This window comes from Nicotiana tomentosiformis, chromosome 6 (genome assembly GCF_000390325.3).
Source record: "Nicotiana tomentosiformis chromosome 6, ASM39032v3, whole genome shotgun sequence".
NCBI lineage: Eukaryota > Viridiplantae > Streptophyta > Magnoliopsida > Solanales > Solanaceae > Nicotiana > Nicotiana tomentosiformis.
The window spans coordinates 121,503,710-121,575,798 of record NC_090817.1 but is presented as its reverse complement, the minus strand read 5'-3'; the positions used below and the strand labels follow the sequence as shown (position 1 = coordinate 121,575,798).

Sequence of the window (72,089 nt, the reverse complement as noted above, 5' to 3'; positions counted from 1 at the left end):
TTGTTTACGTACTCATGCTACACTTGCTGTACTTTTTGTGCACGATCTGAGATAGGTACTAGTGGAGGACCTAGCATCACATGTCCACGTCATCCAGAGGCATAGTGGTGAGCTGCCTTTCTAAGCCGTTCTACAGCTACCAGTATCTCTTCTTATATTTACATTCTGTCTATTTTATTTCAAACAGTATTCAAAGTTTTGTATAATCTATTAGATGCTCATACACTTGTTACACCGGGTCTTGGCACACACATTGGTAGAATTTGGTATTTTATTATTTTCTTGGAATAAAAGTTTAACCAATGTACTTTTGATTTATCAATTGGCTTGCCTAGCTGTAGTGTTGGGCACCATCACGACCTATAGGTGAAATTGGGTCGCGACAGTTTTCATCGTCAATCATGAGGTTAGTAATTTCTACAAGATGTGAGTTAAATATACGAATTTGGGCTTGTAAATACATGAAAAATTATGGAAATTGTGAGATTTCAAGAGAAAACCTAGAATTGGTATTTTTGAATTTTGACCACGAAATTGGACATGGAATTGAGAATAAATCATAAATTTGAGTTCGTAATGCTATGGGTAAAATTTGTCTTCAAACATTTTTGGAATCCGGGCACGTGGGCGCTAGAGTTGATTTTATTAACTTTCTACGCGGAGTTGGGAATTTGTTATAAATTGTTAAATTGTAAGCATTGGAGTATATTTTGATTGATTTGCACATTGTTTGACTAGTTTCGAAATGTTTGGCTTGGAGTTGAGTGTTATAGTAGCGTTGGAGCCGGTTATGGAACTTCGGAGCGAGGTAAGTCTCTTGTCTAACCTTGTGAGGGGAAAACTACCCCTACGTGATATTTATTGTTATGTACAACTAGTTATGGGTGCTACGTACGCACAAGGTGACGAGAGTCTGTACGTAACTAAAACATGTTTATGTTCGGGTAGACTTAGGACTTCATCATGTAATATTTGAATTGTTTGGACTCATTTTGCTAGCTTAATTAATTAAATTTTAACTGAAATTGATTTAGAAACATATAAATATATTAGGTCGAGCTATCGCATTGAGTTGTTGCCAAGATATTTGATAAATGTAAAGGGGTATAATTATTATTCTGCCCTTGTACTGTATTTTAAGCACGTGTCTCGTAATTCGATAATTTTCTTCCTTTCTTGTGGAGGGGGCCGAACACCTCGGTAATATAATAGATGCATCTATGGTTCGTGCCACTCGACCCTCGGTAGTGGACACATTATTCTAGATCGGGCCGAACGAACTCGGCATAATCGTGCGTTATATCGCTGGTAGTCCGAACATTTATGAGATTATCCTTCCACTGAAGCCCGGCATTTTACTTGGTACCTCTTATCCATTTGTTACTGGTAGTTGATACATCTGAGCTGATGAGATAGAATACAAGATTGTGAAATTCGTACTTTAAAAGAAATATTTGGAAGATTAGGTAACTTACAGATTTACCCCATTATAGCTGTGTGCTTCACATCTGCTTATTGTTTTATTATATTGCTTTGTTGGACCTCTAGTAAGTGTCGATGTCGACCCCTCGTCACTACTTCTCCAAGGTTAGGCTAGATACTTACTGGGTACGCGTTGATTTACGTACTCATGCTGTTCTTCTGCACTAAATGTGCAGGATATGACGGGTTCATTTGGTGATCATCTTGGCGCGTAGGCGCACCTGTTGAGGAGAGTTTATGTGAGTTGCATTCTAGACTATGCATCGCAGTCTATAAAATCTCCACCGTACTATTTATTTTATCATATCTCATTTACATCCTAGACAAATGTTGTATTATTATTGTACTCCCTAGTAGTTGCTCATGCACTTGTGACACAGGGTTTTGGGGGTCTCCTACTAGATGTTCATTATTGTAGTTGGATTGGGTTGCATGCCGCAATAGGGATATGTTGAGTATGGTTACCTATACTTATTTTTGTGTATTTGTTTCTCCTTCTCTGAGAAAGGTTCATAGCGTCTCTTCGGCCGTTTTATTCGTTACGCGGGCCGGGCAGTTCCTTTTTTTTTCCATAGTTCATTCTCCCTTATGTGTCATATTTAAATTGTAGCTTGTTGGAGCATTGATGGCGTCATATGAGATCTGGGTCATTGTTTGAGGTGGCTTATTGACCAAGCAGCTTGTACTGGGTGAGACGAGATTATTGGATGTGAAATCACTACAATCAGATTTATATAAGGTATGTTAAAAAGCAAATATCGTTATTCAGTTCATAATGAGGTAATGGTTCCTGTCAGGAGGAGAGACTCCATGATTTGTTAATTCAGCAGGTGGTTATGAGTCTCTACACATCTCTTCCGTCGTGGCAGTATTGTGAGAGTTGGATTAGGGATTATATGTGTTATGAGGGGTATTACGGGCCCGGATTCGTGAAATGGCAGCTATTATGGTCAGAGGATGTTATTATGGTCAAGTGAATTATGTGGTACATGGTGTGATTTTAGCGGAAAAGCATGGTCGTGTTGGGTACAGTGTCTGGTGATTGATGCGGTGTTCATATGTTAGAATTGGGTCTCGTGGAAAATTTTGGATGTTGGAATTTGGTTATGAAGCTTGTTAGCTAAGGTTATACGAAAGATCTTCAGTTTGGATCGAGCTAATGTGCTCACATGGGTTGTGGTGGCACGGGTAGGTGCACGAGGTGTTAAACAATGATTTTGGACAACTCCGGAGAAGTTCTTAGCACGTTAGAGGACGAACGTATGTTTAAGTGGGGAGAGAATGTAATGACCCGATCGGTCGTTTTGAGCTCTAGCGCATCGTTCAGAGTTGATTTGGAAAGAAAACTCTAATTTTGAAAGCTTTAAGTGGAAGAATTGAATAAGGTTTGACTTTTGAGTAAACGACTTCCAAATCTGGATTTGAACGTTCCAATAGGTTCGTATGAAGATTTCAGACTTGCGCGTATGTTCGGGTTGAGTATCAGGTAGTCCGGGAACATTTCGGTGCCTATTATGGAAGGTTGGCATTTTAGAAGTTTAAGAAATTCTTAAGTTTGATTTGAAATGAATTTTGGTGTTATCAATGTCCAATCGAAATTCTGATCCGTGGAATAGGTTTGTATCATAATTTATGACTTGCATGCAAAATTTGGCATCATTCTGGGATGTTTAAGTATAATTCGGACGCGTTCAGCGAAGTTTGAATGTTTGAAAGTTTAAGAAAGGTTTCGGTCATCGATTCATAGTTTTGTTCTTGTTTAGCATGATTTGAGGCTTCGACTAGGTTCGTATCTTAATTGGGGACGCGTTCATATATTTGGTTGAGGTCCCGGGGGTCTCGGGTGGATTCCAGGTGATCAACGGATTGGATTTTGGACTTAAGGAAAACCTGAAAGTTCTGGATGCTGGTTTTTTTGCACATGCGCGGGAAGGACTACAGGTGTGGTGCCACAGGAGCGAGGCAGTAGCTAGGAGAAGCAACCTAGGCAAGGCTGGACTGAGGTTGCAGGTGCGACAATGTTTTCCACACCTGCATGATCGCGAAAGCGGACATGAAGGCGCGGAAGCGGAAGCAGGCAGCTGGGACATTTCCGCAGAAGCGGAGGGATGGGCGCAGGTGCGCCTTCGCAAGTGCAACTTTGTGCCCGTAGATGCGGATGGAGGAGGCCTTTGGAGAATTGCATGAGCGAAATTTATGGCCGCAGCTGCGAAACGTAGAAGCGGTCAAGTGACCGCAGGTGCGATGATTGCTGGGCTGAGGGCTTGTTTTAGTGTGTGGGTTTGGCTCATTTTCATTTCATTTCTTCCATGGGAGCTGGCCTTGGAGCAATTTTGGAGTGTCATTTTCATCGTCAATCATGAGATAAGTAATTTCTACAAGTTGTGAGTTAAATATACTTGGGCTTGTAAATACATGAAAAATTGTGGAAATTGTGGGATTTTTAGAGAAAACCTATAATTGGTATTTTTGGATTTTGACCACGAAATTGGACATAGAATTGGGAATAAATCATATATTTTAGTTTGTAATGTTATGGGTAAAGTTGGTTTTCGAAAGATTTTTGGAATACGGGCATGTGGGCCCGAGGGTTGATTTTATTGACTTTTCGAGCGGAGTTGGAAATTGTTATAAATTGTTAAATTGTAAACATTGGAGTATATTTTGATTGATTTGCACGTTGTTTGGCTAGTTTCGGAACATTTGGCTTGGAGTTGAGTGTTAGATTGGCATTGGAGCCGGTTATGGAACTTCGGAGCGATGTAAGTCTCATATCTAACCTTGTGAGGGGGAAACTACCCCCAACATGATATTTATTGTTATGTGCAACTAGTTGTGGGTGCTACGTACGCACGAGGTGACGAGAGTCTGTACGTAGCTAAAGCATGTTTATATCAAGGTAGACTTAAGACTTCATTATATAATATTTGAATTGTTTGGACTCATTTTGCTAGCTTAATTAATTGAAATTTTAACTGAAATTGATTTAGAAACATATGAATATATTAGACCGAGCTTTATCACCATGAGTTGTTGCCAATATATTTGATAAATGTAAAGGAGTATATTTATTATTGTGCCAATGTATTGTATTGTAAGCACGTGCCTCGTAATTTGATAATTTTCTTCTTTTCTTGTGGAGCGAGCCGAATGCCTTGACAGTATAATAGATACATCTATGGTTCGTGTCGCTCGACCCTCGGCAGTGTACACATTATTCTGGATTGAGCCGAACGACCTTGGTATAATCGTGCTTTATATCGCTGATAGTCCGAACATTCACGAGATTATCCTTCCACTGATGCCCGGCATTTTACATGGTACCTTATCCGTTTGTTAATGGTACTTGATACATCTAAGCTGATGAGGTAGAATACAAGATTGAGAAATTCGTACTTTAAAAGAAATATTTGGAAGATTAGGTAAATTACAGATTTACCCCATTATGGCTGTGTGCTTCACATCTGCTTATTGTTTTATTATATTTCTTTGTTGGACATCTAGTAAGTGTCGATGTCGACCCCTCGTCACTACTTCTCTGGGGTTAGGCTAGATAGTAACTAGGTACGCGTTGATTTACGTACTCATACTGCACTTCTATACTAAATGTGCAGGATCTGACATGGTCATTTGGTGATCATCTTGGTGCGTATGTGTACATGTTGAGGAGACTTTATGTGGGTTACATTCCAGACTACACATCACAGTCTACTGAGTCACCATCATACTATTTATTTTATCATGTCTCATTTACATCCTACAGAGATGTTGTATTATTATTGTACTCCCTAGTTGATGCTCATGCACTTGTAATACCAGGTTTTGGGGGTTTCCTACCGGATGTTCATTATTGTAGTTCACATAATTATTATCATTTCACCCTATAAACTTTATTTCATACTATTTAATTAATGGAAATTGTGATTTCAAAAATAATAAAATGAGTAACTAAGTTGATTAATCACAGTTGGCTTGCCTGACGGCGGCGTTAGGCGCCATCACGACCTATAGTAGATTTTGGGTTGTGACATTTTACTTGTCCACTATATTAAAACAAGATGTTTATTTTCACATGTTCAGTTTGAAAATTTATGAGATACTTTATAGTTTTATACCTATTTTACCCTTTGTAATGACCTGATTGGTCGTTTTGAGCTCTATTATGGCTTTTAGCGGTTTGAGGCCTTGAGCAGCTTCACTTCAGGTATTATGACTTGTACGTGTGGTCGGAATTGAATTTTGGGAAGTTCGGAGTTGATTTGGAAAGAAAATTCTAAATTCGAAAGCTTTAAGTTTGAAGAGTTGACTAAGGTTTGAATTTTGAGTAAACGACCTCGTAATCGGGATTTGAAGGTTCCAATAGGTTCGTATGATGATTTCGGACTTGGGCATATGTTCGGATTCAATATCGGGTTGTCCGGGAGCTTTTCGGTGCTTATTGTGGAAAGTTGGCATTTTGTAGGTTTTAGAATTTCCTAAGTTTGGTTTGAGGTGGACTTTGGTGTTATCGATGTCCGTTTGGGGTTCCGAGCCTTGGAATAGGTTTGTATCGTTATTTGTGACTTGCACGCAAAATTTTGCATCATTCCGAGATGTGTAAGTGTAATTTAGACGCATTTGGCGAAGTTTGAATGTTTGAAAGTTTAAAGAAAGGTTTCGAGCCAAACCTCAAATGTTTGAAATTTGATGAAGTTTCTACAAAGAGTTCTACTTACGACCAGACAGAAGGTCGAATATGTGATTGTGGCTGGTAATTCGGAATGTTCATGAAAAGTTTAACAAGAGACTACAAGAAAATTGGCGGGATGACGGTGCGAGATCATGGTATTGAGAAGGAGGAATCTTTGTGGGTTCTACATTATGTGATGGTAGCTTAAAGCTAATTGGGGGAGCCCACCGTCTACGATTGGATCGTGTGGTTGTTTGCTTCTGCATTATTTGGTTATCGGTGCATTGGTGGATTATTTGTGACTAAGAAAAGAAAACATCAGGGGTAATTCGAGCAAAGAACTTAATGAATGTGTGTTGTATTTGGCCTTAACAATTCATGTGCAGGTTTTGGGAAGACTCGGAGTTATGCTTTTTGTATATGTGATGTACGGGGAAAAGAATTCATCTGGTTGCATCTTTGGGAGTGTCCATATGCTAACAGCACAAGCGTATTAGTTGGAGTTACTATTGAGTGCCTGAAGAGGGTATAAAATGGCGTACGCATGTTAAGATGACGAGGTCTCGTGGGTTGGGGTCACTCGGGATAAGTGTTGTTTGAGGTCTATTATGTATTTGAAGGGAGCTATTATTATTTCGAAGGCAAGTCAAGAGTAAGTTGGAATAAGTTGGTCAGTCAGTGATGGGTTGAATCAGCATGGTTGTGGAAATGATCGATTTCTTCAGTATGTTGAGCTATGCAGGTGATTCGTGGCTGTATGTATGGGCTTAACAGCCATCGTAATTTGATTGATTTGGAGGTATTTGATTATGATAGCCGGTTATGTGTAAAGGAATCCCGGAAGGATTATGGTTTGTTTAGACCACAACTTGAGGTTTGTATTTTCTACCATTATGGGAATTCGGTCGCGTGATTACAATTTGTTCCTCTGAAATGTGTTGAGTGAAAGGGGTTCTAGACGATGAAGTGTTTATTCTATCGGTGGTTCAGGGGTTTTGATGAAATTCTTGTACTCTCGCGTAGAAGCATGATAAGTGCAGTGAGCGGTATGGAAATTAAAAGATGCGGGTCAAGGTTACGGTTCGGTGTTGATAAGAATGTCGCGAGCTCAAAGGAGCGGGGGAGGATTTCAAATGTTCAGAGTATGCTGGCACTATCTTTGGGAAGCCGGAGGATGGTCTGTTTTGTGGTAGGAGTGTTGGGTATTGATATGCGAATACTTGATTAGTATTATAGAATAGCATGGTCGATGGCCATTAATATTCAGATTTTACTATCTGGTGTAGAAGGTTGTGGGAGTATATCCCATGGGAAGATCGTATAAGTGTGACGTGTTAGTCATTCGATATTTAGAGATTTAAAACATGTATGGAGATTTTGGTACTGTTGCCAATGGGAGAGCTTATGACTGAGAGGTGCTATATTCCTTTGGTTTTGGACTGTGGGAGTTTGTTCCAGATTTGACGGTTGTTCTTATGTGTCATGAATATGGTCATTGTGGATCCTTGGAGGGTTTGTGACCCAGTACGGGATGATCGGAATCGGCTTGAGGTCCGCTAGTAGACTTAATGTGAACGTGTGCTCTACATCAGGTCATGTCATATATGTTCATTCAGCATAGCTCTTCTTATGGAGGAGTCTTCGGGTGTTGGATGTTATTTTTGTCATCAGCTATTCTTTGTAGTACTATATTATGCGATGTGGGTTATGAGATAACTTGATTATTCTTACGTGTGTTGTGGTCCTGTGTAGCTTGTCGTTATTGCACCTTAGCCGTGCTTGAGCTTTTGTAGCGCATGGTGCTATCCATCTCCCCAAGGTTGTGTTTTAGCACTTGGCGTGTTTGTGGCCGATATTCGGGTATTTCGTAGGTATAAGCATTATGGCTTGATGGATATTTCCTTATTTATTGTTATGTGTGGACCGGATGGCACGCCTCCACGAATAGGTTGTTTGGATCGGGTTGCACGCCGCAACGGTATCAAGTGTGGATCGGGTTGCAAGTCGCTACAGTGAGATGTTGAATACGGTTCCCTATATCTATTCTTGTGTATTTTTTTCTCATTCTCTGAAAAGAGTTCGTAGCATCTGTTCGACCATTTTATTCGTTACGTGGGCTGGGTAGTTCTTTACCAGAGTTCATTCCTCCTTATGTGTCATATTCAAGTTGTAGCTTGTCGGCGCATTGACAGCGTCATATGAGATTTTGGTCAGTGCTTGAGGTGGCTTATTGCTTGAGCAACTTGTATTGGGTGAGACGAGGTTATTGGACCTAAAATCGGTGCGGTCGGATTTATGTAAGATATATTAAAGAGAGAATGTCACTATCTAGTTCAGAATGAGGTAAGGGTTCTTGACAAGCGGAGAAACTCAGCGAGTTATTGATTGACGGGTGAATATGAGTTCCTCCACATCTCTTTCATCGTTGCAGTATTGTGAGGGTTGAGACCAAGTTTATATATGTTATGAGGTATACTAAGGGCATCGGGTCATTGAATTTGCAACTGTTGTGCTTGGAGGAGGTTATCACGGGCTAATGAGTTATGCTGTGCATTGTATGATGTTAGCATGTGTGCATGATCATGTAAGGGTTCAGCGTGTGGAGATTGATACGATGTTCATATGTTAGAATCAGGTCTTGTAGAGAATTTCGAATGTTGGAATTTGGTTCTAAGACTGATTGACTAAATAAAAGGGAGGATCTTAAGTCTGGCTCGAGCTAATGCGCTCAAATGGGTTATGGTGGCACGGGTAGGTGCACGAGGTGTTACACGGTGATCTTGAACAACTCCGGAATAGTTCTTGGCACGTTTGAGGACGAACGTATGTTTAAGTGGGGGAGGATGTAAGGACCCGACCGGTCGTTTTGAGATCTAGCGCATCATTTAGCGGTTTGAGGCCTTGAGGAGCTTCACTTCAGGTATTATGACTTGTACGTGTAGTCAGAATTGAATTTCGAGAAGTTGAAGTTGATTTGGAAAGAAAATTCTAAATTCAAAAGCCTTAAATTGGAAGAGTTGACTAAAGTTTAAATTTTGAGTAAAAGACCTCTGAATCGGGATTTGAATGTTCCAGTAAGTTTGTATGATGATTTCGGACTTGGGCGTATGTTCGGGTTGAGTATCGGGTGGACCGGGAGCGTTTCAGCGCTTATTGTGGAAAGTTGGCATTTTGAAGGTTTTAGAATCTCCTAAGTTTGGTTTGAGGTGGACTTTGGTGTTATCGATATCCGTTTGGGGTTTCGAGCCTTGGAATGGGTTCGTATCGTGATTTCTGACTTGCACGCAAAATTTTGCATCATTCCGGGATGTTTAAGTGTCATTCGGACGCGTTCGGCGAAGTTTGAATGTTTGAAAGTTTAAAGAAAGGTTTCGATCGTCGATTCGTACGGGGTTCAAATTGATTTGAGCCTTGTTGAAGTTGCTGTAATTTTTGTCTTACTGGTGCAACCGCTTCTGCGAAGCCTTGGTCGTAGAAGCGAGATGAAGCTCGCAGAAGCGACATGGGCAAGCTGGGCATGTGGTCGTAGAAGCAAAAAGGAGCAGAACACATGCATATGCGCAGAAGCGACGCCACTGACGCAGGTGCGGGGAAATGTGTAGATGCGTGAGGCACTGTCCCACCTATGATTGCGCAGGAGAAGAAGAATTTTCGCAAGTGAGATGGGCTGCTTGCAGTGGACTTCCGAAGGAGCGAGATTTTTCTCGCAGAAGCGAGCTCACAGGCGCGCAAATGCGTCCACAGGTGCGATGATCGATGGGCAGAGGGCCTTGTTAAGTACGTGGGTTTGGATCATTTTCATTTCGTTTCTTCCATGGAAGCCGGCCTTGGAGCAATTTTGGAGTGCCATTTTCCTCATTACTCATGAGGTAAGTAGTTTATACAAGTTATGAGTTAAATATACGAATTTGGGCTTGTAAATACATTAAAAATTATGGGATTTCAAGAGAAAACATAGAAATTGGTATTTATGGATTTTAACCACGATTTTGGAAATGGAATTAGGAGTAAATCATATATTTGAGTTCGTGAGGTCATGGGTAAAGTTTATCTTTGAAAACGTTCGGAATCCGGGCATGTGGGCCCAAGGATTGACTTTGTTGACTCTTCGAGCGGAGTTGGGAATTGTTATAAATTAATTAATTATAAGATTTGGGCATATTTTTATTGGTTTTCATGATTGTTTGACTAGTTTTGGATCGATGGGTATTTGGTTTGAGGTGTTAGAGAGGCGTTGGAGACGGTTATGGGACTTTAGAGCGAGGTAAGTCTCTTATCTAACCCTGTGAGGGGGAATTTGCTCCCTAGGTGTTATATTCTTATGTGCTACATTTGTGGGAGCTACGCACGTATGAGGTGATGAGTGTCCGTGCGTATGCTAGAATTCCTAATTATGTCCGGGTAGACTTAGGTTCACGCCTTGCTATAATTGTACTTTTTGAGTTGTCTTTGCTCGTTTAATTCCTTTATTTCACGTTACGACTTGAGACTAGACTTGCATAGGGTGATAGACTCGCTATTGTAGAGATGTGACGAGCTACTTGATAATCCGCGGAATAATTTGTGCTTTCCTTACGAATTTCTACCGCGTTGTGCATACTCATTGCAAAGTTTTCCTTAAATTTCATAACTCACACGTATAGTCGTGCGTGGGATCAAGCACCCGTTAAAGCTTCTTATTCTAATGGGATTGGACCGTTCGCCTCGGTAGGATTTTGTACCACACCCTTATGGGAGCGGGTTGTTCGCCTTGGCAGTGTAATAGATGCATCCATGGTTCGTGCCGCTCAACCCTCGGCAGTGTACACATTATTATGGGATCGGGTCCTTTGCCTCTGTAGGATTTTGTACCACACTCTTATGGTAGCGGGTCGTTTGCCTCAGTAGTGTAATAGATGTATCTATGGTTCGTGCTGCTCGACCGTCGGCAATGTACATATTATTATGGGATCGGTCCGTTCGCCTCGACAATATCATTTTCCTTATGGGATCGGGCCGTACGACCTCTGCATGATCGTGCGTTATATCACTAGTAGTACGAGTATTTAAGAGATTTTCCTTCCACTGATGCCCTGCATTTTATACGGTATTTCTTATTCATTTGATATTTTCCGAGCTGTTGAGATAGGATATGATATTGAGGAGTTTATATCGTTAAAAGAAATTTTGAAAGATTATGCTAGTTAACATTTTATCCTATTATTACTGTTGTGCTTCATATCTTTTTAGGGTTTAGCATACTGCTTTATTGGACCTCTAGTAAGTGTCGGCGTCGACCCCTCGTCACTACTTCTCCGGGGTTAGGCTAGATACTTACTGGGTATGTGTTGATTTACATACTCATGCTACACTTGTTGCACTTATTATGTAGGTATATATATATATATATATATATATATATATATATATATATATATACCTACATGTCTGGTGGTCTTTTGGGCACAACGACGCGACTATTGGGGGGACTTTACGATGAGCTGCATTCCATTTTACGGTCTGCAGCATACAGAGTCTCCATCAGAGTTATTTATATTCTCCTGTCTAACCTGTATTCCAGACAGATGTTGTATTATTGTTGTACTCCTTAGTAGATGCTCATGCACTTGTGACACTGGATTTTGGGGTTCCTACTGGATGTTCATATTGTAGTTCACAAAATTATTATCATTTCACCTTGTAATTTATATTTTATACGGAAGTTGGAAATAAAAATCATGGGTTTTCCACGAGTACCGGACCTTACTCTACTTATTTAATGGGATTCATGATTTCAAAAATAATAAAAAAAAATGAGTAACTAAGTTGATTAAGCACCTTTGGCTTGCCTGACGGCGGCGTTAGGCGCCATCACAACCTATAGTGGATTTTGGGTCGTGATAGCTTGGTATTAGAGCTCTAGGTTCACTTGAGTCTGACGAGTCAAGAGCAAGTCTAGTAGAGTCTTGCGGATCGATACAGAGACGTCTATACTTATCTTCAAGAGGCTACATGGCTGATAGGAGCACTTCCCTTCTTGATTCCTCATCGTGCGATTTATTTCCTTTGAGGCTTATGCCTTTATTTCCTTCCTACTCAATCTTATGCAACCTGGAGCACTTGTTATCAATTGGGCGAAGAATTGTAATGGTACTGCAGATGTGGTGCAGGATATTGCTCCCTACGTATTTGATAGTTGCTATTGTCGTCGCCTCGTGGAGGGATGTTCTGTCATTTTCAGCACAATGTTAGTGTCGCCTACAGTTTCACAGCTATGCACAATGTATTATGATGTTCATGAGTGGTTATAGCACACTGTTGGTGTAAATTGTAAGGTGCTTATTTATGTGCCGCGACAATGAATGACTCAAAATGAGGATTTCTCAATGCATGGTTTAGAGGTTCAATATTTAATTCTAGCGGAGGAGAGGCAATCAGACTATGGGTGTTTAGGCTTTGTTTGATACAGAAACGAGACTAGATATTTTTGAGTGTGGTGGGATTCTCATTTGGGATGTGGTGTCGTCGTCCTTGTTTGAACGCATTAAATCCTATGGGTGTTATGGTCTTCTTTGATTTTACTTCGGGGTAGGGTGTTGTGAAATAGTGCCTAAGAAGCGGTTGTCAGAGATGGCGGAGCGTAGCGGTTTCAGAATCGAATCTGCATTTCTAATGCTGATGGATCGAGAAAGATGAACATCGAGAAGGCTTAGAATTGGTAGTAACTTATTAGTTCAGGTGCTACAGAGATAGATTTTGATTTGAGGAAACATTTGGGCAGCGATGGATGAGGAAGGTCATGGTAGGAGGTGTCTCACGGTGGTTGAATTGCTAGCAAGTCAAATATGAAAAGTAGAGGTCGAGAAGTTGCTTAAAGTAGGTGGTTTAACTAAAGTGGGAGTGGCAGAGTAGCATATGGATTCTGTGGTAGGAAAGCACTTGCCTTGAGAAAAGTTTAGAGCGATTTGGGGAATCATGGTGTACAGTGACTAGATCTACGGATTTTATTTGGAATGGTAGCTACTGTGCCGAGGAAGGTTGAATATGACGGAAAGAAGTTTACTTGGATTGTTTAGGGGTGTAAGAGTTTGATTATCATTAAGGGATACGACGTGACTTCGAGTTTGGAATGTATTGTCGGACTTTCAGTTGATATCAATAGGGAATGAACAGACTTGTATAGCTGGTGGACGAGCATGGGCCCCGGAGGGTTTACTGAATTCGTGGTAGTTGTACCCTGTGCAGCATCGTTAGAAGATGTCGGTATAGAATTCCAAAGGTGGGTTATCTCCGGTGAGCAGGTTAGCGGTTGCGTGATTTGATGAAGTTTTTACGAAGAGTTCTACTTACTACCCGACAAAAGGTCGAATGTTCATCAAAACATTAACAAGAGACTACAAGAAATTTGGCGGGTTGAAGGTGCGAGATCATGGTAATTGAGAAGGAGGAATCTTTGTGGGTTCTACATTATGTGATGGTATCTTAAAGCTAAGTGGGGGAGCCACCCGTCTACAATTGGATCGCGTGGTTGTTTGCTTGTGCGGTTTTTGGTTATCGGTGCATTGGTCGATTATTTGTGACTAAGAAAAGAAAACATCAGGGGTAATTCGAGCAAAGAACTTGATGAACGTGTGTTATATTTGGCCTTAACAATTCATGTGCAGGTTTTGGGAAGACTCAGAGTTATGCTTCTTGTGGATGTGATGTATGGGGAAAAGAATTCATCCTATTGCTTCTTTGGGAGTGTCCATATGCTAACAGTGCAGGCGTGTCAGTTGGAGTTACTATTGAGTGCCTGAAGAGGGTATAAAATGGCGTACGGATGTTGAGACGGTGTGGTCTCGTGAATTGGGGTCACTCGAGATGAGTGTTGTTTGACATCTGTTATGTATTTGAAGGGAGCTATTATTATTTCGAAGGCAAGTCAAGAGTAAGTTTGAAGAAGTTGGTCTGTCAGTGATGGGTTGAATCAGCATGGTGTGGAAATGATCAGTTTCTCGGTATAATGAGATATGCAGGTGATTCTTGGATGTATGTATGGGCTTGACAGCCACCGTAATTTGATTGATTTGGAGGTATTTGGTTATGATGGCCGGTTATATGCAAAGGAATCCCGAAAGGATTATGGTGGTTTAGACCACAACTTGAGGTTTGTATTTTCTGCGGTTATTGAAATTCGGTCGCGTGATTGCAATTTGTTCCTATGAAATGTGTTGAGTAAAAGGGGTTCTAGACGATGAAGTGTTTATTCTATCGGTGGTTCAGGAGTTTTGATGAAATTGTTGTACTCTGGCGTACAGTGAGCGGTATGGAAATTGGAAGTTGAGGGTCAAAATTACGGTTCGGTATTGATAAGAATGTTGTGATCTCGAAGGAGCGGGGAAGGATTTTAAATGTTCAAAGTATGCTGGCACTATCTTCGGGCAGCCGGAGGATGGTCTGTTTTGTGGTAGGAGTGTTGGGTATTGAAATGCGGATGCTTGACCAGTATTATAGAATAATATGGTCGATGGCGATTAATGTTCAAATTTTACTACCTGGTGCGGAAGGTTGTGGGAGTATATCCCATGGGAAGATCGTATAAGTGTAACATGTTATTCATTCGATTGTTAGAAATTTAAAACAAGTATGGAGATTTTGCTACTGTTGCCAATAGGAGAGGTTATGACTGAGAGGTGCTTTATTCCTTTGGTTGTGGACTATGGGAGTTTGTTCCGGATTTGACTATTGTTCTTATGTGTCATGAATATGGTCATTATGGATCCTTGGAGGGTTAGAGGCCCAGTGTGGGATGATCGTAATCGTCTTGAGGTTTGCTAGTAGACTTAATGTGAATCTGTGCTCTATATTAGGTCAGCTCAGATGTGTTCATTCAGCATAGCGCTGCTTATGGATGAGTCTTCGGGTGTTGGATGTTAATCCTGTCATCAACTATTCTTTGTAATACTATATTATGCCATGTGGGTTGTGAGACGACTTGATTATTCGCATGTGTGTTGTGGTCTTGTATAGCTTGTCGTTATTGCACTTTAGCCGTGCTTGAGCTTTTGTAGCGCGTGGAGCTATCCGTCTCCCCAAGGTTGTGTTTTCGCACTTGGCGCGTTTGTGGCCGATATTTGGGTATTTCGTAGGTATAAGCATTATGGCTTAATGGATATTACCTTATTTATTGTTATGTATGGATCGGGTGGCACGCCACCACGGGTATGTTGTTTGGATCGGGTTGCATGCTGCAACGGTATCATGTGTTGATCGGGTTGGAAGTCACAACAGTGAGATGTTGAATACGGTTCCCTATATCTATTATTGTGTATTTTCTTTCTCATTCTCTAAGAAGGGTTCATAGCATCTGTTCGACCGTTTTATTCGTTAAGCGGGCTGGGTAGTTCTTTCCCAGAGTTCTTTCCTCCTTATGTGTCATATTCAAGTTGTAGCTTGTCGGCGCATTGACGACGTCATATAAGATCTTGGTTAGTGTTTGAGGTAGCTTATTGTCTGAGCAGCTTGTACTGGGGTGAGACGAGGTTATTGGACCTGAAATCAGTGCGGTCAGATTTATGTAAGTTATATTAAAGAAAGAATGTCACTATCTAGTTCAGAATGAGGTAATGGTTCTTGTCAAGAGGAGAAACTCCGTGAGTTATTGATTTGGCAGGTGAATATGAGTTCCTGCACATTTCTTTCATCGTTGCAGTATTGTGAGGGTTGTGACCGGGTTTATATGTTTTATGAGGTATACTAAGGGCATCGGGTCAGTGAATTTGCAGTTGTTGTGCTTGGAGGAGGTTATCACGTGCAAATGAGTTATGCAGTGCATTGTGTGATGTTAGCATGGGTGCATGATCATGTAAGGGTTCAGCGTGTAGAGATTAATACAGTGTTCGTATTTTAGAATTAGGTCTTGTAGAGAATTCCGGATGTTGGAATTTGGTTCTGAGGCTTATTGACTAAATAAAAGGGAGGATCTTCAGTCTGGCTCAAGCAAATATGCTCACATGGGTTGTGGTCGCACGGGTAGGTGCACTAGGTGTTAAACAATGATTGTGGACAACTTCGGAATAGTTCTTGGCACGTTCGACGACTACCGTAAGTTTAAATGGGGGAGGATGTAACAACCCGACAAGTCATTTTGAGCTCTACCGCGTCGTTCAGCATTTTGAGGCCTTGAGCAGCTTCACTTCAGGTATTATGACTTGTACGTGTGGTCAGAATTGAATTTTGGGAAGTTCGGAGTTGATTTGGAAAGAAAATTCTAAATTCGAAAGCTTTAAGTTTGAAGAGTTGACTAAGGTTTGAATTTTGAGTAAAAGACCTCGGAATTGGGATTTGAAGGTTTGATTTCGGACTTGGGCGTATGTTCCGTTTGAGTATCGGGTGGTCTATGAGCGTTTCGGCACTTACTGTTGAAAGATGGCATTTTGAAAGTTTTAGAATTTCCTAAGTTTGGTTTGAGGTGAAATTTGGTGTTATCGATGTCTGTTTGGGGTTTCAAGCCTTGGAATAGGTTCGTATCGTGATTTGTGACTTGCACGCAAAATTTGGTGTTATTCCAGGATGTTTAAGTGTAATTCGGACGCGTTCGGCAAAGTTTGAATATTTGAAAGTTTAAAGAAAGGTTTCGATCATTGATTCGTAGTTTTGATATTGTTTGGCATGATTTGAGGCTTTGACTAATTTCGTATCGTATTTTGGGACGTGTTGGTATATTTGGTTAAGGCCCCGAGTGATTGGGGTGAGTTTCAGACGGGGTTTGAATCGATTTGAGCCTTGTTGAAAATGCTGGAATTTTTGTTTTGCTGGTGCAACCGCTTCTGCGAAGCCTTGTTCGCAGAAGCGATTTCGCAGAAGCGAGATGAAGCTCGCAGAAATGACTTGGGCGAGCTGGACGAGCTGGGCGTGTGGTCGCAGAAGCGAAGAGGAGCAGCACACATGCATATGTGCAAAAGCGATGCCACTTCCGTATGTGCAGGGAAATGCGCAGATGCGTGAGGTAGTGTCGCACCTGCAATTGCACAGGAGTTGAAGAATTTCTGCAGGTGGGATGGGCTGCTGGCAATGGACTTTCGCAGGAGCGAGATTTTTCTCGCAGACGCGCAAATGCGTTCTCAGGAGCGATGATCGCTGGGTAGAGGGCCTTGTTATGTACGTCGGTTTGGCTCGTATTCATTTTGTTTCTTCCATGGAAGCCGGCCTTGGAGCGATTTTGGAGTGCCATTTTCCTCTTCACTCATGAGGTAAGTAGTTTATACAAGTTATGAGTTAAATATACGAATTTGGGCTTGTAAATACATTAAAAATTATGGGATTTCAAGAGAAAACATAGAAATTGGTATTTATGGATTTTAACCACGATTTTGGAAATGGAATTAGGAGTAAATAATATATTTGAGTTCGTGAGGTCATGGGTAAAGTTTATCTTCGAACATTTTCTGAATCCGAGCACGTGAGCCCGAGGGTTGACTTTGTTAACTCTTCGAGCGGAGTTGTGAATTGTTATAAATTAATTAATTATGAGGCTGGGGCATATTTTTATTGATTTTCATGATTGTTTGACTAGTTTCTGATCGATGGGCATTTGGTTTGAGGTGTTAGAGAGGCGTTGGAGTTGGTTATGGAACTTTAGAGCGAGGTAAGTCTCCTGTCTAACCTTGTGAGGGGGAATTTACCCCGTAGGTGTTATATTCTTATGTGCTACAGGTTGTGGGAGCTACGCACGTATGAGGTGACGGGTGTGCATGTGTATGCTAGAATTCCTGATTATGTTCGGGTCGACTTAGGATCACACCATGCTATAATTGTACTATTTGAGTTATCTTTTCTCATTTAATTCCTTTATTTCGCGTTACGACTTGAGACTAGACTTGCATAGGGTGATAGACTCACTATTGTAGAGATGTGATGAGCTACTTGATAATCCGTGGAATACTTTATGCTTCACTTATGAATTTTTCCCGCATTGTGCGTACTCATTGTAAAGTTTTCCTTAAATTTCATAACTCACACGTATATTCGTGAGTGGGGTCAAGGACCCGTTAAAGCTTCTTATTCTAATGGGATGGGACCGTTCGCCTCGGTAGGATTTTGTACCACACTCTTACGGGAGTGGACCGTTCGCCACGGCAGTGTAATAGATGCATCTATGGTTCGTGCTGCTTGACCCTCGACAGTGTACACATAGGATCAAGATGTTTGCCTCGGTATGATTTTGTTCCACACTTTTATGGGAGCAGGTAATACGCCTCGGCAGTGTAATAGATGTATTTATAGTTCGTGCCGCTCGACTCTCAGCAGCGTACACATTATTATGTGATCGGGCCGTTCGCCTCAGCAGTATTATATTCCTTATGGGATCGGGCCTTACGACCTCAGCATAATTGTACGTTATATCACTAGCAGTCCGAGTATTCACGAGATTTTCCTCCCACTGATGCCCTGTAGTTTATATGGTATTTCTTATTCATTTGATATTGGCACTTGATATTTTTCGAGCTGTTGAGATAGGATACGAGACTGAGGAGTTTATATCGTTAAAAGAAATTTTGAAATATTATGTTGGTTACCGTTTCATCCTACTATTACTGTTGTGATTCATATTTGCTTAGGGTTTAGCATACTGCTTTATTGGACCTCTAGTAAGTGTCGGCGTCGACCCCTCATCACTACTTCTTCGGGGTTAGGCTAGATACTTATGGGGTACGCGTTGATTTACGTACTCATGCTACATTTGATGCACTTATAGTACACGTATAGATATATATATATATATATATATATATATATATATATATATATATATATATATATATATATATATATATATATATATATATGTCTGGTGGTCTTTTGGGCGCAAGGGCGCGACTATTGAGGGGACTTTACGCTGAGCTGCATTCCATGTTACGGTCCGCAGCATACAGAGTCTCCATCAGAATTATTTATAATCACCTGTCTAACTTGTATTCGAGACAGATGTTGTATTATTGTTGTACTCCTTAGTAGATGTTCATGCACTTGTGACATCGAATTTTGGGGGTTCCTACTGGATGTTCATTATTGTAGTTCACGAAATTATTATCATTTCATCTTGTAATTTATATTTTATACAGAAGTTGGAAATAACAATCACGGGTTTTCCACGAGTATCAGACCTTACTCTACTTATTTAATGGGATTCATGATTTCAAAAATAATAATAAAAATGAGTAGCTAAGTTGATTAAGCATCGTTGGCTTATCTGACGATGGCGTTTGATGCCATCACGACCTTATTGTTAAATATAACTACTAATCATTTTCAATTTACTTTCCAATATTTTAATTAGTAGTGATATAGTAAAATTATGATTTTATTAATTGTTCGCGAAGTTTCTAGCAAGTTTCTTTACAAAGGTACTTTGCCAAGCTACATGTAAGTTGCTTGTATTATTAAAAGCCAAAGAAAAATGTTCCATATTATGTCAAGTGGTAGCCTTGAAAGAATCCACATGGCATAATTAGTTAGTAATTAGTTATTGTTATTATTTTTTAATTTAAATATCTATAAAATATAACCTACAAAAGAAACAAATCGTATTGCTATTTTCCTGTTGAATCAAATTAACTGAATTCAAATCCACAATAAAGTGTCCTATTATAATGGAACTTGTAACGACCCGGCTGGTCGTTTTGCGCAATTGCGTCTGGTTCAGCAGTTTGAGGTCATGAGTATCTTCACATAGTGTATTATGACTTGCGTGCATGGTCGTATTTGGTTTTTGAGTTACCCAGAATAGATTTTGAAGGAGTACTCCCACTTAAGAAGCTTGAAGTTGAAAGAGTTGACCAAGATTGACTTTTTAGTATTTGACCTCAGATCGAAGATTTGATAGTTTCGGTAGGTCCGGATGGTGATTTTGGACTTGGGCGTATGCCCGAATTTGTATTTGGATGTTTCTATAGAGTTTCGGCATAATTTGGCGAAAGTTGGCAATTTAAAGGTTTGGAATTTTTTTAAGTATGACCATGGTTTGACTTTAAGGCTATCGGTTTCAAATTTCAATTCCGGAACTTGGAATAGGTCTGTTTCGTCATTTGGAACTTTCTTGCAAAATTTGGTGTCATTTGGAGTTGATTTGATGTGGTTTGGATGCTTGGTTGCAATTCTAGAAGTTCTTGAAGTTCATTGTGATTTTCATGCGTTTTGGCATCCGATTCATGATTCTAGACGTTATTTTGGTGTTTTGATCGCGCGAGTGAGTTTATGTTATATTTTTAGACTTGTGTTGGTGATTGGTTTGGATCCCCAAGGGCTCAGATGAGTTTCCTACGCATTTTAGAGTGTTTGGAAGAAGGTTCGGATTTGCTGGTGTTCTGATTTCGCATTTGCGAGTTGAGGGTCGCATTGGATACTACCGCTTTTGCGGAATTGTGATCGCATTTTTGAAGAGGCTGGGGACTGGCAGGCTTCGCATTTCCGAAGCCAGCCTCGCAAATGCGATGGTGAGCTGGGCAGTTGGTAGTTCGCTTTTGCGAACATTTGGGCCGCTTTTGCAAATGCCCTATCTTCGCATTTGCGACCTGTTGTATCGCAGTTGCGATATGAGCAGAGTTGTTCAAGCTTCGCTTTTGCGAAGTAATGTCCTCTTTTGCCCATGTCGCAGATTCGACATCTGCAACTGGTTTATAGCTGAGTATTCCAAATTTGGCTTCATTTTATCATATTTTGAACCCTTGACTCGGTAGGAGGCGATTTTGTGAAGATAGTTTCATACCAAACTATTGGGTATGTGTTTTAATCAATTTTTAATTTTATTTCATGATTATATATTAGATTTAACATCAAATTCATAAGCATCTATGAGAAAATTTGGGGATTTTTGTAAAAGCTTTGAAAAATGAAAATTTGAAATTTGAGAGTCGAATTAGATTCGGAATAGAAACAAAACACATATATGGACTCGTGGGGTTATGGATAGGCAAGACCTACCCTTGGACTCGGGTTTTGACTGGGCGAGCCCGGGGTTGACTTTTGTTGAGTTTTTGGAAATTATATAAAGATCATAGCTTTGTTAATTGAAATTGTTTCAATTGTATTGTTTGATGTATTTAAGTTGTCTTTGGCTAGATTGAGACGAGCGGAGGTAAATTTGTAAAGGAAAAGCTAATTTGAGTATTGATTTGGCCAAATTGAGGTAAGTATCTTGTCTAACTTTGTGTAGGGAAAACTACCCCTTAGGATTCAAATTGATTGTGTTATTTGTGTTATGTGAAAACTGTGTATGCAAGGTGACGAGTGGGTACACTAACTATATGTGGTATTTGACCGGTGTAGGTTATCTAGACTCTTTCCATGCCTTTAATTGAATTGTCAGGACTTGTTATGTCCCCCATTGTTAATCTACTCTTACATGCTCTATTTGACGTTGTAAGAACTTATTGTACCTCTTACTTGTTTTTTTTCCCTTATATGCTTTAGTTGAAGTTATTGCCTTCCTTATTGTCACGTTACCTCTTAATTGTTGAGTCCCTTCCAAGACTCTGTGCTCATCTGATACTTGCCTTAATTGTTATACTTGCACACCTTAGTTGTCACGTGCTTCAGTTGTCCTGTTGTTTTTGTAATATTTGTTGCATTCCTTTGATTATTACGTGGCTCCTTTATTGACGTATACTCATACTCTTTGATTGTAGAAATTCTTGTAAATTGAGTTACTGGATTGTTGTTGTTAATTTAAATTGCTTGTGGATCGGGTTGCATGTCATAATGGGTGCAATAAGGGAGGATTATGATATTGATAAATGATGATACGGTGGGATCGGGTTGCACGCCGCAACGGGTGAAATAAAAGAGGATTTTGATTTTGATAAATGATGATACGATGGGATCGGGTTGCACGACGCAACGGGTGAAATAAGGGGGGATTGTGATATTGATAAATAATGATACAGTGGGATCAGGTTGCGCGCTGAGACGGATTGTGTGTGTTATATTTGTTGTTGTTGTTATGTATTGTATGAGTCATGCATCCTACGTGAACTGTTGTATTACTTAAAGGTGTCAATCTGTGCTTCCGTGGTTACTTAGTGAATTGATTTTCAAGTTGAAATTAAATGCGCAGAGTCATTATCTCATACCCTGCTGGGTTGTTGGTAACATAACGGTTTTAAATAAAATAATTATTTTCATGCTTACCTTATGTGACTCTTAAGTTAAACTCGTCGTTTCATTCGGTACTTTATTATTCTTAGTAGTTGTCATATTTCACTTTACTTGATTTCTCAACTTAAACTTCTTAGTCTGACTGATTTTTTACTTTACTTAAAAATCATTATTATGTTTTAATTTAACAAATTTTATATTTAATTCAGTAGCTTATTTGATGCTTTATTTTATTTGAAAATGTTATTTTCTTCACCCAAATAATGTCTAAAATAAAATCATTTTTCTCATTTGATTCTCTACTTTATTCAAGGTTGTTATTATGCCTTATCGTATATAAATAAATCTCTTGAACATTTTAATTAGCATTTGACATGGATACAATGTACGTGGCAGCGCGTGGGTTTTGCCGTGCGAAAGTGATTTGGAAAAATGCGGGCATGAGGTTCCATACGTGTAAGATTTGAGAGTTGTGACTTATGATTTGAGATTATGAGGAGTGGTACCTAGGGTAAGTTTTGTTGTAAATTGTGCATTAGGAACGATTTGACTGATTGAGTTGTCATCCGTTTCTTTATTACTCGTTCACTTCTTGTTGCTATTCGTGCTTCTATTATTTTCACTGTTGGTTGTAAATTTGTGATCCTTCTATTGTTGGCCTTACATTGATATTCTTTCCATTGTTAGCTTTAAGTTATATCCTGTACAAGTTTACACGTCTGGTAGGTGTCTTGACCTAGCCTCGTCACTACTCTACCGAGGTTGGGCTTGATACTTACTGGGTACCACTGTGGTGTACTCATGCTACGCTTCTGCACATTTTTGTGCTGATCCAGGTATTTACGATCGAGTTAGTTTGAGACTTATATCTGCGCGGCTGGAGACTTCAAGGTATACATGCTTGACGTTCGCAGGCTCCGAAGTCACCTTCTATTGTATTTTGTTTCCATTGTTTCCTATTATTTCAGGATAATGATGTGTTATTATTTCTAATGACTGTTAGAAAAGCTTATGACTTGTACTACCGGTCTTGAGATTGTTTGATCGACGGTTGCTCAGCTATATGGTATCAGTTGTTACCTAATGTATTATAGTTAAATAGCTAAAGTTTTGTAATAATCAGCATATGTTAGGCTTACCTAGTTTTAGAGACTAGGTGCCATCACGGCATTCTACGGTGGGGAAATTGAGGTCGTGACAGAACTAAACTTCCACAACATACTGTCACAACCCAAATTCCCCTATAGGCCGTGATGGCGCCCAACGTCACCGCTAGGCAAGCCAACGATGAACTAGACATTTATTTGTTCTTTTTAATAATTTCAAAGTAGTTGATTTTTTATTTATTAAGTAGATAAGAAGTGGGAAATTATAGTAAAGTAAAGCGTAAACTGATGAAAGAGCAAATACCGTGAAATAAATACTCAAAATCACAAAGTGTTTACTAGAATGTTCCCAAAATCCGGTGTCACAAGTGTATGAGCGACTAGTAGAATATAAAAAAATACCTATGCTACTGTCTGAAATAAGATAGATAGAAAGTAAATACAAAAGAGAGACTGCGGGTGCTACAAAAGGGATTCAGAGATCACCTCACCACTATGCCTCGAGGTAACGGAGGTGTGCGCCTGAATGACTGCCAGATGCACCTGCCTCAGATCCTCCACGATTAGTGCAGAAGTGTAGTGTGAGTACATAAACAACATGTACCCATTAAGTATCCAGTCTAACCTCAAAGAATTAGTGACGAGGGGTCGACATCGATACTTACTATCAGCCAATAAATAAAATACGGAAATTCTAAATAGGCATGGAATACATCAATAATAATAATAACACAATAAACAGTAAATGAGTGATTCTTAAACTAAAAGTCAATTTAGAATCTCCACTGACACATACTAACTTCAACAATTACGGGCCATCATGTTAATTATAATTTCTCAAGTCATAAAAATAATATCAAGTTAAATCGGACTCCGGGCATTATCACGCACGATTTATGCCGAGGTCATACGGTCCGATCCAGAATAATATGTACACTGCCGAGGATCGACCGACACGAACCATAGATGCATCTATTATACTACCGAGGTATTCGTCCCGCTCCACACGAAGAGAGAATACTCTACGAACATTCGATTTAACGGTTATCACAAGACTAATACACGCAAGATGCACAATTTCAATCAACGGTCAAGTAACTCGCCAAAATGTAAAGTAAGTGAAGTTCAGTCTTTACGAATCCTTTATCAGGTCTTAATATAATTTAAGTACTTAAATTAACAAGTAGAGTGAAAATAATACAAGTAATTTTATGATAGGGTCCTAAAACTACCCGGACATAAGCATGATTTGTAGCTACGCACGGACTCTCGTCACTTCGTGCATACATATAACCCGCAATTAGAAGCAAATAGTAATTTAAAACACCTATGGGGTAAATTCTCTCTTACAAGGTTAGGCAAGAGACTTACCTCGTCTCAAAGCTCACTTTTCGGCCCACAAACTCACCCTAAAGCCTCAACTTAGTGCCGAACAATCCGAAGCTAGCAAAATATTATATAAATTAATCAATATACACTCACAAGTTCATAATTTAGCTAATAGAGTAATTACCCAATCCAAATTGGAAGATTCCTAAAATCCACCCCGCCCACGTGCCCGGATTCCGAAAATTTTCGAAGATAAATATTACCCATAACCTCACGAACTCAAATATATATTTTCTACCCAATTCCATAATCATTTTTGTGGTTTAATCCCATTTTTATCAAAACCTAGGTTTTCCAATAATCTCCTAAAATTTTCACAATTTCTATGTTAAAATCTACCCATAATGCGTGATTTAAACTCGTATTGTATAGAAATTACTTACCTCAAAGTGCTAGGTGAAAACCCCTCTTCAAAGAGCTCTAAATTCGACCAACAAGTGAGAGAAATGAAGAAAATGAGCCTAAGTCCCGATTTTTAAAACACACTGCCCAGGCATTTCTTCTTCGCGATCGCAGAAAATCCATCGCGATCGTGAAGGCAAGCTGCCCAGGCCCAGGAAAAAGGTCACCACGAATGCGAGGACCCACATGCGAACATGAAGGCTGACAAGCCTGAGTTTCATGAACGCGGGGTCCAGCTCGCGAACACGAAGAGGAACTAGCTCACATCCCCCAGGCCTTTCTCCCTACGCGTACGCGTGCCCTCTTACGCGTACGCGAAGTCCACAGGTCCCACACCTTCGCGGATGTGGGAAAAGGGTCGCAAACATGTAGAGAAAATCTCATTCCCTCGCATTTTCTTCTCCGCGAACACGACACAGCCCTCGCGATCGCGAAGAAGGAAACCAGAACCAGCATACCAGATTTTTGGGACTTAGCTCCGGGCGGTCCGAAATTCACCTGAGCCACCCAGACCCAGTCTAAATGCACTAAAAAGTACATAACCATAATATGGACCTGATCAAACTCTTTAAACATGTAAAACAACATCAAAACAAAGAATCTCACCCCAAAACAAAATTGAATCAAATTATGAACTTCAAGTTTTCAACTTGCTCCGAACGTGCCGAATCATACTTAGACTACTCGGAATGACACCAAATTTTGTGTGCAAGTCTTAAATCATCATACGGAACTATTCCCAGGCCTGGAATCCCAAACGGACCTCGATAACACCAAAACCTACTCCAAACCAAACTTAAAGAACTTGAAAACCTTCAATGCGCCAAATTTCAATATTAAGCGCCGAACCCGATCCGAACATACGCCAAAGTCCAAAATTATCATACAAACCTATTGGGACTATCATATCCCGGTTTCGAGGTCGTTTACTCAAAACGTTGACTCAAGTCAAACTTAACCATTTTAAGCCACTATTAAGGAACTAGGTGTTCCGATTTCAACCCGAACCCTTCCAAACCCGAACTAACCATCTCCGCAAGTCATAAAATAGTAAAAGCACATACGAGGAGTCTTAATTAGGGGAACGGAGATCTAGAAAGCAAAATGAACAGTCGAGTCATTACATTCTCCACCTCTTAAATAAATGTTCATCCTCGAACGGGTCTAGAATCACACCTGAATTTCTGAATAGGTGTAGATATCTGCTCCGCATGTTCCCCTCGGTCTCCCAAGTCACCTCCTTGACTGGTTGACCCCTCCACCGAACCTTTACCACAGAAATCTTCTTGGACCTCAACTGGCCAACCTGCTTGTCAACAATGGCAACTGGCTCCTCCTCATAACCAAGGCTCTCATCTAGCTGAACCGTAATATAGTCTAACATATGCGACCTGTCGGCATGATACTTCTGGAGCATAGACACGTGGAAAACTGCATGAACTCCCGATAGACTGGGAGGCAAAGCAAGCTCATAAGAAACTTCCCCAACTTGCCTCAACACCTCAAATGGACCTATAAACCTTGGACTCAACTTGCCCTTCTTCCTGAACCTCATGATTCCCTTCATCGACGAGACTTTCAAGAGAACTTTCTCGCCCACCATAAATGATAAATCGCGCGCCTTCTGATCCGCATAACTCTTCTGTCTTGACTGTGCTGTGTGAAGTCACTCCTTAATCAACTTCACTTTCTCCAAGGTATCCTTCACTAAATCAGTACCATATATCCTAGCCTCGCCGGGCTCAAACCATCCGATGGGCGAACGACATCGCCGACTATACAAATCCTCAAATGGAGCCATCTCAAAATTAGACTGATAACTGTTGTTATAAGCAAACTCGGCCAAAGGCACAAATCAATCCCATTGCCCTCCGAAGTCAATCACACATGCTTTGAGCATATCCTCCAAGATATTAACCGTTTGCTCCGACTGCCCGTCGGTCTGCGGATGAAAGGTTGTGCTGAGCTCTACTCGGGTACCCAACTCGCTCTTGACTGCTCTACAGAAGTGCGAAGTAAACTGGGGGCCTCTATCTGAAATGATGGAAACAGGCACACCATACAACCGAACAATCTCCTGAATGTAAATCTGGCCCAACCTCTCTAAAGAATACATAGTCACAACTGGAATAGAGTGTGCCGACTTGATCAACCTATAGACAATGACCCAAACTGCATCAAACTTCCTCAAGGTCCGCGAAAACCCAACTACGAAGTCCATAGTGATGCGCTGCCATTTCCACTCAACTATAACCATCTACTGGAGTAGGCCAACTGGCCTCTGGTGCTCATACTTAACCTGCTGGCAATTTAGGCACCTCGCTACATACTCAACTATGTCCTTCTTCATCCGTCGCCACCAATAATTCTGCCTCAGGTCGCGATACATCTTCGTAGCACCTAGATAAATAGAATACCAAGAACTAGGTGCCTCCTCTAGAATCTTCTCCCTCAATCCATCAACATTAAGAACACATAGACGACCCTGGAGTCGTTGAACACCATCCTCATCGATAGTAACCTCCTTGGAACCACCCTGTAGTACCGTCTCCCTAAGAACCATTAAGTGCGGATCGTCAAACTAACGAGCCTTGATCTGCTCGAATAATGAAGATTGAGTGACGATGCATACAAGAACTCGGTTGGGCTCTGAAAATCTAAATAGTTGTGGAAGGGGTGGAAGATACTTTATTATATACGAGGAGCTCACGAAAATCTGTGAGTGCTCAAGGACTGAATGTCCAAAGCCAATGGCCTCTCCTCCGCTGAAATGAATGCCAAACTATCCATACTCTCAGCCTTTCGGCTCAAGGCATCCACAACCACATTCGCCTTGCTCGGATGATAAAAGACGATAATATCATAGTCCTTTAGTAACTCGAGCCACCTGCACTGCCTCAATTTGAGATCCCTCTGCTTGAACAAATGCTGCAACCTGCGATGATCTGTGTAAACCTTACAGGACACCCCATAAAGATAATGCCTCCAGATCTTGAGAGCATGAACTATCGCGACCAACTCCAAATCATGTACGGGGTAATTCTTCTCATGGGGCTTCAGTTGACGTGAAGCATATGCAATAACTCGCCCCTCCTGCATCAATACACAACCCAGGCCAATGCGTGAAGTGTCGCAATACACATTATACATCCCTGAACCGGAAGGCAACACTAACACCAGTGTTGTAGTCAATACGGTCTTGAGCTTCTGAAAGCTCGCATCGCAATCATCGGGCCATCGGAATGGAGCACCCTTCTGGGTCAATCTAGTCAAAGGTGCTGCAATAGATGAGAAGCCCTCCACAAACCGGCGATAATAACCTGCTAACCCCGAAAAGCTCCTGATCTCGATCGCTGTGGTAGGACGAGGTCAACTCCGAACTGCCTCGATCTTCCTGGGATCTACCTTAATACCCTCGCCTGATACAACTTGCCCCAAGAATGCCACAGAATCTAACCAAAACTCGCACTTAGAGAACTTAGCATATAACTTCTATTCTTACAAGGTCTGAAGCACCACGCTCAAATGTTGCTCGTGCTCCTCCATGCTACGTGAGTAGATCAATATGTCATCAATGAAGACGATGACAAATGAGTCAATATATGGCCTGAACACCCGGTTCATCAAATCCATAAACGCCGTTGGGGCATTGGTCAAGCTGAAGGAGATCACTAGAAACTCATAGTGGCCATATCTAGTCCGGAAAGCCGTCTTTGGAACATCTGAATCACGAATCTTCAACTGATGATACCCCGATCTCAAGTCGATCTTAGAGAACACCCTCGCACCCAGCAAGTGGTCAAACAAATCATCAATACGCGGCAACGAGTACTTGTTCTAAATGGTAACTTTGTTCAACTAGCGGCAATCAATGCACATCTGCATATTCCCATCCTTCTTCTTCACGAACAACACTGGTGCACCCCAAGGTGACACCCTCGGTCTGACAAACCCCTTTGCTAGTAACTCCTCAAGCTGGTCTTTCAACTCCTTCAACTCTTTCGGAGCCATGCGGTACGGTGGAGTAGAGATAGGCCGGGTACCTGGAGCCAAATCAATACAGAAATTGATATCACGATCTGGTGGCATGCCTGGTAGATCAGAAGAAAACACATCTAAGAACTCCTGGACCACGGGCACTGAATCAATCATCGGAGTCTCTATAGCAGTATCCCAAATATAAGCAAGATAAGCCTAACAACCCTTCTCGACCATGTGTCGAGCCTTCAAGAAAGAGATAACCCGACTAGATGCACTCACAGATAACCCCTTCCATTCCAATTTAGGCAACTCTGGTATTGCCAAGGTAACAGTCTTGGCATGGCAATCAAGGATGACATGGTACGGAGACAACCAATCCATGCCCAGGATGACCTCAAAGTCAGTCATATCGAGCAACAGAAGATCCGCTCTAGTCTCAAAACCACAGAAAGTCATGATATAGGACCGGTAAATTAAATCCACAACAACAGAATCGTCCACTAGCATGGACATATATACAGGAGTACCCAAGGACTCGCGAGGAACACCCAGAAAATGAGCAAACAGAGATGAAACATATGAATACGTAGACCCTAGATCAAATAGTACTGAAGCATCCCTACCGCAGATAGGAATAATACTTGTGATCATGGCATCTAAGGATGCTGCATCTAGACTGGCTGGAAAGGCATAAAACCTAGCTGGAGCGCCACCTAACTGGCCTTCACCTCTAGGTTAGGCCCTACCCACCTGCCCTCCGCCTCTGGGTGGCCGCACAGCTGGTGCGGCAGCTGATGCGGTAAATATAGGCTGATGACCCTGATGTACTGTCTTGCCCCGAAGCTTGGGGCAAAATCTCCTCACATGACCAAGATCCCCGCACTCGAAACAACCTCTGGGTGCGGAAGATGATTGACCCTGAGTCTGCCTCCGGGGACCTGAACTCCCACTAGAGGAACTTTGAATAGCCGGTGGACGGTAGGAGCTCTCTAGAATGGCACTTAAATAGGGCCTCATTGGAGCACCTCGAGAAGGCAGCATCACTGGATATGTGGGCCTACTTGACTGACCCCTCACAAACTGACGTCTGCCCCCCAGACGGAGCATCACTGAACCCTCTAGAATATTAAAACTCTTTGTCCCTCGGCATCTACTCTAGGCCCTACTGACGAATACCCTCGTTCCTCCGAGATATCTCCACAACCTGCTCGTAAGGAGTCCCCACCTCAACCTCTCGGGCTATAGTGACCTGGATACCATAGTGCAAACCTGCAATAAACCTTCGCACTCTCTCTGCATCAGTGGGGAGTATCATAAGTGCATGGCGAGACAACTCAGAGAATCTCGCCTCATAGTCGGTCACAGACATCTAACCCTGCTGGAGCCACTCGAACCGACCCCGTAACTCTTCCCTCTGAGAGAGAGGGATATATGTCACGACCCTAATTTCTCTCTATAGGATGTCGTGACGGCACATAGTCTCTAAGACTAAGTAAGCCTAACACTTACTAAAAACTTTAACCAACAATTATGAATTTCGATATGGAAATTTTCATGCAAGCCAACAACCCCAAAATCGGTAGTATAAGTCATAAGCTCTACTGAGTTTACTAGAAAATTCCCTAAATACAACTGTTTCGGAATAGAAATAAACGGTACAAGTACAATATCAGAAGGTGACTCCGAGGCCTGCGAATGCGATGACCTTGTGTCTCCACAACAAAACCTGAATAGCTGGCTATTGATCAACCAACTCCGAAATACTTGGATCTGCACAAAAATGTGTAGAAAGTGTAGCATGAGTACACCACAGCGGTACCCAGTAAGTATCAAGACTAACCTCGGTGGAGTAGTGACGAGGGACAGTCAAGACACCTACTGGACTAAACAATCTGAACAAGTATGAAGGTGAACTAATGGGGAACCAATGTTAATATAAAGCTAAGCATGGTAAGGAAGACAAAACAGTACTCGCAATGAAACACTAGAAACAACAATTAGCAACAAGAAGCAAACCGATAGTAATGTTGTAGAGTAAGTTGGACACAGTCTAAGTCCAATGAAACCAACTAAAGGAAAACAAGTAACAACTCAACAAGAACAACCGCTTTTACACCAGATCTATTTAGGAATTTCCACGAGATACCAAACCTTAAAATCACAATTCACGGGTCCCAATTCTTGAACCCTAATAACTTGGCCTCTTGTGCCCACATTACAAATTCATAACTGCACGAACGACCACGTGCCAAGAGAGTGACAATATTTAATATCAGCATGGACCACTCATGCGCCAACAATAATAATGACTCATGACTGCACGAACAACTCACGTGCCAACGGGGTAACTCTCACATAGAAGGCAAGTACACGGGAGTACATGTAAATGGTCAATAACATTAGGATTCATCTTCTCAACCTATATGGGTGATTTATTTACGTGTATACTTGTGTAATTGTTCTACCACAATTCAAGTCAACAAGTAAGAGCAGAGACAATGAATGGCACATAAGAAACGATCACCACAAAATGTACATGGCATGACTCACACAGGGTAGGCACACCACTACACAAATAATAACAATAACAAAGCCCCCAGGACATCACAAGTCATCACAAATCATTCCCTGACATAGCCCACCTTGTCTTTCCACGTGCGCAATAATAAAGTAAATGCCTGCATTGTCTCGCCGCACGCGCATAATAATATTCTCACCTTGTCTCGCCACATGCGCAAACCCACATATATAGACCGCCTTGTCACGCCGCATATGCAAATATCAATAGTACGGACAACTTATGTGCGAACACCCCGACAATCCTCTCAACAATACCGCGTGTGCCAAAACATAACAACACAATAAAATGACTTTCACAACATGTGCCCATATACCACAACATTTCCTCAAAACAGTTTCAATACCACAACCACGCATAGCCCTCAACTCAACAATACTGGGTACAATGACGAGCTCGGAACACACATTTAAATTATGCTCACTAGTCAAAGATAGTATAGTATAATATCTTATCCACAGGGATTGGAGTTAAATAGTATTTTCGTACTTTCTAGCTTGATTGCTATCTAGGAGAATCAACAATTGAGATTTATATGATGAATAACTAAAATTAACTAAGAATCTAAAGATATGGACAAATGACTATCAGAACAAGGAATAAGCAAAGAAAGTTATCAATGGAAGAATATAGGGCTTTGATAGGATAGGTGCAAGATAATTGTTTGGGATCTAACTCTAGATAATTCACTTCTAATGTTCAAGTGAGTCTCTTGAATTCACTCAATTATTAGTTCAAACATTCAGCAAAAACTCCTCTCTCGATTTAGTTTTAACCTCACAAGATGAACCAATTTAAGCACGTGAAGATATGCAAGAATGCGTAGTGGATTGGTATTTAGGAGAACCTCTCTCGATTATCTTCCTAACTAGGTTTAACCAATGATTCAACTAGCCTCTTTCGATTATTAAGAAGAAATAATGAACTCAACCAACAATATAATGCAAGGATATCACAAGTTATGCCTCTCTCGATTACAAGAACAAGTGAATATAGATGCAACAGTTAAATCATCCAAAAATGCTTCAATACATACAACTAGAGTTATAATCCACAAAAAATCATCAATACACCAAATCCAAATCCATCAAACCCTAAAGAGAACTACTCAATAGATATGGAGCAATGCATCACAAATAAAATTAAAGTATAGGAAAACATAAATTCAATCCAAACTCGGGTCTTGAGTGAGGAAGGAATGATGAAATCCTTGTGCTTTTGCTCCTCCAACTCCTCCTTATCTTCCTTAGGTCTAAAATATGTCAAAAGTCCATAAAATAATATTTTTCCATGTATTTATACCAAGTAGGGTCGGGCCAAGATGAAATCACCTTCTCCTAGCTGAAATAGGAAAATTACTCTGTAAAAATGCATAGGCACGCCGCATGGTGGGACGCACCATGCGGGGCATTAGTGGGGAAATCCAAAGAGTTGGTTCTGATAGGTAGCAGAGAAATGCACAAGCGTAGTGCCCCACGCGCCGCGGCAGTGGGGATTTCTCAGAGTACGAATTTGTCTTGCGTTTTGACGTCCAGACTTGGTCCTCGACCCCCGAACATGATCCCGGCTTAATCCCTTGGGATTTTACTCAGACTTCAAAGCTCCAAATCACTCGAATTCATTCCATAATATCTACATAGCTCAGAATCACTCCTACAAGGCATAAAACACACTATAAGTACAAAACACTATCAATTAAAGCTCAAAACGAATAAAGTGTCGTAAATTGCAGTGCAATAAGTGACTAAAATACGAGATTATAGCCTACCATCAACACCCCACACTTAAACCATTGCTCATCCTCAAGAAATCAAACTACATTTCATATAAACACGACCTCTTTCAACAACTCTCCTAACTCATCACACCGGGAATATTTAAAACAGATTATGTACAATACCCTAACATCCTTGCCTCAAGATTTGACTTACTAGAACCACGTGTTATTTATAACCCGCTCACTTACTCTAACATAGAGGTCAACGATATTACCTTTCCTTCGTGAATCAAGTGCCCTCAAACAACAATAGAGAGTAGTTCCACACACAATAGACATTAAGAATAATTAGGACTTCAAGATAGAAAGAATTCGTTCACTAAAAGAAACAACATTCATATGCCACAAAATACGTACTATACGCTTGTCCGTAGTGTACTACTCTACTAATTGAGCTCATTCAGTCAAGGATCAAGTAGGACTTTAATTGGTTGTAATATAGGCTGTGGGATGGTAGGATACATTGAGATATAAGAGTGACTACACCTCCCTAATCACTTTTAATACATATAATTAACAATTCAAAACCCCACACGTATGTCAAACCATAACTCCACCTTCACATAAATATACGTCAACTCCCAACTTCTTTAAGCACAAATACATCAAGAGTTACCACTATCAAGGAATATTGTTTCACAACAATACAACTATGTTTCTTTTTCTTTTCTTATTCAATTCAAGTTGTTGTTACTTTTTTTAAAACAATGCACCTTTCTCTTTATTTCAATAATTCTACTCAAAAGCCAAATTAACCACCCCACACTTTAACTTTTATAAAGTTCATAACAATTTCAAGTGCTCACGAAAGCTAAAAGATTCAAATAGATGGTCAATTCAAACAATTGGTTAAGGCTTGTAATGTGGTTACCAAAGAAACAAGATTACGGGCTCAAAGGGTTTAACTAAGATACATAACAATTAGGTGGGTACTAGCTTATAACTGGCACAACAAAGAAATGCCTAAATCACTTCCAAGACTGAACAAAACTACTATTTCGCTTTGCAAACACACAGGGCAAGTTATAGACATCAAATCCAATGCACCGAATAACACAAAACCTCATACACATATGGAATATAACTCACTCAAGATTGGATTATCATGACACTCTAGTCAAAGCAGTTAAGCAAAGTTAAGATCAAACAATTTAAGGTACTTAAACAAGAGTCAAAAGCTAAGCCTAAGCGTCACAACTAAAGCACTCACAATTCTAAAGGTATAATAAAGCTAGGAGATATTGCCTTCAATTCAAATCATAGCACAAGGTTTCCTACTACTAACAAAAATAGAAACTAACTACACTCAGTTCAAACAAAATCCTTGGAAAAGAACCGCGTCACAAAGAAAAAGCAAGGGGGAATTAATACACTACCTAACAAAAGAAAATCTTTTTGTATTTTTCTTTCGACTTTAATCCCTCAAGAAACTCGTCGAATGATATCCAATGTCGGAAAAAATCGAAATTGTTTCAAATTTTTATGATTTTTTCAATTTTCCAACTACTACAACTAACAAAACTAACACATATACATACAACAAAAAATTATCCCCCACCCCACACTTTAAGTTGTGGCATGTCCCCATGACACACAATTAAAAAGCATAAGGTAAAGAAAACTTCCCTGAAAATCTAGTCTGGGTTTGAGTCGAAGTCGGGATCCATTCCTCGCCTTCGGACTAATGCGCACATCCATGCCGACAGCTTCTTTTCAGCCTTTTTGGGGTATACCCCACACTTATCTTTCTCACTCAATGCAGGCTTCTCTTTTGAGCCCTTCTCTTTCCATTCAACACTTGCAACTAGTTTTTCCTTTTGTGCCCCCTTTTCTACATTCATATCAAAAGTCACCGTCTTCTCGACCACTCTAAGAATGAGTTTCCTCTCTTGTATATCTAGTATAGCTCTACCCATCGCTAAGAATGGTCTTCCTAGGATGAGAGGAACCTCCTTGCTTTCCTCCATATTCACCACTATAAAGTCCACAGTAAACACAAACTTATCCACCCGAACTAACACATCTTTCACTATCCCCTCGGGTATTAAAGTCGTTTGGTCTGCCAGCTGCAAAGATATTGGCACCGAATCTCTCCAATCTCCTTTAAATAGACAGAGGTATTAAATTAATTGAGGCCCCAGAGTCACATAATGATTTATCAAAATTTTTAGTTCTTAATGAGAAAGGTATAGTAAAACTCCCTGGATCTCCACACTTTTGTGGGAGTTTGCAATATAGCACTGCAATGCTCTGTAAGCTTGACCACTGAGGTCTTCTCTATTTTCCTCTTCTTTGTAAGGATCTATTTCAAGTATTTGGCATAATAAGGCATTTGTGAGAGAAATTTTGTAAATGGTAAATTTACATGAACCTGTTTTAGCACATCCATAAATATCCCAAACTTCTTGTCCAGCTTTTCTCTGTATAGCTTTTGGGGGAAAGGTAGCACTGGCATATGCTTGCACTTTTTATCAACATCATTTTTCAGCTGCTTCCCACTTTCTTTTCAAGTATCACATCATCTTGGATCGGGTGGGATCTTTCAACACTTGCCCACTTCTCAAGGTCACAGCATTCAACGTTTCATTGGGATTCATTTCTGTATCTGCGGGGAGAGTACCTGGAATCCTCTCAAACAATAGAGTGGCTAGCTGCCCAACCTGTCTTTCTAAGTTTCGAAAACCAGTACCTATTTCCTTGATAGTTGCTCCATGTTCCCATATAGCTGCGCTATGAGTTTCAAGCCTCTACCGAATGGGCTGTTGAAGCTGAAATTGGTGCCTCTACCGACTTTGGAATGCTGGAGCTCCTTGTCCCTGGTGTCTAGAGTTATTTTGTTGTCATGCATTTGCAGTACCCCCAAGTGAACTCCATGAAAAACCAGGGTGCCTCTGACCCATTGCATTAAAATTGTAGTTTCCCACAGCATTTACTTCCTTAGTTGAGACTTGACACTCATAAGTAGGATGTCCTCTTGCACATATATCACATGCTGCATGAGGCTCACTCTATATCAACGCTAAGGTCAGCTTCCTTATCTCTTTGGCCATAGCATCAAGTTGTACCTGCACAGATGTGTTAGCATCAACCTGGTGAACACCCGTTGATCTTCTTCTTTCAGCACTCTCAGAGGGCTACTGATTTGCATCTTCAGATAACTCATCAAGAATTGTGACTATCTCCTCTGGAGTCTTCTTCATCAATGGACCTTCCACTGCATTGCTCAATGTTCTACTTGAGGCCGGTTTCAATCCATCCCAAAAGTCATAGAGTTGCATCCAGAGTTCAATTCCGCTATGTTGACACTTTCTAACAATCTGCTTAAACCTCTCCCATGCTTCAAAAATAGTTTCATTCTCTTTCTGGTAGAAGTTATGTATTTCTCTTCTAAACTTGCCCGTTTTAGCTGAGGAGAAATATTTATCAAGAAGTTTTCTGGTCATCTCCTCCCAAGTTCTAATTGATCTCGTGGGCAAGCTCCGAAGCCATTGCTTTGCATATTCTTTAAGAGAAAAGGGGAATGCCATTAGATACAATGCATCTTATGATACACCATTGTATTGAAAGGTGTTCATAATTTCCTCAAAGTCCATTAGATGTGTATTTGGATCTTCGTTTGGCTTCCCTCTGAGGACACAGCAATTCTGAAGGGTTTGAAGCAACCCTTGCTTTAACTCGAAATTGTTTACTGCAATTGGAGGTGGTCTAACACTTGATAATCCTTGATTGTAGACCGGTCTAGAATAATCGCCAAGTGGTCTCCCAGGTATGGGAGCTATATTTCCGAACTTGTCTGCACCCAAAGGTTGATTTTGAGCAATTCTAGAACCCCTCTCTTCTTCGTAGATAATCTGTGCATCTTTAATAGCTGCTTCTTCTGCATCTCGTGCAGCTTGTTCTCATTGTTGGGCTGCTTCTCTTGCAGCCAAATCCACATTATCTTCACTGTTTCCAGTCATAACTATGATTGAGGATTGCCCAACCTTTTCTGATGTCTTGGTGAGACTTATTTCCTTCCTTAGCTGTCGTAGATATTTTTCAATTTCTGACTCGTATGGTAGCACTTTCTCCACAGAAGTTCGAGTCATGCACCAACCTAACTTGTATCCTGCACACAATCAAAGAACACTAAACGTAAAAAGGAAAAACAAAAAATAAAAAGAAAAATTCCTAAATTAGTACTACAAACTATTTCAAACACTATTGATTGCCAATCCCCGACAATGGCGCCAAAATTTGACGAGCTCGGAACACACACTTAAATTATGCTCGCTAGTCAAAGATAGTCTAGTATAATTTCATATACACGGGGATTGGAGTTAAACAATATTTTCGTAGTTTCTAGCTTGATTGCTATCCAGGAGAATCAACAATTGAGATTTATATGATGAATAACTAAAATTAACTAAGAATCTAAAGGTATTGACTAATGACTATCACAACAAGGAATAAGCAAAGATAGTTATCAGTGGAAGAATATAGAGTTTTGATAGGATAAGTGCAAGATAATTGTTCGGGATCTAACTCTAGATAATTCACTTCTAATATTCAAGTGAGTCTCTTGAATTCACTCAATTATTAGTTCAAACATTCAGCAAAAACTCCTCTCTCGATTTAGTTTTAACCTCACAAGATGAACCAATTTAAGTACGTGAAGATATGCAAGAATGCGTAGTGGATTGGTATTTAGGAGAACCTCTCTCGATTATCTTCCTAACTAGATTTAATCAATGATTCAACTAGCCTCTTTCGATTACTAAGAAGAAATAATGAACTCAACCAACAATATAATGCAAGGATCTCACAAATTATTCCTCTCTCGATTATATGAACAAGTGAATATAGATGCAACAGTTAAATCATCCAAAAATGCTTCAATACATAAAACTAGAGTTATAATTCACAAACAATCATTAATACACCAAATCCAAATCCATCAAACCCTATAGGGGACTACTGCATAGATATGGAGCAATTCATCACAAATAAAATTAAAGTATAGGGAAACATAAATTCAAATCAAAATCGGGTCTTGAGTGAGGAAAGAATGATGAAATCCTTGTGCTTTTGCTCCTCCAACTCCTCCTTAACTTCCTTAGGTCTAAAGTATGTCAAAAGTACAAAAAATAAAATTTTTCCATGTATTTATACCAAGTAGGGTTGGGCCAAGATGAAATCACCTTCTCCTAGCCGAAATAGGAAAATTACTCTGTAAATATTGCACAGGCACGCCACATGAGGCGACGCGCCATGCAGGGCATTAGTGGGGTAATCCAGAGAGTTGGTTCTGACAGGCAGTAGAAAAATGCACAAGTGCGGCGCCCCACACGCCGCGGCAGTGGGGATTTCTCAGAGTATGGATTTTTCTTGTATTTTGACGTCCAGACTTGATCCTCGACCCCCGAACACGATTTCGGCTTAATATCTTAGGCTTTTACTTAGACTTCAAAGCTCCAAATCACTCGAATTCATTCCATAACATCTATATAGCTCGGAATCTCACTCCTAAAACGCATAAACACACAATAAGTGCAAAACACTATTAATTAAAACTCAAAATGAATAAAGTGCAGTAAATTGGAGTGCAATAAGCGACTAAAATACGAGATTATAGCCTACCATCATACAACAGCAATGACAACAATAACACGAGAATACGACAAGTAAACCAACTCAAGAACTTCAGAATACAAAGAAACGGATGAACGAGCTCACATTGAAAGAGACAACAGAGAATAATGGTTTTAACAAGAATAGCTCAACAAGGGGAGAGATAGCGTGCAACAATGATTTCCACATAAGTTCAACTCAACGGTAAAAGAGATAGCATGAATCAATGATTCTAAATAAGGATAAGTCAACAATGAAAGGGATAACAAAACTTCAATAAAGGTTGAGCAATTACTGAAAATATACTAATAAATTCAATTAAGGATAAGCAATTACGGAAAAGATAATAATGACTTCCATTAAGGATAAGCAACTACGGAAAGAATAATAATAACTTCAATTAAGGATAAGCAATTACGGAAATAATAATAATAACTTCAATTAAGGATAAGCAATTACGAAAAAGATAGCATGGCAATAAAAGAGGCAGCATCTTCAATTAAGGCACATAAGCGTTTAATTGGCAACAAGGGTAAAACATGAATCAATTAATTTCAAATAAGATATGTAAGGGTAAAATTAGTAAATGGGGGATTTAATATGCCAAAACAACTTCACATATAATGAACATAAGAACCTGAGAGACCTAAGCGATCAAATTTTCACAAATAAGCCCTAGTACGTACTCGTCACCTCGCGTACACGGCCTTCGCATGACACAGTTAGCACAAATGACTCAAATCCTAAGGGGTAGTTTCCCCCACAGAAAGTTAGGAAAGATACTTACCTCAAAGAAGCTGGACCGTTACTCTAAAATGACCTTCTCGAGTGAAACAACCTCTGAACGTCTCAAATCTAGCCAAAATAACTTCAAATCATAAATAAAACTCATAGTAAATGATTCCGGATAATAAAGTTTCAATCTTTAACAAAAACTAAAAAGTCAACCCAAAAGTTAGCCCCGGGCCCGCACCTCAGAACCCGAAAAATTTTATAAAATCCGAAAACTCATTCAATTACGAGTCCAACCATACTCATTTCATCCAATTACGACTCGAAATCGATGTTCAAAACCCAATTATTCTCTATAGAAAAGTTTTGATAAAAACCCCCAATTCTCTAATCAAAACATGGATTAATTCAAAAATGAAATTCTATAATCATATTAAAATATAATAACTATAGTTAGATACTGACCCCCATGAAAATACGAGAAAAAGACGCAAAAATCACCTCAATCGGAGCTCTAGAACTCAAGATATACTCAAAATACTAAATAAACGCAATATGATTTCTTTATTACACAGGGAATTTTGCTTCTGCGCCCAAAACTCCGCATCTGCGGTCTGCCATCTGTAATTTCCGCATTTACGGACCATTTTTCTCATCTAAGGGGTCGCATATGCGGACCCAACTTCGCATCTGCGAAGCACCAGCACCAGCTCTCTTCTCCGACACTAAAATGAGCATAATTCCCTCATACGATGTCCAAATTCGACGATTCTTTTTGCTATGGATCCGTAATTATGATACGGATCTAATGCTTTAAGTAAAACAGAAATTGAAGCTCATTTGCTTAATGTGGTACCATTTATGCTTAAAGAAACGACGTCGAAACATCAAAGACGAGTGCAACACAACCCAAACCTATCTGAAACTCGCCCGAGCCCCTCAGGACCCCGTCCGAACATACCAATAAGTCCCAAAACATAACACGGACCTGCTCGAGGACTCAAATCACATCAAACAACATCAAAACTACAAATCGCACCTCAAATCAAACTTAATGAACTTATGAACTTTCAACTTCTACAACTCGCGCCGAAACATATCAAATCAACCCGGAATGACGTCACATTTTGCATGAAAGTCTCAAATGAAATAACAGAGCTAATTCAATTCTTGGAATCACAATCCGAGCCCCATATCAATAAAGTCAACTCCCGATCAAACCTTTTAACTTTCCAAAACTTCAACATTCCAATTTTCGCAAAAATGCTTCAAATTATCCTACGGCCCTCCAAATCCAAATCTGGACAAATGCCTAAGTACAAAATCACCATACAAAATAATTGGAATCATAAAAATGCCATTTTGGAGTCGTCTATACAAAAGTCAAACTTTGGCCAACTCCTACCGTTTAAGCTTCTAAAATAAGAATCCTTCTTCCAAATTGATCCTGAATCATTTGAAATCCGAACTCGACCACACACGCTAGTCATAATACATAATACGAAATTGCTCGAGACCTTAAGCCACTGAACGGGACACTAATTCTCAAAATGACCGATTAGGTTGTTACAATATATCTCTCCAGAAAGAGACGTGTGAACTGGTCCCTAGTCAAGGGAGGAGAACCTGCTCGTCTACTGAGAAGATACGACTGGCACCATCTATGGGCCCTGCCCTCCAACTGAAAGGTGGTAAATTCTACCCCATTGGACTCCAATATTCTCATATTGTGTAGTTTGTCCCTGCAATGATCAGTAAAGTCCTGGGGATCCTTATGTCGCTCACCGCTAATGGCAGGAGGATGTAGAATGGTCCATCTATCCAATAGCTTCTGCGGCTCACCGACCGCGGCTGGTCTAGGCTCTGGTATAGCCGCTGCAACTAGCTAAGCTCCGCCCAAGGATAGTGCGCTCGGGGTCTGATATACGACAGTTGCATGCCCTGGAGCTTGAGCGGTAGGGGTCTGTACTCCCCCTCCCGCCTGAGATGTGGCTAGATCTGCTGGAAATAAACCAGTCTGCGTCATAGAATCCATGAACCATAGCATATAACCCATGACCTCCTGGAATCCTGGTGCAGACATGAAATCCGCTGGAGCCGACTCGCTCCTCAATAATAGGATCCTCCACTGGATCCACTAGTGGCACAACTCTAGGAATTCCTCGTCCTCTAGCACGAGTTGGAGCCCTCCCTCGACCTCTGCCTCGGCCTCTAGCAACAGGAGTGTAATGATTCGACCGGTCGTTTTGAGCTCTAGCATGTCATTTGGCAATTTGAGGCCATGAGTAGCTTCAATTCAGGTATTATTACTTGTATGTATGGTCGGAATTGAAATTCGGGAAATTCGAAGTTGATTTGGAGAGAAAATTCTAATTTCGGAAGCTTTAAGTTGGAAGAATTGACTAAGGTTTAACTTTTGACTAAACGACCTCAGAATCAGGATTTGAAAGTTCCAACAGGTTCGTATGATGATTTTAGACTTGGGCGTATATCCGGATCGGATTTTGGATAACCCATGAGAGTTTCGGCACCTATTGTGAAAAATTGATATTTTGGAAGGATTTTATAAATTTGGGTTGAAGTGTATTTTAATGTTATCGATGTCTGTTTGGGATTCCGAGTATGGGAATAGCTTTGCATGGTGATCCTGGTCTTAGGAGCGCATCCGATGTGGATTTGGAGGTTGGTAGGTCATTTTGGGGTCTTTTGGCGAAAGTTGGAATTTGAAGGTTTTTGGAAAGTTTGACCGGGAGTGGACTTTTTGATATCGGGGTCGAATTCCAATTTCGGAAGTTGGAGTAGGTCTGTAATGTCGAATGTGACTTGTGTGCGAAATTTGAGGTCAATCGAACATGATTTGATAGGTTTCGACATCGAATGTGGAAGTTCGAAGTTCTAAAGTTCATTAAGCTTGAATTGGTGTGCAATTCATGATTTCAATGTTGTTTGATGTGATTTGAGGCCTCGAGTAGATCTGTGTTATGTTATGGGACTGGTTTGTGTGATTGGACGGGGTCCCGGAGGCCTCGGCTGTGTTTCGGGATGATATCGGATCAAGTCGAGCTATTTTGGAACTGTTGTTGCTGGTTTTGGTTTTGTCCTTCGCAAACGCAAAGGGAGTCCCGCGTTCGCGAAGAGGAATTTTTGGGCTAATGGGAATTGGCCTTCACGAACGCGAGGTAGTTGACGCAAACGCAAGGCAGAAGCTAGGCAAACCTTCGTGAACACGACATAGGGGTCGCGAACGTGAAGAAGGAAGAGGACTGGGGGACCTGGAGTCATTTAACCTTCGCGAGTGCGAAGCTTCAACCACAAACGCAAAGCAGTAGGGCCTAAAGGCATCGTGAATGCGAGGCTTTGGTCGCGAACACAAAGAAGGGGCGACTGTGCTGAGCAGAATGTTTTAAAAAGCGGAATTTAGCCCATTTCACTCATTTCTCTCTTAGTTGGGCGATTTTTGGAGCTTTTGAAGAGGATATTTTCATCATCTATGTCAAGGTAAGTGATTCCCACCTATTGCAAGTTAAATACTTTGATTATATATATATATATATATATATATATATATATATATATATATATATATATATATATATATATATATATATATATATATATAGATAAATGAGTATTTTTGGATTTTGACCACGAATTTGGGCATGGAATTAAGAATAAATCATATATTCGAGTTCATAATGTTATGGGTAATGTTTATCTTCGAAAATTTTCGGAATCCAGGCACGAGGGCCCAGTGGTGAATTTTAGGAATTCTTCACTTTGGGTTGGAAAATCATTTTAATAGTTAGAATGTGAACTCTTAAGCATGTATTGACTATTTTATATAACCTTTGTCTAGCTTTAGGTCATTTGGCACCGAGTTGAGGATTAAAGCACAATTTTGGACCGGAAAGTAAGCTTTGAGACGAGGTAAGTCTCATGTCTAACTCTGTGAGGGGAAAACTATCCCTAGGTAATATATTTAATATGTGAAACTTGTTGCGGGGACTATGTACGCACGAGGTGATGAGAGTCTGTACGTAGTTAGATCCATGTTATTGTCCGGGTAAACTTAAGTTCACCCCAAGTTGTACTTGTACTATAGGGATTATCGTTACTCGTTTAATTCTTTTATTTCGCATTACAACTTGAGACTAGATATGCGTAGAGTGATAGACTTGTTATTGTCAAGTTTTCGCGAGTTTCATGACTTGCCACAGAATAATGGTGTTCCTCTTACGGATTTCTCACGCGTTATGCGTTTTCATCAAACGATTCTCCTTAAAAATTATAACTCACGTGTTTATTCGTGAGTGAGGGTCAAGGACCCGTTTAAGCTTCTTATTCTAATGGTATCGGGCCGTTCGTTTCGGCAGGATTTATGTACCACACTCTCATGGGAGCGGGTCATTTGCCTCGGCAGTTTAATAGATGCATCTATGGTTCGTGCCGTTCGATCCTCGGCAGTGCATAGTTTAAATATTTATGTTGAATCGGGCCGCACGTCTCGGCATTTCTATAAAAATATCCTCATTGAATTGTGTGTAATATTTGGCAAGAAGCAAGAGTATCTGTGAGTTTTTCCCTGATTCAAATTATAACAACCTATTAGGTGAGATCCATTATATATATATATATATGCGCTCCGGTTGAGGAGAAATTTGCTAATTAAGAGCTTGAGTTTATTGTAAGGAGGATAATTGTACCACATATTTACACTTGTTTATTTTATTTATTTACTCTGCCTTATAATTGTTCACTTCCTTACTGTACCTGATATTATTGGACCACCAGTGAGTGTCAATGTCGTCCCCTTGTTACTACTCCTCCGGAATTAGGCTAGATACTTACTGGGTACACGTAGATTTATGTACTCATACTACACTTGCTGCACATTTTTGTGCAGGTACTTTTATGTCCGGTGGTCCTTTGGGCACGGAGGCACGGATGATGCGGGGACTTGCCGCGAGCTGCATTTCAGGTTACGATCCGCAGCCAGCAGAGTCTCCTCCAAAGTTATTTGTATTTTTCCTGTCTAATTTGTATTCCGGACAGATGTTGTATTTTAGTTACTTCCTAGTAGATGTTAATGCATTCGTGATACCGGGTTTTGGGAATGATTTTGGGTTGTTTTGTATTAAAGTTGTAAAAATATTGCCATTTACTTTGTAAATTTTATCTCTTACTATTTAATTGAAGGAATATTACGATTTCAAAAATACTAAAATGAGTAATTAAGTTAAACTTGTATTGTTGGCTTTCCTGACAGTAGTGTTAGGCGCCATCACGACCTTTAATGGATTTTGGGTCGTGACAAGGAGGAGGAGCTCCTCCACGGTCGGGTACATCTGCCGCGCGCGTTCTCACCATCTGTGAGAGAATAAGAGAAAGATATTCAGCACAACATCAACTGCATGATAAGAGATGAAGAAAGAGTAGTTTTCTAACACCATATAACCTCTCGAAGATAAGTACGGACGTCTCCGCACCGATCCGCAAGACTCTATTGGGCCTGCTCATGACTTGTGAGACCTATGTGAACTTATTGCTCTGATACCAAATTGTCACGACCCAAATTCCCCTATAGACCGTGATGGCACCCCACGTCATCGCTAGGCAAGCCAACGGTGAACTAGACATATATTTGTTCTTTTTAATAATTTCAAAGTAGTTGATTTTTTTATTTATTAAGTAGATGAGAAGTGGGAAATTATAGTAAAGTAAAGCATAAACTAATGAAAGAGCAAATACAGTGAAATAAATACTCAAAATCATAAAGTGTCTACTAGAATATTCCCAAAATCCTGTGCCACAAGTCTATAAGTAACTAGTAGAATATACAAACACCTATACTACTGTTTGAAATAAGATAGAAAGAAAGTAAATACAAAAGAGAGACTGCGGGTGCTGTAGAACGGACTTAGAGAGCAGCTCACCACTATGCCTCAAGGTAACGGGGGTGCGCGCCTGAATGACTTCTAGATGAACCTGCCTCAGATCCTGCACGATTAGTGCAGAAGTGTAGCGTGAGTACATAAACAACATGTACCCAGTAAGTATCCAGTCTAACCTCGAAGAAGTAGTGATGAGGGCTAGATATCGACACTTACTATGGGCCAATAAATAAAATACGGAAATTCTAAATAGGCATGGAATACATCAATAATAATAATAATAATAATAATAATAATAATAATAATAATAATAATAATAATAACACAATAACAAACATAAAAGTCAATTTAAAATATCCATTGACACATACTAACTTCAACAATTACGGGCCATCAAGTAAATTATAATTTCTCAAGTTATAAATAAAATATCAAGTGTAATCGGACTCCGAGCATTATCATATACGATTTATGCCGAGGTCGTATGGCCCGATCTAGAATAATGTGTACACTGCCGAGAGTCGACCGGCACGAACCATAGATGCATCTATTATACTGCCGAGGCGTTTGGCCCACTCCACAAGAAGAGAGAATACTCTACAATCATTCGATTTAACGGTTATCACAAGACTAATACACGCAAGAGGCACAATTTCTATCAATGGTCAAGTAACTCGCCAAAACTTAAAGTAAGTGAAGTTCGGTCTTTACGAATCCTTTATCAGGTCCCAATATAATTTAAGCACTTAAATTAATAAGTAGAGTGCAAACAATATAAGTAATTTCATGATAGGGTCCTAAAACTACCAGGAAAAAAATAATATTTGTAGCTACGCACGGACTCTCGTCACTTCGTGCGTATGTAGTACCCGTAATTAGAAGCAAATAGTAATTTAAAATACCTATGGGTAAATTCCCTCTTACAAGGTTAGGCAAGAGATTTATCTTGTCCCAAAACTCACTTTACAGCCCACAAATTCACCCTAAAGTCTCAACTTGGTGCCGAACAATCCGAAGCTAGCCTAATATTATATAAATTAATTAATATACACTCACAAGTTCATACTTTAGCCAATAGAGTAATTACCTATCCCAAATTGGAAGATTTCTAAAATCCACTCCCGGGCCCACATGCCTGGATTCCTGAGATTTTTGAAGATAAATGTAACTCATAACCACACAAACTCAAATATATAATTTCTACCAATTCCATAATCACTTCGTGGTTTAATCCAATTTTTATCAAAACCTAGGTTTTCTAACAATCTCTTAAAATTTTCACAATTTCTATATTAAAATCTACCCATGATGCGTGATTTAAACTCATATTGTATAGAAATTACTTACCTCAAAGTCCTAGGTGAAAACCCCTCTTCAAAGAGCTCTAAATTCGACCAACAAGTGAGAAAAATGAAGAAAATGAGCCTAAGTCCCGATTTTTAAAACACCCTCCCCAGGCATTTCTTCTTCGCGATCGCGAAAAAGCCATCGTGATGGCGAAGGCAAGATGCCCAGGCCCAGAAAAAAGGTCATCGAGGAACGAGCTAACACCCCCAGGCCTTTCTCCCTACGCGAACGCGAGCCCCCTCACGCGAACGCGAAGGCCATAGGTCCCAGACCTTCGCGAACGTGGGCAAGGGGTCGCGAACGCATAGAGTAAATCTCAGCCCCTCGCATTTTCTTCTCCACGAACGCGACACAGACCTCACGATCGCAAAGAATGAAACCAGAACCAGCACACCAGATTTTTGGGACTTAGCTCCGGGCGGTCCGAAACTCACCCGAGCCACCCGGGACCCCGTCCAAATGCACCAACAAGTCCAAACCATAATACGAACCTGCTCGAACTCTCGAAATGCGTAAAAAATATAAAACTAAGAATCGCACCCCAAAACGAAATTGAATCAAATTATGAACTTCAAGTTTTCAACTTGCTCCGAACCTGCCGAATCATACTTTGACTACTCGGAATGGCACCAAATTTTGTGTGCAAGTCTTAAATCACCATACATAACTATTTCCAGGCTCGGAATCCCAAACGTACCTCGATAACACCAAAACCTACTCCAAACCAAACTTAAAGAACTTGAAAACCTTCAATGCGCCAACTTTCAATATTAAGCGTCTAAACACTTCCGGGTCATCCGAAACCCGATCCGAACATATGCCCAAGTCCAAAATTATCATACGAACCTATTGGGACCATCAAATCCCGATTCCGAGGTCGTTTACTCAAAACGTTGACTAAAGTCAAACTTAACCATTTTAAGCTACTATTAAGATAGTAATAAAATAGTGGAGTCTTAGTTAGGAGAACGGAGATCTAAAAAGTAAAATGATCAGTCGGGTCGTTACACATACTGTTATTATATTAACTAAAATTTTAATAGAAAGTAAAAACAAAAATTTCATATATAATATAATAATTTCAAATAATAAATTCAAAATTTTAAATATAACTAAAAGTAACGTAAATAAACTTTATTCTTTTCTTTTTGTTAATATATGATTTTTAAAATTAAGAAAAGAAAAACATAAATCTATAATATATTTATTATTAAAAGCCAAAGAACAAGGCACCATATAAAGCCAGTCTAGAAAAAAGTTGCATGGCATATTTAGTTAATAATTACTTATTTAGTTAATAATTAGTTATTGGTTATTATTTTTAAATTTAAATATTTATAAAATAAAACCTACAAAAAAAAAAAAAAACAAATCGTATAGCTACTTTCCCGTTGAATCACATTAACTGAATTCAAATCCATAATAAATTGTCCTATTATAGTGGATGTTTATCACAGTGGAACTAAACTTCCACAACATATTGTTATATAGTAACAAAAATTTTAATAGATAAAGTAAAAACAAAATTTCATATATAATATAATATTTTCAAATAATAAATTTAAAAATTTAAATATAACTAAAAGTAATGTAAATACACTTTATTCTTTTTTTTTTGTTAAGATATGATTTTTTTATATTATAGATTATTCATAAAGATTATATGAACTCACAAGAATTACAAATTGTGTTATTGAAGCAAAGATTTTATTGGAGAATATGTTTGGAGAAAAAAATGATATCCCAATAATAATCGACTCAATCTGATTCAAGAAAACCTTTTAAATTCAAGCAAGATAATTTTTAATATAATATATTTTTCCAAAATATCTTTAATAAAAATTAAGCTGAATCCTTATTTCATGTGGGTATTTCTAAAGACACATGAAGTGAAAAACTTTAAAGGGGTCGGAGATTTTAATGATGACGATGGCTAAATAACACATGAAATTTAAATATAACAAATAAAGTAGTTTTTCGTAATTTCATTTGAGATATTATTAGTCACGTAGTGTTTATTTATTTAATAATTATTATTATTTATTTTGAATCATGTTATATTTCATGTTCTATGTTTTATAAATTCTATAAATATGCTACTTGAGTTTCATTCAAAAATAATTTAATTATTATATTATTCGTTATTATTAATTTCATAGAGTAATTGTTATTGGGTAAATCGTATTAGAACAAGATTACAATTTCGATTTTGTTAGAGTAATACGATGAAATATTCTCAAAAAAGTCATGTCACAACTTTTATGTTTAATCGCCGATCGCACATTGCGCGGGTCTTAATACTAGTTCTGTTATTAAATAAATAACAAAGCAAGTGAAGCAGAGAACATAATATACTATGTCACTTTAAATTAATGTACAAAATAAATTATTTTAGCTTTCTATTTGTAAAAGAATAGATTATTTGTAAGTTATTCTATTCATTCTCTTTTACTTGTCCACTATATTAAAAAAAAGATGTTTATTTTCAACCTATTTTACCTTTATTATTAAATATAACTACTAATCATTTTCAAATTTACTTTCTAATATTTTAATTAGGAGTGATACAGTAAAAGTATGATTTTATTAATTTCTCTCGAAGTTTCTTGCAAGTTTCTTTACAAAGTTACTTTGCCAAGCTATTTGTAAGCTGCTTGCGAAGCTACTTGTAAGATGCTTGTAAAGCTACTTGTATTATTAAAAGCCAAAGAAAATAGCACCACATTTAAGTGGCAGCCTAGAAAAAAGTCACATGACATAGTTAGTTTGTAATGACCCAATCGGTTATTTTAACTTTTAAAAACCCGTTTCTTAAAATAAAACTCCCTGAGCGTGCTTTTATTAATTTATAACTTACGGGGATGGTTGGTTCGGGATTTGAAAGTATGTGGGTTGAAATCGGAACACTCGGTTCCTTAAGTTAGCCTTAAAAGGCCAAGTTTGACTTCGGTCAATATTTTGAGAAAACGACCCCGGAATCGAGATTTGACGGTTCCAATAGGTTCGTATGATGATTTCAGACTTGGGCGTATGTTCGAATCGGATTTTGGACAACGCGGGAGCGTTATGGTGCTTAATAGTGAAAATCAACTATTTGAAGGTTTAAAGTTCTTTAAATTTGGTTTGGAGTAGGTTTTTGAGAAATTGAAGTCCGTTTGGAATTCAGAGTTTGGGAATAGTTCCGTATAATGATTTAAGACTTGCACGCAAAAATTAGTGTCATTCCGGGTAGTTTAAGTATGTTTCGGCGTATTAGAAGTAAATTGAAGAACTTAAAGTTCTTAAGTTTGATTCAATTTGGTTTGGGGTGTGATTCTTAGATTTGATATTGTTTTACACGTTCCGAGAGTTCGAACGAGTCCGTTTTATGATTTCAAACCTGTTGGTATGTTCGGACGGGGCCCCGGGGGTCCCGAGTGTTAACCGGCCGAGGCTCGGATCAATGTTGGAATTTTGAGGAGGAGCTGAAGCATTCTGCTTCTGGTACGTTCGCACCTGCGCTTGGATAGTCACAGGTGCGACTCTCGCAGATGCGAGGTTTTATGCGCAAAAGCGTAAAAGGGAAGGGAAGCCTGCCACCGCAGGTGCGGAATCTGGGGCGCACCTGTGAACGCGCAGGTGTGAGAAAAATGGCGTAGATGCGGAAACTGGGTAACCAAGCTAAGCTCGCTCCTGCGAGGCTTTTTCGCAGGTGCGAAAGCCGGAGGTGCAAACACCTTCCGCAGGTGTGAACACCTTCCGCAGGTGCGAAAAACCTGTCTGGGCAGAATGGTTAAAAAGTCAGGGCTCAGACATTTTGAGCCCATTTTTCCTCCACTTTCGGGCGATTTCAGAGCTTTTGAGAAGAGAGTTCAACTAACAACTTGAAGGCAAGTTAATTCTACACCCCTTGAGTTAAATACATAGATTATAAGTAGATTATAACTAGTAAATCTTAGAAATCAAAGATTTAGATGAAAAACCTAGATTTTTATAAAAATGAGATTTTAACCATGAAAATGGTTATGGAATTGGATAAAAATTATATATTTGAGTTTTTGAGATTATGGGTAACGTTTTCATCCAAAAATTTTAGGAATCCGGGCACGTGGGCCCGGGATAAATTTTAGAAATTTTACCATTTTGGATAGAGTAACTTAATTAATAGATGAATTTCGTATTATTGAACATATATTAATTATTTTATATATCTTTTGGATAGTTTCGGATTTTTCGGCATTGAATCGAGAATTTTACGCGACACGATAATCAGAAACTGGACTTGGAGACGAGGTAAGTCTCTTGTCTAATCTTGTGAGGGAAAAATTACCCCATAAGGATTAAATTGAATAATTATTGATAATTGCGGGGGCTACATATGCACGAGTTGATGAGAGTCCGTGCGTAGCTACTATTAATGCTAAAGTCCGGGTAGTTTAGGACTCAACGCATGAATTACTTGTGTAAATTGTATTCCTTGTTTAATTAATATTATTTGATATATTTATATATATATTGTGAATTGTTAGATCAAAATATTAAAGGATGGAAAAATTTATATGTTTGATTTTCTTTTTAAATTAATTAATTATTAAAAGAAATTATTCTTCCTCCCGAAATTTATCTCATAATAAATATACTCTCCTTCCGGAGGTACATAAGAAAATGTCCTCCTTTCTTGTGGAGCGAGCCGAATGCCTCGGCAGGATAGATGCATCTATGAATCGCGCCGTACGTCCCTCGGCAGTGTACACGACACTCTGGATCGGGCCGTACGTCCTCGCCAGAAATCGTGCCTAATAATAATAATAATTACACGATACTTTAATAGCTTATTTCAGCTTGCAAAGTTAATTGATAAATTGAAGAATCCTTGGAAGTTAATGAATTATTATTCTTGCTTTTTAAATAATTAATTGTTATTCCTAAAAATGATATTTAATTGATAAATTAGAAATTATTCGAATTTAAGGAATTTATCTAATATATTGAGAATTATTGCATTTGAAGAATTTTGATTATTTCCGTTGATTAGATAAATTATTGTAAATTCTGTAAATCATGTTGATTTATATATCCTAGTTGTATTTCAATTATTATTATTGCCCCATAGTGAGTGTCAAAGTCGGCCATTTCGTCTCTACCACTTCGAGATTAGGCTTGATACTTACTGGGTACACATTGTTTACGTACTCATACTACACTTGCTGCACTTTTTGTGCAGGAACTGAGGCAAGTACTAGTGGGGGACCTATCGTCTTACACCCACGTTATCCAGGGACATAGTGGTGAGCTGTTTCTCTGATCCGTTCTGCAGCTACTAGTATCTCTCTTTGTATTTTAATTCTGTCTATTTTTATTTTGGACAGCATTTAAGATTTTGTATAATCTACTAGATAATCATACACTTGTGACACCAGGTCTTGGCACACACATTGGTAAATTTTGGGTTTTATTATATTTTTTTGGTTTTAAATTTTATCAATGTATGCTTAATTTATTGGTTGGCTTGCCTAGCTGTAGTGTTGGGCGCCATCACGACTTATAGGTGAAATTGGATCATGATAACATGGTATCAGAGCACTAGGTTCACTTAGGTCTCACAAGTTATGAGCGGGCCTAATAGAGTCTTGCGGATCGGTACGGAGACGTCTGTACTTATCTTCGAGAGGCTGTAGGGTGTTAGGAAATTATCTTTCTTTATATTCCATCGTGCAATTAATGTAGTACTAAATATCCTTCTCTTATTCTCTCACAGATGGTGAGAACGCGCTCGAATGAAGTTCCAGACCAGGGAAAAGCTACTCCCCCAGTTGCTAGAGGCCGAGGACGAGGCCGAGGGAGGGCTCCAGCCCGTGGTAGACGGCGAGGACATCCCAGGACTATTCCAATTATGCCGCCAGTGGGTCCAGCAGAGAATCCCGTTATTGAGGAGTAGGGTGAGGTGCATGTGGCAGAGCCAGCTCCGGTGGATTTCACATCTGCACCGGGATTTCAGGATGTCATGGGTCGTATGTTGCAGTTCATGGAAAATATGACTCAGGCCGGTTTATTTCCGGCAGACCCAGCCACATCTCAAGCTGGCGGGGGAGCACAGACTCCTACCGCACAGGCTCATGGACAGGTAGCTGTTGTATATTAGACCCAGGGTGCACTACCCGTGGGTGGAGCCCAGCTAGTGGCAGCAGCTACACCTGAGCCCAGGCTAGCTGTAGCCGCCGATCCTCAGAAACTATTGGACAGATGAACTAGACTACATCCTCCTATCTTTGGGGGTGAGCGACATGAGGATCCCCAGGATTTCATTGATCGGTGCAAGGATAGACTGTACAACATGAGGATATTAGAATCTCATAGGTTGACTTTGCTACTTTTCAACTAGAAGGCAGAGCCCGTAGAGGATGGTAGTCTTATGCTCTTGGCAGACCAGCAGATTCTCCTCCCATGACTTGGGACAGGTTCACCCGTATCTTCCTGGACAGGTATATTCCACTATCCCAGAGGGAAGAGTTGCGGTTTCAGTTTGAGCAGCTCTAGCAAGGTCAGATGTTAGTGACTGATTATGAGGCGAGGTTTTCTGAATTATCTCGCCATGCACTTATGATACTCCCTACTGAGGCGGAGAGAGTGCGGAGGTTTGTAGCCGGTTTACATACCGGTATTCAGGCCACTATGGCTCGAGAGGTTGAGATGGGTACTTCTTATGAGCGAGTTGTGGAGATAGCCCGTAGGATTGAGGGTGTGCGTCAGCGGAGCCGAGAGCAGATTATGAGAGATAAGCGGTTTAGGTACTCTGGAGAGTTCAGAGGTGCTCTGTCTGGGGGCAGAGGTCAGTTCGTGAGTGGGTAGTCCAGCAGACCCCCATTTCCAGCACCACCACCTCCTCGAGGTGCTCCAGTGCGACCTTATCTCAATACTATACCAGAGAGTTCCTACCGCCCACCAGCTATTCAGGGTCTTCCCAATGGGTATTCAGTTCCCCAGGGCCAGACACTTAGTCAGCAGCCCATCGCACCGAAAAGTTGTTACGAGTGCGGGGATCCCAGTTATATGCGGAGGTTTTGCCCCAGCTTCGGGGTAGACCAGTACAGCAGGGTCAGCAGCCTATGCTTACCGGACCAGTTGCTCCACCAGTAGTCCGAACACCAAGAGGTGGAGGATAGGTGGGTAGGGGTCGTCCTAGAGGTGGAGATTAGCTAGGTGGAGGCCAGCCAATTGGCGCTCCAGCTCGGTTCTATGCTTTTCCGGCTAGACCAGTTGCAGAGACCTCAGATGTTGTGATTATAGGTATTATTTCTGTTTGCGGCAAAGATGCCTCAGTATTATTTGATCCAGGATCCACGTATTCATATGTATCGTCTCTATTTGCTCTATTCCTGGGTATTTCTTGTGAGTCCTTGAGTATTCTTGTTTATGTGTCCACTCCTTTAGGCGATTCTGTTATTGTGAACCGGATCCACCGGTCCTGTATTATTATATTCTGTGGTTATGAAACTAGAGCAAATCTATTATTGCTCGAGATGATCGATTTTGAAATTATTCTGGGTATGGACTGGTTATCTCCATATCATGCTATTCTAGATTGTCATGCCAAAACTGTTACCTTGGCTATTCCATCTTTGCCTAGGTTGGAGTGGAAGGGTCCGTCGTTTAGTTCATTTAATCAGGTTATTTCTTTTATAAAGGCTCAACACATGGTTGAGAAGGGTTGTTTGGCTTATCTAGCCTATGTTCGGGATACTACTGTAGAGACTCCGGCTATTGATTCAGTGCCAGTAGTTCGGGAGTTCTCCGATGTATTTCCTTCAGATCTTCCAGTATGCCACCTGATCGTGATATTGCTTTTTGTATTAACTTGGCTCTAGATACCCAGCCTATATCTATCCCATCGTATCACATGGCTCCGAAAGAATTGAAAGAATTGAAAGAACAACTTGAAGAGTTACTAGCCAAAGGGTTCATCAGACCGAGTGTATCGCCTTGAGGTGTACCGGTATTATTTGTGAAAAAGAAGGATGGAACAATGCGGATGTGTATTGATTATCACCAATTGAACAAAGTCACTATTAAGAACAAGTACCTGTTGCCGCGTATTAATGACCTAGTTGACAAGTTGCAGGGTGCTACGGTGTTCTCTAAGATCGACTTGAGGTCGGGGTATCATCAATTGAAGATTCGAGATTCGGTTGTTCCGAAAACTGCTTTCAGTACTAGATATGGTCATTATGAGTTTCTGGCAATGTCTTTCGGTTTAACTAATACCCCGCCAGCGTTTATGGATCTGATGAACAGAGTATTCAGGCCATATATTGATTCGTTTGTCATTGTCTTCATTGATGACATTTTGATCTACTCGCGCAGCAAGGAGGAACATGAGCAGCATATGAGAGTAGTGCTCCAGATATTGCGGGAACAAAAGCTATATACTAAGTTCTCTAAATGTGAGTTTTGGCTAGAGTCTGTAGCATTTTTGGGACATATTGTATCGGGAGAAGGTATTAAAGTTGATCCCAAAAAGATTGAGACAGTTCAGAATTGGCATCATCCCACTTTGGTGACTGAGATCAGGAGTTTCCTGGGTTTAGCAGGTTATTATCGTCAGTTCGTGGAGGTCTTTTCATCTATTGTAGCACCTTTGACCAAATTAACCCAGAAGGGTGCTCCATTCCGATGGTCTGATGATTGTGAGGTGAGCTTTCAGAAGCTCAAGACAGCATTGACTACAGCACCGGTGCTAGTGTTGCCTTTTGGTTTGGGGATGTATACAGTGTACTGCGACACTTCACACGTTGGTTTGGGTTGTGTATTGATGCAGGAGGGGCGAGTTATTGCATATGCTTCACGTCAATTGAAACCCTACGAGCAGAATTATCTGGTACATGATTTGAAGTTAGCTGCAATTGTTCATGCCCTTAAGATTTGGAGGTATTATCTTTATGGGGTGTCCTGTGAAGTTTATACTAATCATCACAGTTTGCAACATTTGTTCAAGCAGAGGGACCTAAATTTGAGGCAACACAGATGGCTAGAATTACTAAATGATTATGATATTACTATCCTATATCATCCAGGTAAAGCAAATGTAGTTGCAGATGCCTTGAGTAGGAAGGCGGAGAGCATGGGTAGTTTGGCTTTCATTTCAGTAGAAGAAAGGCCATTAGCTTTGGATATCCAGTCCTTAGCCAACAGACTTGTGTGGTTAGATATTTCAGAGTCCAGCCGAGTTCTTGCATGTGTCGTAGCTCAGTCTTCACTATTTGAGCAGATCAAGGCTCGCCAGTATGATGATTCATACTTAATGGTTCTTCCAGAAATGATGCTACGAGGTGGTGCCAAGGAAGTTACTATTGGTGCAGATGGTGTTCTGCGACTCCAGGATCGTCTGTGTGTTCCTAATGTGGATGAACTAAGGAAAAAGATCCTAGAGGAGACACACAGTTCTCGGTATTCTATTCATCCAGGTGCTACGAAGATGTATCGTGACTTGAGGCAGAATTATTGGTGGCGACGAATGAAAAAGGACATAGTTGAGTATGTAGCTAGGTGTCTAAATTGCCAGCAAGTTAAATATGAGCACCAGAGGCCAGATGGCCTACTTCAGCAGATGACTATACCAAAGTGGAAATGGGAACGAATTACTATGGACTTTGTAGTTGGGTTGCCGCGGACCTTGAGAAAGATTGATGTAGTTTGGGTGATTGTTGACAGGTTGATCAAGTCGGCACATTTTATTCCTGTTGTGACTATGTATACTTCAGACAGGTTGGCCCAGATTTATATTTAGGAGATAGTTCGATTGCACGGTGTGCCAATTTCCATCATATCAGATAGAGGCCCTCAGTTTACTTCACATTTCTGTAGAGCAGTGCAGAGTGAGTTGGGGACCCGTGTAGAGCTCAGCACAGCCTTTCATCCACAGACCGACGGGCAGTCAGAGCGGACAGTTCAGATTTTGGAGGATATGCTCAGGGCATGTGTGATTGACTTTGGAGGTCAGTGGGATCGTTTCCTGCATTTGGCCAAGTTTGCTTATAATAACAGTTACCAATCCAGCATCGAGATGGCTTCATTTGAGGCTTTATATGGTCGTCGATGTCGTTCACCTATCAGATGGTTTGAGCCCGGTGAGGCTAAGTTATATGGTACTGATTTGTTAAAGGATGCCTTGGAAAAGGTAAAGTTGATTCAGGAATGACTTCATACAGCACAGTCCAGACAGAAGAGTTACGCGAATCAGAAAGCGCGTGAGATCCTTTATGGTAGGTGAAAATGTTCTCTTGAAGGTTTCGCCGATGAAGGGGATTGTGAGATTCGGAAAGAAGGAGAGGTTGAGCCCAAGGTTTATAGGCCCATTTGAGGTGTTGAGATGAGTTAGGGAGGTTGCTTATGAGCTTGCATTGCATCGGGAGTTCATCTGATTTTCCATGTATCTATGCTCAGGAAGTATCATGCTGAACTATCAAATGTGTTGGACTTCAGCACAGTTCAGCTAGATCAGAGTTTGGGTTATGAAGAAGAGCCATTTGCCATTGTTGATAAACAAGTTCGCTAGTTGAGGTCCAAGAGGATTTCTGCAGTAAAGGTCCAGTGGAGGGGCCAACCAGTCGAGGAAGCGACTTGGGAGGTCGAGGAAGACATGCGGAGCAAATATCCACACTTATTTAACACTCCGGGTATTATTCTAAACCCGTTGGAGGACGAACGTTGGTTTAAGAGGTGGAGAATGTAATGACCCAATCGGTTATTTTAACTTTTAGAAACCTGTTCCCTAAAATAAAACTCCCCGAGCATGCTTTTATTAATTTATGACTTGCGGGGATGGTTGGTTCGGGATTTGGAAGTGTGTGGGTTGAAATCGGAACACTTGGTTCCTTAAGTTAGCCTTAAAAGTCCAAGTTTGACTTCGGTCAACATTTTGAGAAAACGACCCGGGGTCGGCATTTGACGGTTCCAATAGGTTCGTATGATAATTTCTGACTTGGGCGTATGTTCGAATCAAGTTTTGGATAATCCAGGAGCGTTTTGGCTCTTAATAGTGAAAATCAACTATTTGAAGGTTTAAAATTCTTTAAATTTGGTTTGGAGTAGGTTTTTGAGAAATTGAAGTCCGTTTGGAATTTCGAGTTTGGGAATAGTTCCGTATAATGATTTAAGACTTGCACTCAAAATTTCATGTCATTCCGGATAGTTTAAGTATGTTTCGGCATATTGGAAGTAAATTGAAGAACTTAAAGTTCTTAAGTTTGATTCAATTTGGTTTGGGGTGTGATTCTTAGATTTGATGTTGTTTTACACGTTCCGAGAGTTCGAGCGAGTCTGTTTTATGATTTCAAACCTGTTGGTATGTTCGGACGGGGCCCCGGGGGTCCCGAGTGTTAACCGGATGAGGCTCGGATCAATGTTGGAATTTTGAGGAGAAGCTGAAGCATTCTGCTTCTGGTACGTTCGCACCTGCGCTTGGACAGCTGCAGGTGCGACTCTCGCAGATGCGAGGTTTTATGCGCAGAAGCGAAAAAGGGAAGGGAAGCCTGCCATCGCAGGTGCGGAATCTAGGGCGCACTTGCGAACGCGCAGGTGCGAGAAAAATGGCGCAGATACGGAAACTGCATAGCCAAGCTAAGCTCGCACCTGCGAGGCTTTTCGCAGGTGCGAAAAACCTATCTGGGCAGAATGGCTAAAAAGTCGGGGCTCAGACATTTTGAGCCCATTTTTCCTCCATTTTTGGGTGATTTCAGAGCTTTTGAGAAGGGAGTTCAACTAACAACTTGAAGGTAAGTTAATCCTACTCCCCTTGAGTTAAATACATAGATTATAAGTAGATTATAACTAGTAACTCTTAGAAATCAAAGGTTTAGATGAAAAACGTAGATTTTTATAAAAATGAGATTTTAACCACAAAAAATGGTTATGGAATTGGATAGAAATTATATTTTTGAGTTCTTGAGATTATGGGTAACGCTTTCATCCGAAAATATTCGGAATCCGGGCACGTGGGCCCGGGGTGAATTTTAGGAATTTTACCGTTTTGGATAGAGTAACTTAATTAATAGATAAATTTTGAATTATTGAACATATATTAATTATTTTAAATAACTTTTGGATAGTTTCGGATTTTTCGGCATTGAATCGAGAATTTTACGCGACGCGATAATCGGAAAGTGCACTTTGAGATGATGTGAGTCTCTTGTCTAATCTTGTGAGGGGAAAATTACCCCATAAAGATTAAATTGAATAATTATTGATAATTACGGGGGCTACGTATGCACGAGGTGACGAGAGTCCGTGCGTAGCTACTATTAATGCTAAAGTCCGGGTAGTTTAGGACTCAAAACATGAATTACTTGTGTAAATTGTATTCCTTGTTTAATTAATATATATATATATATATATATATTGTGAATTGTTAGATCAAAATATTAAAGGATGGAAAAATTTATATGTTTGATTTTCTGTTTAAATTATCTAATTGTTAAAAGAAATTGTTCTTCCTACCGAATTTATCTCATAATAAATATACTCTCTTTTCGGAGGTACATAAGAAAATGTCCTCCTTTCTTGTGGAGCGGGCCGAGCGCCTCGACAGGATAGATGCATCTATGGATCGCGCAGCACGTCCCTCGGCAGTGTACATGACACTCTGGATCGGGTTGTACGTCCTCGGCAGAAATCGTGCTTAATAATAAAAATTACACGATATTTTAATAGCTTATTTCAGCTTGCGAAGTTAATTGATAAATTGGAAAATCCTTGGAATTTAATAATTATTATTCTTGCTTGTTAAATAATTAATTGTTATTCCTGAAAATGATATTTAATTGATAAATTGGAAATTATTCGAATTTAAGGAATTTAATTAATATATTGAGAATTGTTGCATTTGAAGAATTTTGATTATTTCCGTTGATTAAATAAATTATTGTAAATTATGTAAATCATGTTGATTTATATATCCTAGTTGTATTTCAATTATTATTATTGCCCCATAGTGAGTGTCAAAGTCGGCCATCTCGTCTCTGCCACTTCGAGATTAGGCTTGATTTTTACTGGGTACACGTTGTTTACGTACTAATACTACACTTGCTGCATTTTTTGTGCAGGAACTGAGGCTAGTACTAGTGGGGGACCTATCGTCTTACACCCATGTTATTCAGGGACATAGTGGTGAGATATTTCTTTGATCCGTTCTGCAGCTACTCTCTCTTTGTATTTTAATTCTGTCTATTTTTATTTCGGACAACATTTGAGGTTTTGTATAATCTTCTAGATGCTCATACACTGATGACACCAGGTCTTGGCACACACATTGGTAGAGCTTGGGTTTTATTATATTTTCTTGGTTTTAAATTTTATCAATGCATGCTTAGTTTATTGGTTGGCTTGCCTAGTTGTAGTGTTGGGCGCCATCACGACTTATAGGTGAAATTGGGTCGTGACATAGTTAGTAATTAGTTATTTAGTTAATAATTAGTTATTGGTTATTATTTTTAAATTTAAATATCTATAAATAAAAGTGTAACGACCTAGCCGGGTGTTTTGAGCATTTGCATTCCGTTCAGCTATTTGAAGTGTTGAGTAGCTCTGTATGATGTATTATGACTTGTGTGAATCGTTGATTTTGGTTTTTAGGTTAATCGGAATCGATTTGGAAGAATGAATTTCATGATTGAAGCCTTAAGTTAGAAATTTAAAGGTTTGGAAAGTTCATAAGTTTGACCAGAAGTTGACTTTAAGGATGTCGACTTCGGATTGTTGTTCCGGGAACTGGAATAGTTTCGATATGTTATTTGGGACTTGTGTGCAAAATTTGAGTTCATTCCGGGTTGATTTAATATGTTTCGAATCGAGTTTCGGAAGTAAAAAGTTCAAAATTTGTTCAAGTTTGAATTGAGGTGCGATTTATCATTTTGATGTTGTTATGTGTGATTTGAGGCATCGAGTAGGTCCGTATTATGTTATGGGACTTGTTAGTATATTCGGACAGGGTCCCAAGGGGTTCGGGTGAGTTTCGGGCGAGGTTCAGACCATTTCTCATTCTCATTTGGTTGCTGGTAGCTATTGATACTGGTGTTGCACACATGCGGTTGAATTTATGCATGTGCGATGGTCGCAAAAGCGACAAAGGAATCGCAGGAGCGGATGTGGAGCTTGAGCAGGGCTCCGTAGATGCGAGAGTTGGGACGCACTTGCGGAAGCGCAGAAGCGGTGTGTAGGGTCACAGGGGCGAGGAAGTTCGTAGGTGCGATGGCAGTGCCGCATCTGCGGTCGCGCAGATGCGAAATATTTTTCCACAGATGCGGTGCCAACTAGGTTCTGGGGTTCTCGCATAAGCATGATTGATACCGCAGAAGCGGTGGTCGCAGATGCGACAATGTGACCACATATGCGGAAAAGCTGGGCGGACTATATTTCGAGACTTGGTCATTTTCTTTTCACATTTGTGGGATTTTGGAGCTCGGTTTGGGTGACCTTGGAGAGGAATTTTACCATGTGACTTGGGGTAATCATTCTTGACTCACTTGTAATTATATTTCGTGATTCTATCTTCGCTTTTGGTAATTGGATTATGAATTTTAAAGAGATATTTGGGGTTTTAGCCTAAAGTTTCATAGAGTGAGTTTTCGAGTTTTGAACATCGATTCGAAGTCGGAATTGGGTGAAACTAGTATGGTTGGACTCGTAATTGAATGAGTTGTCGGATTTTATAAGTTTCATCGAGTTCAGAGGCACGGTCCAGGGTTGGACTTTTGGGTTGATTTTGACATTTTGATTAAAGATTCGACCTTTATCGATTGAGTTTGTTTCCTTTGGCATTATTTGATGTATTTGAGTTGCTTTTGGCTAGTTTCGAGCCGTTCAGAGGTCGGTACGTGCGGGATGGCATTTTGGAGCATCACATGGCTTGCTCGATATTGAATTTGGCTTGTTCAAGATTACTAACTCTTCTAAACTTGATGCTGAGGGTATGAAACCTCGAATTACGTGTTATGTGATTTATGTTGAGGTGACGTGCATGCTAGGTGACGGGCGTGTGGGCGTGCACCATGTTAATTGTGATTTAGTCGATTCCATGGAACCGTGTAGCCATCTTATCTGAACATCTTTACCGTACACTATGTGTTAGAGCACTTGAACTGTAATTTATGCTAGAAATCATGTTTAGGCTATATGCTGGCACTATTGGGACCCACAGTGGCCATTCTTCGCTGTTGAGTTATTTGCTTAATTGCAGTTATGTACTCAGTCGTATTCATCATTTTATATCATATCTCAGTCTCTGTTATTGTATATTGTCACATCTCGTATCATTGATTAGGGCTGCTTAGTATGAGCATTGTGAGCCCGAGAGACTGGAGAGATTGATGACTGAGTTGGGGCTTGAGTGTCGTGCTGTGAGTGTTATTCATATATATATATATATATATATATATATATATATATATATATATATATGTGTGTGTGTGTGTGTGTGTGTGTGTGTGTGTGTGTGTGTATATGTATGCATCTACCCGGCCTGTCGTTATGAATACTTTAACCCCAATCCCCTAAATTTTTGTTTCCTCAATGCTATATCGTGGTGTTGTAACTTGACGGGGTGTTTGGTGTTTGGATTCGGAGTGAAATGGGACACATAGTTCCTAAGTTAAAGACTTAAGTTGAAAAGGTTGAATGGATGTTGACTTATATGTAAACGACCCCGGAATAGAATTTTGATGATTTCAATAGCTCTGTATAGTGATTTTGGACTTAGGAGCGTGTCCGAAAAATTATTTAGAAATCCGTAATTAAATTAGGCTTGAAATGGCTAAAATAGAAATTTAAGTTTGGAAGTTTGACTGAGGAGTTGACTTTTTGATATCGGGATTGAAATCTGATTCTGGAAATTTGAATATGTCTGTTATGTCATTTATGACTTGTTTGCAAAGTTTGAGGTCAATCGGACTTGATTTGATATGTTTTAGCATTGAATGTAGAAGTTGGACTTTCTTAGTTTCATTAAGCTTAAATTGGGGTATAATTCGTATTTGTAGCATTGTTTGATGTGATTTGAGGCATCGACTAAGTTCGTATAATGTTTTAGGACTTGTTGGTGTATTTGGTTGAGGTCCTGGGAGCTTCGGGTGAGTTTCGGATGGTTAACGGATCAAATTTGGACTTAGAACAATTGAAACTTGTTGCTGCCTACTGATGTAATCGCACCTGCGGAAATTTGTTCGCAGGTGCGAGCACGCAGAAGCAAACATGGCATCGCAAATGCGAGAGGTCCGCAGAAGCGCGGCCGCAGAAGCGGTACACGCATTGCAGAAGCGAAAATGGTGAGGAAGTCGGGGCAGCGCAGGTGCGGAAATTTATCCAAAGATGCAGAGTCGCATATGCGCTTGGTTCACCGCAGAAGCAAAGGCAGTCTCATGGGCAACCGCAGAAGCGGAGTTTTGGGCCGCACCTACGAGACCGCAGATGTGGCTAAGTGATTCGTAGGTGCGAAAAAGCCCTGGACAGAATATACTCGAAGGGTTCGAGATTTTCTCTCATTTTGGACATTTTCAACACTGTTTTGGGCGATTTTTCAGAGAGAATTCATGGAAAAACTTGAGGTAAGTCACTTGTGATCATTGTTAGTCAATAATATTGGATTATCATTGTCACGACCCAAAATCCAACTAGTCGTGATGGCACCTAACCCAACCAGCTAGGTAAGCCAGTTATCAACTATCCAATTCCAATGAAATTTAACAAGACAATTAAGTAAAAGAAAATATCTAAATCTTATACATTCCCCAAGGACTCGTAGTACAAATCATGAGCTTCTAAGATTAGAATTTACAAAGCTAGTATGAAATAAATACATCATCTGTTCGAAATGTACATAAACAGATCTTTATAAATCTAAGGCTACCATGAACAAGAGGCAGGTACAACCGGAACGCAGGTACATCTTCAATTCCAGCTCCCATCGATCACAGCAACATTAGCAAACAACATCTGCACGCAAGGTGCAGAAGTGCAGTATGAATACAACCGATCACATGTATTCAATAAGTAACAAATCTAACTTTAGGTTGAAAGTAGTGACGAGCTGGAACAAAGGTCGGATCCAATACCAATAGACAACAACAGTCCATAACAACGTAAAGCAAGGAATAAAAGAAGTAACTCAGAGATAAAGTGCTCAGCTTAATCATGATTTCTGAAAAATAGTTTTGCCTTTCAAGTATATCAGTGAAAACCCCAAGTCGTTTACCGAAGTTGCCAAAAATATGAGTAAGTTTGAAAAAAACAATTTTTTCCAAAAATCCTTTCAACAATAGATAAGATGTTCCATTTTTCTTTCCAGATAGCAAGTGTAAAATACATCTCTATGCCTATATGTCAACATGTGTGAGAAGTCATGAATGACATGATATCGTACAGCATGAGGAAAATACTTCTCTATGCATGTATGTCATGTGTACATGTCAATGCAGTGTATCTCAGAGATGAACTCATGTACTTACACTCTCAGAGTACTCAATCTCACTGTCTCACACTTTCCACTCATCATGCTCAATCACTCAGTATTGTATATGGCTAATCCGGCCGAGGGAAAATCTATCCCGGAATATATATCAACTGACCATCAGTCACTCAGTACCGAGTAGGGCCAATCCAGCCCGTGGGGAAGATCCATCCACAGGTATAAATGCTTCGCACAAGATCCATGTCCAGGGAAGATCCATCCCTCAATATAAATCAACCGTGCTCACTGGGGGTGTGTGCAGACTTCGGAGGGGATCCTTCAGACTAAGCGCTAAAATTCGCACGGACAACTCACAGGCTGCACGGACAACTCACGTCCTATAGTATCAATATCTGGACCTGCACGGACAACTCATGTGCTATAGTATCAATATCTCATAATCAGGCCCTCGGCCTCACTCAGTCATCAACCTCTCTAGTCTCTCTCGGGCTCACAATGACATGAACTAGCCCAACATGATGATATGATATATCAATAAATAACAACAGAGACTGAGATATGATATGCAATGAATGACTATGATTGAGTATAACATTGCAATGTAAGCAAATAACTCAACAACAGTAATGACCTTAGTAGGTCCCAACAGAATAAGCATGTAGCCGAGACATGATTTCTAACATGAATCACAGCTCGATAACTCTAGTATGTATAGATTTCATGATTACAGATAAGTTAAGGTAACTACAAAGTACCACAGAAATAACGGAGTCACAGTTCACACAGTACATGCCCACACGCCGTCACCTAGCATGTGCGTCACCTCAACACAAAACACATAACACGTGTAGTCAGGGTTCATACCCAAAGCTCCGAGATTAGAAGAGTTACTTACCTCGAATAAAGTGAATCCAATGTCGAGCAAGCTAAACAATGCTCCAAAAATTTCATTCTGCGCGTATAAACTTCTGAACGCTCAAATCTAGTCACAATTAATTTGATTCAGTCCACAAAAATTATAGGAATTAATTCCATATCAAAATACTAATTTTTCCCACAAAAATCCGAAATTACACTCAAAAATCGCCAGTGGGGCCCACGACTCGGAACCCGACAAAAGCTTCAAAATATGAACTTTCCTTCAAACACGAGTCCAACCATACCGAATTTACCAAATTCCAACAACAACTCGACTTAAAACCCCCAAATCTCATTTTCAAATCCATTGGCCCAAATCCTTTAATTTCACCTAAAAAACACGTAATCTAGTTGAAATACTCAATGATAATCCAATATTATTGACTAACAATGATCACAAGTGACTTACCTCAAGTTTTTCCGTGAATTCTCTCTGAAAATCGCCCCAAACTCATGTTGGAAATGTTAGAAATAAAGCCAAAATCGCGGAGCTTGTTTTTAACATTCTGTCCAGACTTTTCGCACCCGCGACCCCCTATCCGCACCTGCGGAACTGCTTCTGCGGTGTAATTTCCACTTATGTGGAAGCCACTTAGTTTCCCAAACTCTGCACCTGCGCTCCATCTCCCGCACCTACGGAGCCGCTTCTGTGCTCCATCCCCCGCACCTGCGAAACATGCCTCTCCCTCAACTCCGCATCTGCGGAGCCTCGCTCGCACCTACGAGCTCGCAGATGAGGTTAATCCCTTTGCACCTGCACCCTGCCTAGGCCAGCCCAGCTCCGCTTTTGCGTAAAATGAGCCGCATCTACGGCATCGCACCTGCGGCCAATTCCTCGCAAGTGCTATCACATCAGAAGACAGAAATTTTCCAGATTTCTTCTAAGTCCGAATTTGAACTATTAACCATTTGAAACTCACCCGAGGCCACTGGGACCTCAACCAAATATATCAACAAGTCTTAAAACATTATACAAACTTAGTCAATCCTCAAATCACATCAAACAACGCTAAAACCACGAATCATACCCCATTTCAAGCTTAATGAAACTAAGAATTTTCAACTTGTACATTCGATGTCGAAACCTATCAATTCAAGTCTGATTGACCTCAAATTTTGCACACAAGTCACATATGACATAACGAACCTATTCAAATTTTCAGAATCGGATTCCGACCCCGATATCCAAAAGGTCAACTCCCTGGTCAAACTTTCAAACTTAAATTTCTATTTTAGCCATTTCAAGTCTAATTTAACTACGGACTTCCAAATAATTTTCCGGACACGCTCCTAAGTCCAAAATCACCATACGGAACTATTGGAATTATCAAAACTCTATTCCAGGGTCATTTACACATAAGTCAACATCCGGTCAATCATATCAACTTAAGTTTTCATCTTGGAGACTAAGTGTCTCAATTCATTTCAAAACCTCACCGGACCCGAACCCATTACCCCGACAAGTCATACAATAACTCTAAAACATAAATTGAGCAGTGAACGGGGGAACGGGGCTGTAATACTCAAAATGATCGGCCGGGTCGTTACAATCATTGAGTATTTCGACTAGATTACATATTTTTGAGGTGAAATTAGAGGATTTGGGCCTAGGGATTTCAAAATAAGAATTTGAGATTTGGAGGTCGAGTTGATGTCAGAATTTAGTAATTTTGGTATGGTTGGACTAGTGGTTGAATGGGCGTTCATATTTTATAACTTTTGTCGGGTTCAGAGACGTGGGCCCGAAAATTTGTATTTTCATATGGAATAAATTCCAATAATTTGTATTGATTGAATCAAATTAACTGTGACTAGATACGAGGCTTTCGGAGGCTAATTCGCAAGGCAAAGGCATAGCGGAGTAAAGAATTACTCGGTTCGAGATAAGTGACTTGTCTAACCTTGTGTGGAGAAAATTCTCCTTAGTATTTGGTATTGATATGAAAATTTTGAGGTGTTGAAAGTTGTGTACGCGAGGTGACGAGTGTGTACACAGGCTAAATATGGAAGATTATGTCCTTAAATTGTGTAGTTCACTGTTGCATATTAATTTAACTATTTTATCCTATTATATTCATCATAATCGATCTATTTTTATATTTTAATCTGCCTTACCTTTTTCTGCTAATTGCTTTACCTATTTAGTTGAAGCTTTGTTTCTTTTGTTCTGTGCTCATTATTTGAAAGTTGAATTTTTTTATTGGATTATTATTAATATGAAGTATTTGACATTAAAAATTTGGTATTGACGCAAGGTGTTAAATTTGTGAAATATTATTTTTGTTGAGTTATTCACTTCCGAATATTTTGTGAGATTTTGTATTCAATGTGATTGAGCCGTGAGCTCCTTATTGTGGAAATAATGTTGTTGTTGATTTTTTTTGGCAAGTTGAAATATTTTGGGCACTTGAGATACAAATTGTGATATATTGTGAAATTTATATGCATGCAGTGGTATAAGGTCTGGGTGTTGAAATACATACGGTGAGATAAGGGTAGCTTGATACGCATGGTTAGTAGGGGAACTACTAGAAGTCATGCGGTGTGATAAGGGTGGCTAAAACGCAGGATGCTATTTCGGTAAAAATATTTTCTTTAAAATTAAATGTGAAGGCTCCCGCGGTGATATAAGAAAAATGAGATATTGTGAATTTATTTATGATTTGGGACTACGAGGCGGTACCTTGGGAGTGCCCTTGTTGATATTTCTCTATGGCTACACTTGCTTTTGGTTACTTGTGTTTTTCTTTAAATTTATAAATTCCTGTTTTCCTTCCGTGAGGTATTATTTGCCCTTATTCTGTATAGTTGAATTGTGACATACTACTTACTTGAATTATTCCCATTGTCATTATTATATTATATTGATTAAACTTTCACTCTGTCTTTTATTACTTTCAGTAGGGACTGACCTGACCTCGTCACTACTCTACCAAGGTTAGGCTTGCACTTACTGGGTACCGCTGTGGTATACTCATACTACGCTTCCTCGCATCTTTTTGTACAGATCCAGGTACTTCTTACCAGACCAGGTATCAGTGAGCTAGTCAGCACGCGGAGACTTCAAGGTACATCTGCCAGCGTCCGCAGACCTCGTAGTCCCCATCTATCTTCATTGTGTTGTTTTCCTTATCTTCATTAGACTCTGATGTTTAGAGACACTTAGTATTTCTCTTAGAAGCTTGTGACTTATTTTCTACTGGATTTTGGGAGTTGTAACTATTTGAATCGCGATTTGATTTATTTTATATGTTGAGATTTGAGTTTCAGTTTTGTATTCCACATAATTGATAGGCTTACCTAGTCTTAGAGACTAGGTGCCATCACGACATCCCACGGAGGGAAATTGGGGTCGTGACAATATCAATATATATATATATATATATATATATATATATATATATATATATATATATATATATATATATATATATATATATATATATATATGTGTGAGGGGGGAGGGATCGAATTGCACGTCGCAACAAGCCTTATGGCTATATATACATGGATCGGGTTGCACGACACAACAAGCCTTATGGCTATATATATATGGATCGGGTTGCCCGCTGCAACAAGTCTGTCACGACCCAAAATCCACCTAGTCGTGATGGAACCTAACTCAATCTGTCAGGTAAGCCAATTAACAACTAACCAATTCAAATGAGATTTATTGTGAAAAGAAATGAAATTACAACCACTTTTATACAAGAACTTCCCAAGGACTGGTAGTACAAATCATGAGCTTCTAAGATTAGAATTTACAAAACTGATGTGAAATTAAAATACGTCATATGTTTGAAATATACATGAACAGATTAAAAATTCTAAAGCTACCATGAACAAGAGGCAACAATGACTGGAACACAGGAATATCTTCAGATCCAGCTCCCGCCACGTACAACAACATCAACATCTAAAATCTACACGTAAGGTGCAGAAGTGTAGTATGAGTACAACCGATCCCATGTACTCAATAAGTAACAAACCTAACCTTAGGTTGAAAGTAGTGATGAGCAGGAACACAAGTCAAGGTCCAACACCAATAGCCAACCACAGCTCATAACAATATAATAAAAAGTGGTAAAGAAAATAACTCAGAAATATAATGTTCAGCTCATTCACAATTCCAGAAAATAGGCATGCTTTTCAAGTATATCAGTTAAAACCCAAATCTTTTACCGAAAGCACCAAAATATGAGTAAGTTTGCAAAATCGTGATTTTTCCTTCCAAAACTGTTCAATAGGTAAATGTTTCATTTTCAAATGGCACGAGGAAAAGTACATCTCTATGCCTACATGTCAATGTGCAGGTGAAGTCATGATTGACGCAATATCGTACAGCATGAGGAAAATGCATCTCTATGACTGTATGTCAAGTGTGCATGTCAATGCAATGCAACATAACGAACAACCATATTCATACTCTAAGAGTATCAATCCACTCAGTCCTCCCAATCACACAGCACTCGCACTCGCACTCAATAGCTATTTGCGCTCACTTGGGTGTGTGTAGACTCCGGAGGGGCTCCTTCAGCCCAAGCGCTATAATCTGCATGGACAACTCATGTGTTGCATGAACAACTCACGTGCTATAGTATCAATATCTGGATCCGCACGGACAACTCACGTGCTATACAGAAAACTCACGTTCTATAGTATCAATATCTGGATCCGCACGGAAAACACATAAGCTGCACAGATAACTCATGTGCTATAGTATCAATATCTCAAAATCAGGCCCTCGGCCTCACTCAGTCATCAATATCTCCAGTCTCTCGGGCTCACAATGTCATGAAACTAGCCCAAAATGATGATATGATGTATCAATAAATAACAACAGAGACTAAGATATGATATGCAATGAATGAACATGACTGAGTATGATATTGCAACGTAAGCAAATAACTCAACAGCAGTAATGACCACAGTGGGTCCCGACATGATAAGTATATATAGTTTAGACATGGTTTTTAATATGAATCACAGCTCGATAACTCTAGTACGTAGAGATTTCATGATTATAGATAAGTTCAGGCAACTACACAGTACCACAGAAATAACGGAGTCACGGTTCACACGGTGCATGCCCGTCACTAGCATGTGCGTCACCTTAACACCAAACACATAACACGTATAATCAGGGTTCATACCCTCAGCTCCAAGATTAAAAGAGTTACTTACCTTGAACAAGCTGAGTCCAATATCGAGCAAGCTAAATAATATTCCAGAAATTCCATTCTGTGCGTATCGACATCCGAACGGTTCGAATCTAGTGACAATTAATTCGATTCAGTCAACACAAATTATAGGAATTAATACCATATAAAAATACTAATTTTCCCACAAAAATCCGAAATTACACTCAAATATCGCCAGTGGGGCCCACGTCTCGGAACCCGACAAAAGGTATAAAATATGAACGCCCATTCAACCACGAGTCCAATCATACCAAATTTACCAAATTTCGACAAAAAGGTTTTCCCGTGAATTCTCTCTGAAAATCGCCCCAAAACCGTGTTGGAAATGTCCAAAAATGGCAAACACTCGGAACCCCTTCGAAATGTATGTTGCTCAGGGGTTCCGCACCTACGACTCACTTAGCCGCTTCTGTGATCTCGCAGTTGTGATAAACCAACCACTTCTGTGGTTTGCCAAGGCCTTCACTATAATGAATCGACCAGTTGTTTTGAGTTCTAGCACGTCGTTCAGCAGTTTGAGGCCCTGAGCAACTTCACTTCAGGTATTACTACTTGTACGCATGGTCGGAATTTAATTTCAGGAAGTTTGGAGTTGAGTTGGAAAGAAAATTCTAATTACGGAAGTCTTAAGTTGGAGGAATTAACTAAAGTGTGATTTTTTTAGTGAACGGCCTCGGAATCAGGATTTGAAGGTTCCAACAGGTTCGTATGATAATTTTGGAGTTGGGCGTATGTCCGGATCGGGTTTTGGATGACCCGGGAGCGTTTTAGCGCCTATTATGGAAGTTAGAATTTTGGAAGAATTTCATGAAAATTGGTTTGAGGTGTATTTCAATGTTATCGATGTTCATTTGGGATTCCGTGCCTGGGAATAGCTCTGTATGGTGATTCTGGTATTGGGAGCACGTCCGGAAGTGGATTTGAAGGTCCGTAGGTCATTTCGGGGTCTTTTGGCGAAAGTTAGAAATTTGAAGGTTTTGGAGAGTTTGACCGGGAGTGGACTTTTGATATCGGGGTCAGATTTCTATTCCGAGAGTTGGAGTAGGTCCGTAATGTCAAATGTGACTTGTGTGCAAAATTTGAGGTCAATCGAATGTGATTTGATAGGTTTCGGCATCAATTGTAGAAGTTGAAGTTTCAAAGTTCACTAAGTTTGAATTGGAGGATGATTCGTGTTTTTAGCGTTGTTTGATGTTATTTAAAGGCTCGACTAAGTTCGTGATGTGTTTTGGAATGTGTTGGTATATTTGGTTGAGGTCCTGAGGGCCTCGGGTGGATTCCGAATGGTTAATGGATCGAGTTTGGACTTGGATGAAATACCGATGGAGCTGATATCTGGTGCATTCGCAGCTGCGTGAAAAGGGCCGCAGGTGCGAGCCATGAGTCGCAGGTGCGAAGGAGAGGAGACTGGTCAGTAACCGCAGATGCGAGGATATTTTCGCATTTGCGAGCCCCC

At 39.9% G+C, this 72,089-nt stretch overlaps 2 protein-coding genes and 1 non-coding gene across 3 annotated transcripts; 1 reads left to right on the top strand and 2 right to left on the bottom strand.

Annotated features, from left to right (window-relative positions):
* Nucleotides 1-26,284: 26,284 nt before the first annotated feature.
* LOC138894676 (uncharacterized) lies at nt 26,285-26,719 on the bottom strand. Its single transcript, XM_070179394.1, has one exon. The coding sequence runs from the start codon at nt 26,717-26,719 to the stop codon at nt 26,285-26,287; it is 435 nt and encodes a 144-aa protein (XP_070035495.1).
* An 8,415-nt stretch (nt 26,720-35,134) lies between these two features.
* LOC138894675 (uncharacterized) lies at nt 35,135-36,400 on the bottom strand. Its single transcript, XM_070179393.1, has 2 exons — nt 36,358-36,400; nt 35,135-35,601 (listed from the first exon to the last, which is right to left on the bottom strand). The coding sequence occupies exons 1-2, from the start codon at nt 36,398-36,400 to the stop codon at nt 35,135-35,137; spliced, it is 510 nt and encodes a 169-aa protein (XP_070035494.1).
* A 388-nt stretch (nt 36,401-36,788) lies between these two features.
* Nucleotides 36,789-36,895, top strand: LOC117279405 (small nucleolar RNA R71). The gene has a single exon (XR_004509829.1). It is a non-coding gene; the product is annotated as a small nucleolar RNA R71 (small nucleolar RNA).
* Nucleotides 36,896-72,089: the final 35,194 nt, after the last annotated feature.

Excerpts from the sequence above, each read along its gene's own strand:
- LOC138894676 (XM_070179394.1), bottom strand. The coding sequence starts at position 26,719 with ATGAGGTTCAGGAAGAAGGGCAAGTTGAGTCCAAGGTTTATAGGTCCA.
- LOC138894675 (XM_070179393.1), bottom strand. The coding sequence starts at position 36,400 with ATGGGTCAGAGGCACCCTGGTTTTTCATGGAGTTCACTTGGGG. Across the intron at positions 35,602-36,357 it reads TTCATGGAGTTCACTTGGGG|GAGATTGGAGAGATTCGGTG; the intron begins GTACTGCAAATG and ends GTCTATTTAAAG.